General features: G+C 37.6%; 2 protein-coding genes across 8 annotated transcripts in view; both read right to left on the bottom strand.

The window, feature by feature from the left end:
• cib3 (calcium and integrin binding family member 3) overlaps positions 1–15,745 on the bottom strand; it is a 30,188-nt gene extending 14,443 nt beyond the window's left edge. For 6 of the 7 annotated variants that reach the window (XR_015479195.1, XR_015479197.1, XR_015479196.1 and 3 more), the window contains exons 1-3: positions 11,717–12,807; positions 5,059–5,093; positions 2,746–2,857 (exon numbers count right to left, since the gene is read on the bottom strand). Coding sequence is in view for 1 of the 7 variants with exons in the window: in XM_087241779.1 (XP_087097905.1) it covers positions 2,746–2,857; positions 5,059–5,093; positions 11,717–11,860 (291 nt within the window). In the remaining 6 variants the exon portion in view is untranslated. Of the gene's footprint in view, positions 1–2,745; positions 2,858–5,058; positions 5,094–11,716; positions 12,808–15,251 lie in introns of those variants that run through there. The other variant, XM_087241779.1, reaches the window with a different exon arrangement.
• Positions 15,746–41,330: 25,585 nt separating this feature from the next.
• Positions 41,331–68,213, bottom strand: zmp:0000000521. The gene is made up of 5 exons (XM_087241778.1): positions 68,107–68,213; positions 61,548–61,589; positions 60,364–60,611; positions 46,889–47,122; positions 41,331–42,672 (listed from the first exon to the last, which is right to left on the bottom strand). Exons 2-5 carry the CDS (start codon positions 61,565–61,567, stop codon positions 42,467–42,469), a joined length of 708 nt encoding a protein of 235 aa, XP_087097904.1. The 5' UTR covers positions 61,568–61,589; positions 68,107–68,213; the 3' UTR covers positions 41,331–42,466.
• Positions 68,214–72,089: the final 3,876 nt, after the last annotated feature.

Here is a 72,089-nt window from a genome sequence, read left to right as displayed (position 1 = left end):
GAAAGCAAGTTTCTGGAGGGCACATAGATCTGCAGAAGTGAGAGCAGATAAGAAGGAGCAAAGCCAGAAGTCGCTTTGTAGGCAAACATCAGAGCTTTGAATTTGATGCGAGCAGCAACTGGCAGCCAGTGCAAACGGAAGAGCAGCGGAGTGACATGTGCTCGTTTAGGTTCATTAAAGACCACTCGTGCTGCTGCGTTCTGAAGCAGCTGAAGAGGCTTGATAGAGTTAGCTGGGAGCCCGGCTAGTAGAGAGTTGCAGTAATCCAATAATAATACCTGAACACCAATAACAGCTTACCACAAGAGAGCAGCAAATCAGCATATCAAAAGAATTTCTGAATTAATATATATATATTTCGGTAACACTTTACAATAAGGTTCATTAGGTAATGCATTTACTAACATAAACTAATCATGAACAACACATGTACAGCATTTATTAATCATAATTGAACATATAGTAATGCATTATTAACACCCAAGTCCATGCTTGTTAACATTAGATAATGCACCTTGAGTTAACATGAACTCACAATGAACAACTGTATTTTCATGAACTAACGTTAACTAACATGAACAAATACTACTAAATGTAATGTTCATTGTTTGTTCATGTTAGTAACTGCATTAATTAACCTTAACTAATGAACCTTATTGTAAAGTGTGACCTATATATTTTTTATAATATTATACAGTTTAAATATTACAAAAAAAATCACCACTTTTCTGATAACTTTTACAAATTTTAGATCTGAATAAGTTGTTTTAATTTAACATGATAGCATATACACTGAATGGCGGTAAATTAATCCATATGTTTTGTTATTTCATTTTCTCAACAGTTCGTTGAAACATTAAGGTTGAGACTTTGGTTTCTACAGTATATGTTTTTTGATGCTTTTTTATTGTTTTAAAACATTAGGAAAACAAATGCGATACATATATACTGCATTAGTAACCAAACACCAACCAAAGAACACCCACCCTATCCCCGACAGAGCCATAAAAACAAATGCACAAATGCATTAATAATAATAAATTAAAATAAAATAAAAGAGGCCATTTTGTAAAATACAAGAAGACAATGACAGTTCAACACACATAAATAAGTATTGTATGAAGTATCAAGTGAGGAAAATAAGTAACACGTCACCATTTTTCTCAGAAAACACATTTCTAAAGGTGCCGTTGACTTGAAATTCTCCCCGGATGTTCGAAATCCACATATGCAAAGACAACAAATCTTATTATTTTACAAGTTAACTTATGCGTAATAAAATTCAAGAGTTCACACTTAGCTGATGATTTATAAAAGCTTGTTTGGCATGCTGTCTCGGGAGAGAGCCCCGAGCTCAAGGGATCCTCGAGCCCGGGGCTTCCTCCCGTTGGCAGAGCGAGAGGGGAGCCTGAGCTGGGAGGATCTCAGAACTCCCCGACTGCGGTAGCTAAGGGAACAAAAGGGGTTAGACAAAAGCTTGATTGTTATGCATGTTGAATGTCTTTGGATGGTGGGAGGAAATCTGAGAACCCGGGGAAAACCCACAGGGACACGGGGAGAACATACAAACTCCTCACAGAAACGCCCACCAGCTTGGTGGAACCAGGGCTGGCAGTGTTCTAGCTGTGGGGCTCACAGTGCTAACCACTGGGCCGCCGTGCCGCCCAATCAAAGATAAAGGAGGAGAATAGGGGAGGAAGGGGGGTTTCTTCCGAACAAAGATAACATGGACTGAAAACTGTGGTTATTTATAGTCGCTTAGGGCTCATGTGATTGGAAGATAGTGATTAGCAAATACGGGACCGGCCGTGATAAATCATAAGCACGTGATCCTCTCGAAAATAGTTTATGAATAAACTTCACTTAAATAACGCAGGGAAAAAGTATTGAACACATGAAGAAAGGGAGGTGTAGTTCGGCAGTGAAAGCCCAGACAGCAGCTAAATTTTTTAGTAGTTCTTCAGCAACCCTCTGCCCTTCTTCCGTGTAAATGAATATCAGCTGCTTTAGTTCAACCAGGGTGGACATTTCAGCAAGACAATGATCCAAAACACGGCCAAGGAAACTCTTAAATGCATTCAGAGAAAGAAAATCAAGCTGTAGAATGGCCCAGCCAATCACCTGATCTAAATCTAATAGAGAATACAAATCAAAGATCAGATTTGATAGACGAGACCCACAGAACATCAAGACACTCAGTTGAAGTCTGAGAAACTCACACCCTGAGCAATGCATGAGGCTTCATTCTCCATATGAGAGGCGTCTTTAAGCTGCAGCACCAAAGAAGCCTTTTATATACAGTATTCAATACGCTTCAGTAGTTTTTTATGTTTGTATTGTTTGGGTTTTCAACGAAATTCGCTTCAATTCCATGTCAACAGCTCCTTTAGAAATATCATTCCCAGAAAAAAGCATGAGGTGTTCAGTACTTATTTCCCCTGCTCTACATTCCAATGAAAGTGAAAAGTACAGTATGTGTTTGAACCACTTTTCTAAACCTGACCCTTATCCGTGTCTCAAATTCTTAAGGATTTCTTAACTAATTGGTCTACTTCTCAAACACTTGATTAAGCTGGGTTAAGCTTTTGGTTCTCTTGAGTTAAGGGGATCTGATAACATTTAACCTCACCAAGACTGCCATCAATTAGTAGGATGTTCATAATTAATGAGGAACACACACACACACACACAGAGAGAGAGAGAGAGAGAGAGAGAGAGAGAGAGGGAGAGAGAGATGCGCTGTACCTTCAGCTCCGGCATGCTGCCAATCAGCTCATACGGCAAACGCACGTCCGGCTCATTGGTGTAGTCCAGCGGCACCAGCTGAGGAGCCAAATCACGGTACCGATGAAACAGCCTGAGGAGGCACCATAACAAACGTACATTCACAACTAAAACATTAGCATTTATTTATGCGTCTGAATGACATTATGTGAGTATAATGTTGTATTTCAATGTTGAAAAGTTTGAAAAAGGAACTTTTATTGACGGTTTTAATATTTTGAAGTTATATATTGTCTGTGTTGACAAATAAAAGCCTGGTATTAAACAGCGATACTTTTCTGTTAGATTATGGACTTATTTCTCTGAATTATCAGAATTTATAATATAATATAACATAACATAACATAACATAACATAACATAACATAACATAACATAACATAACATAACATAACATAACATAACATAATATAATATAATATAAAGGCGAGGCAGTGGCTCAGTAGGTAGTGCTGTCGCCTCACAGCAAGAAGGTCGCTGGTTCGAACCTCGGCTAAGTTGGCATTTCTGTGTGGAGTTTCCTCCGGGTGCTCCGGTTTCCCCCACAGTCCAAAGACATGCGGTGCAGGTGAATTGGGTAGGCTAAATTGTCCGTAGTGTATGTGTGTGGATGTTTCCATGAGATGGGTTGCGGCTGGAAGGGCATCCGCTGCATAAAAACTTGGTGGATAAGTTGGCGGTTCATTCCGCTGTGGCGACCCCGGATTAATAAAGGGACTAAGCCGACAAGAAAATTAATGAATAATATAATAATATATAAATAAGAATATATCAGAATATATATAATAATATAATAATATATATCAGAATTAATAATCAGAATTATTAGCCACAGAGTTGAAACGAGAAGTTTAAATACATCGTATAAATAGGCACATAACCATTCAAAAAGTCAGATGTTAATGTGACTAAACTTTATCTCTTTTAGGTCAGTTAGGATGATCACATTTATTTCTGTTCTGGTTAATAGCAGAATAATGAAAGATATATTTTTTCAGAAATAGATATAACTTTTCTTGAAAGTCAATTTTACATACAATACTGAAAAAGCTCAGAAGATGGTGTAAAAGGGGGGCTAATAATTCTGACTTCCACTGTATATATACATTAATATAAAATAAAAAATCCATTCACAACACAATAAAATAAAATTTATTTTTGATATGATGCTTTTGGATTGCATTATGGGAGCTTGATCTTTCCTCCAACAACTTTTGATGATGAAAAGTTTGGAAATAGTGACTTTTATTGACAGCTTTAATTGTGATATATTGTGTTGTAAATTATCGTACAAAAACCTTTTAATAAACTATCAGTATACTCAAGGTGTGAATTACAGGGGGATTAGGGGGGGATTACACTTTTAATTTATGCTTGACCACCATGAAGGACGTCAAAACGAGATGTATGGTGGGGGTCTGCCCTTTAATACCGAGAAGTAGTGTTTTTTAAATAAAAAATGTTAACCATTCAAATAGTAGATGGGGCGGAGCGGTGTAGCAGTGGCGTTGTCACCTCACAGGAAGAAGGTTGCTGGTTTAAGCCTCAGCTGGGTTAGTTTGCATTACTGTGTGGAGTTTGCATGTTCTCCCCATGTTGCCGTGGGTTTCCTCCGGCTGCTCCGGTTTCCCCCACAGTCCATGCGGTATAGGTGAATTAAATAAACTAAATTGGCCATAGTGTATGAGTGAATGGGTGTTTCCCAGTACTGTGTTGCAGCTGGAAGGGCATCCGCTGTGTAAAACATATTTTGGAATAGTTGGCGGTTCATTCTGGTGTTGCAACCCCTTGATAAATAAGCAACTAAGCCGAAGGAAAATGAATGAACATGTCATGTACAGTGGAAAAGTTGATTTTTTTTAATTATGGAAATGTTCTTCACGCTGCCGAAAACTGATATGTTTTTATAACTTTTAACTTCATATTGTTTTTGATTAGAGGATGCATTTTACAAATAAAACAAGCATTTTAAGACTTAAAGAGTAATCTGGGGTCCCCACAGCGGAATGAACCGCCAACTTATCAAGCACATATTTTATGCAGCGGATGCCCTTTAGCTTACCCAACTCACCTGTACCGCATGTCTTTGGACTTGTGGGGGTAACCGGAGCACCCGGAGGAAACCCATGCGAACGCAGGGAGAACATGCAAACTCCACACAGAAAAACCAACTGACCCAGCTGAGGCTCGAACCAGCAACCTTCTTGCCGTGAGGCGACAGCGCTACCTACTGTGCCACCGCAGTAAGATGTATGAAAAGTAAAATATCTCTCACCTCAGTATTTCTTTCCTGGTGAAATATGTGCAATCCTACAAAATATGAAAAGCAAAAAAAATAAAAAACATGCGTTATTGAAAAGCAGAATTTCTACTTAACAATTACTTTAAAACAAAAAACATGCATGCTAATTTTCATTAATAGTGAGAGAAATTTGATAGTGAGTGTGCATAATTATTGATGATAACTATCAAATTCTCCACATCAATCCTCACAATTGTCTTCATAATTTTAAGCTCAAAAATCCTTTTAAAAGTGATTTTTTTTCACACTTAAAATGTCACATTCTGTTAAGTTTTTATACTGTAGTTTGTTATTCCACTAGTAAAATGTTCAAATAGAAAAATAAATGTAAAACTATTCAGCAGGACTTATTAATAGAACTTGACACTGAGAGGGTGCTCGCTGCAGAGCCATTTGAGGAGAGCTGAGCTCCAGCGAGGGGGAGCATGAGCTGTCGCTCCTCCTCCTGTAAGCTGTTTTAATGCGTACACCAACCCCACCCCTAACCCTACCCCCAGTGACATCACTCGTAGAAGAAGTGCAAAAAAGGTGGAGCTCAAGCTTAAGCTCCCCCTCGCTGGAGCTCAGCTCTCCTCAAATGGCTCTGCAGCGAGCACCACTTGAAATTTTGACGCTGGTAAAAGCAATTACATTGTCTAACCAATGGGTGGCGACAAACAACCATCAAAATTATATCACTGAATAGGTTTTCAGAAAGGACCCACCTATAACGAAACATGAAGTTTTGTGTGTGAATTCTTGAATAATTAAGTGAAAATAAATATGATCTGTTGTACAAGATGTTAGATTTCTATATTTAGCATTATCAGCAACATAATTACATAATTACGTAAAATTATTTTACATATTGAATATTTTCCTTTTTTTTTTTAACCTGGTTCTTTCTTGATTTTTATTTTTACAGGTTTTAAGTTCTGCTTGTTAAACCAATGGTTTTTGCAGTAATATTTTTGTATAAATTAAAAGCAAATGACAATTTTCTTCTCCTTTTTTTTGCTGATCCAAAAAATGGTTCGATCCGTGACTCAAAAGGTGCGATTAGGTGCGTTCGACATGAAGCTCAGCTGCAGCCGGTGATCTACGAGATTAGCCGAGCGCAGGCGGGGGCGGAGTTGAAAACGGAGCCGTCAAGATGGACAGCTGGACACTTCGGGACTCAAAGTTGCTGCAGTCATGATGACCAATCACATGGCGTCATCATATTTTTTGTTATTTTTACTTATAACAATAAAACATTTACAAATAAAACAGAATACAATCTCTACAAACTGTAGTTCCTTTTTAAACAATAAGAGAGAATTATGAATAAAATATATAACAAATGCATGAGAGAAATAAGAGGAAATGAGAGGTTAATATAAACATAAAAACGAACAGGTCTATTAAATACAAAGCAATAAGCATACATACTAGGAGTTAAACATCAACCTTTAGGCTAATACTTCTTGTTTGAATCTGCTAAAAAAGGGTTTACATATATGTACATTTATAGATATAAAAATGTCCAATGTAAAAAACAAAACATGGTGTTTTGATTAGGTCTTAATAAATGACATTATTTTTGGATAATGAATGAAGTTTCAAAAAAGTATTTTAATCCAAAAAGATTGTGTTGAAAAGAACAAAAGGTAAAATAAGTGAGCTATGTAGAAGTTTCCCAGAAAGAGCAGGTCGCCTTTAAACTGCTAGACAGAAAATAAAATATATATTTATATTATAATAATAAAACCATTTTATAATTATTTAATAAAATAGTTCTTTACTTTAATTTGTTAAGAGAGCTTTAGGGTGGCAGGATCAATGATGATTTTCTTATTTCAAGTCTGTAAGACATATTTAGGTTATTCACTAAAATATACACTAAAATATATCATTTAAATCGTTCATGGAGATGAATGCAGTAAATAGTCTGTATAAAAAAGTTAAAAATAAACCTGTGCAAACAAGCTAACCTTTATAACCAGATTATTTAACAAAAGATGATCACTGCAGTAAAATATTTGTAGTCTTTTAATAAGCAAGATGTGTACAGGATAGAGAGGGTGTGAAAAGTGAATTGTTTGTTTTGAAACTTTTGAATCGGAATTTGTCCAATTATAAACCCGAAATACACGTGTTTGTTGTCATGTGGTGAACTCGGCCAATCGTGTAATATCGGTGTCGTCATCAAAGCTCCTGCAGTCGCTCTTCAGAAGCTGCACGGTCTGAGTTTGCCGTCTGATCTCGGAGCGCTGTCGCGGTACTTTGATGCCACATGTGACAGTCACGTGGCGTCGGCGCAGCATCAATCCGGACAAGATTTCTAACCAGAATGCACCGCTTTAAGACAGATTTCGATCGATCTGCGCAGCGCCGCATGAAGTCGAACGCACCTTTTGACTTCATGCAGCGCTGCGCAGATCGATCAAATTCTGTCTTAAAGCGGTGCATGCTGGTTAGAAAGTTAGTCCGGATTGGTGCTGTGCGGACGCCACGTGACTGTCCAACACAATCTCAAGGCAATTCGTATCTTTTTCATTTAGTGGCTAATTCGTATGAATTGATACGATCTAATTCGTACAATTTAGTACGACTTGCTCATCCTCCAATGACGGTTGGGTTTAGGGGTGGGGTTAGGTGCCACGCCTCCTTTTTAAAATAGTACAACTGAACTCGTACGAGTTTGTACGAATTAGCCACTAAACTGGCAAAACGTAAAATACTTACGTTTTCTCATGAGATCAGGCTGGACTGTAACATGTGGCATCAAAGTACCGCGACAGTGCTGCAAGATCAGACGACTGAATCAGCCGATGCAGCATCTGAAGAGCGACTGCTGGAGCTCTGATGACGACACCGAAATTACATGATTGGCTGAGTTCACCGCATGACAACAACCACGTGTGATTCGGGTTTATTATTGGACAACTACCAATTCACAAATTTCAAAACAAACAATTCACTTTTCACACCCTCTCTATGTTTGATATATCATGCCTATTAAAAGACTACAAATATTATACTGCAGTATCATCTTTTGTTCAACCAATCTGGCTATAAAGGCTGGCTTGTTTGCACAGGTTTGTTTTCAACATTTTTTTATACAGACTATTTACTGCATTCAGCTCCATGAACGATTTAAATGATATATTTTAGATAATAACCTAAATATGAACTCAAATAAGTCTTACAGACTTCAAATAAAATAATTATCATCATTGATCCTGCCACCCTAAAGGTTTCTTAACAAATTAGGTTAAAGAAGTATTTTATCAAATAATTATAAAATGATTTGTATGATTATAAAATAAATAAATAAACCCATTTTTAGCATAATCAAACAAGAAGTATTAGCCTAGAGGGATGTTTAAACTCCTAGAATTTGTGCTTATTGCTTTGTATTTAATAGACCAGGGGCCTGTTTCAGAAAGGAGGTTAAGTGAAAACTCAGAGTATTTTAACCCTGAATTGAGAGAAACTCTGGGTTTTCCGTTTCAAAATGGCAGGTTTGTTAAACTCAAGAAATCAGGGTAAGTCAAGTCTGTTTCTGAAAGAGAGGTAACTCAGAGTCAGTTACTGTGGTAACTTACTCTGTGAACCTAACCTGGTCCGGAGCAGGTTTTATTCTCTAAACTCAGAGTTTCTGTCAGTTTCCTCCCCTTTTTTAAAGATGAAGCGGTATTTCTCGCCTTAGCCTTACATTTCCACACACCTATTTTAGAGTTCATTTTGGAGATGCCCATAAAAACGATTGATGGAAATGTCATGATTCACATATAACTTTTGAAAATACGCATAATAAAACATGTGCATAACTGAGGTTAAACTTTTATTTGATAAGATGCACATAAACTACGAAGTGCACTTAACAAATTACAGTATGAACATTAAAAAAAGGTTTGTTAAATGTGTGTGAATGGACAAACCAGCAGACTGAGCACACTGCAGAACATCTAAAATTTTGTTTTAGTCATTCTAAAATGCCTTAACTGTTTCAGTATCAGTGTATATTATTAATTACCGCCGAGCGTCTGGAGCGTGTCTCAGCGTCTCATGGCTTCAAACGCCCCCACGTGTTCATTGTTTGTCAATTGTCTTCTGAGGCGCAAGTACATTAATTAAATAAAAAATCATTGACGCAGCTTATTCTACCGCAGTAAATTCTGTTTTTACTGTTGATAGTTTGGCGCAAGTTAATCAAGAAGTGACGATTGTGTTCTCTTCGACGCTTTGGATAAAAACGCTGCTTTATTTTTATGCGTTATTTCAGTTTTGCACAAATTTATGTAACAGCCTATATTTTGATGGAAACACAGCTATTGCCTACATTTTTGTCACACACAAAACAAAGTCACGTACAAGGCTTGTCCTTTTTTCATAAATAATTAGTTTAACCTTCGACATGCACTGTTACTAGATTAATGGGATTATTATTCTGTCTAAAAATTATTTTATTACTGCTTACCTTCTTAATGTTATATAAACCTCTATCACTTGATCAATAAAAAGGCAGACACACAACAAGTGCACTGTTAAATCTATTAAAACCGATAAAAGTGTATAAAAGTTTAGAAAAAAAGTAGGCTATAAACGTCACACATTACATTACTTATTTTATTATACTTAAATGTTTAAATACTTAAAATGAAAAATTACACATTAACTTGAGCAGCTGTTTTCCCACGCTAACTGTCTCTGTTTCACTGATGGTTGCTTCTTTTTAAATATATACACTCATATTTGCTATAACTTTGCATGAGCAGATCAAGTTCAGCCGGAGAAAGAAATGCTGATCTCTTTTTTAAAGATGTTGCCGTAGTCACTCGTAATATCTGCGCTCTATTGATAATGCCTTTTTATAGTCACGGTGTGCACGCTTAACTCTGAGTTGGTCTACACAAAGTTGATTGACCCAGCTCATATCAGCTATTCTGAAACCGAAAACTCAGAGTTTTTAATCTCTCGGTAAATCAACTCAGAGTTCAAGTTTAAACTCAGAGTTGTTTGAACCTCCTTACTGAAACAGGCCCCAGTTCGTTTTAATGTTTATATTGCCCTCTTGCTTCCCTTTATCCCTTCCCTTTTCTCTCATGCGATTGTTATATATATAATTCATAATACCCATATTGTTTAAAAATGAACTATAGTTTGTAGAGACTGTTTTCTGTTTTATTTGTACTGTAAGTCTTTTGTTCTAAAAAAAAATGATGATGACGCCATGCGATCGTTCATCATGACTGCAGCAACTTTGAAGTGTCCGGCTGTCTGGCTTGACAGCTCCGTTTTCAACTCCGCCCCCGCTCGGCTAATCTCGCAGATCACTGGCTGCAGCCGTGCTTCATGTCGAACGCACCTATTAACTGTATTTGATCCGAACCGTGAGATTTGTAATTACAATTATATTACTATTTAAAAAACATTTCCATTTTTTTCCCACGGTATTTACATTTTTTTTTACAGTGCACTAATGGGGTATATGCCGAAGCATGCTAAGAGGACTTTTAATTTGCCAGTAACCTGGGTAAATCGCTTCCAGTCAACTCGACGCCAATGCAAAAATCTGCACATTTAAGGTCAGTTTTCTTAAAAAACCAACGATCTCCTCTGGCTGAGTGATATCTGATATAAAGTGGTTCTCAGATTGTACAAGAAGCACTGCATTAAATTACATTTCCCCTCGCCATGTCTTTATAATATGAGCATTTGTTTTACCCCAGTATATTCAATGGAGCTTCAGCGCTAGCCTGCTGATTCTGACTGGCGTGTGCGAGCAAACGGCTTTTTGTCTCGTTTTACGCTTGAGCAACTAAATAAATGTCAAAGTTTATTTAACTGAATGTATTTTAATGACATTACAACATCCATGCTGTAAAAGGAACCGTATAAAACGGAAAAACAAATTCACAATAACAGGTCACCGGAAGTTTATCAGTATGGGAAAAACACTAGCATTTCTTACAGTAGCCTATAATGCAGCATAAGAGACTGTTTTACACAATAAGAGCCTCTTTTACATAATACGAACCTCTTTTACATAAAAAAAAACTTAAAAACAATATCCAAATATAATAATAAATACAGTTAAAGTCAAATTTATTCACCCTTCTGTGAATTTTATTTTCATTTTTTAAATATTTCCCACGTTAAACAGAGCAAGAAAGTTTTCACAGTGTTTCCTACAATATTTTTTCTTCTAGAGAAAATCTTATTTGTTTTATTTTGGTTAGAATAAAAGCAGTTTTTAATTGTTTTAAACCCATATTAAGGTCAATATTATTAGCCCCCTTAAGCAATATTATACAATGTTAACCACTGTTATACAATGACTTGCCTAATTACCCTGATTAACCTAGTTAAGAGTTTAAATGTCACTTTAAGCTGAATACTAGCATCTTGAGAAATATCTAGTCAAACAATATGTGCAAAGATAAAAGAAATCAGTTATTAGAAAAGAGTTATTAAAGCTATTATGATTAGAAATGTGTTAAAATCTCTTCATTAAACTGAAATTGGGCGTAATAATTCTGACTTCAACTGTAAATATATATATATATATATATATATATATATATATATATATATATATATATATATATATATATATATATATATATATATATATATATATTTATAAAACCCTGACAAGACTGACCTGATATGCGTCCAGCTGCTGGGATGTGAAGATGGTCTGCTTGTTCCCCATTCTCGCAGTGCCATGGCAGACTGTGCACTGCAGCCGAATGCCTGCAGATATTTCAGATATGAAAAACTGGCACAAAAGGCTGCAGTGAGACATGGAGGATCAGGTGTCGGCCGCTGTGAGGCCTTTAGTTCTCCAATAATGGCAGCATTTCATCATTTAGCCGGCGTGAATGCGGCCCGTCGGTCAAGGGGAGTGCAAGTGGAGAGCAGGGGAGACGAGCGTCATGTTACACTGCAAATATACACTGTACAATAATATTCAGCGCTCATATACACAATGAGAGAATCAGACCAACAGAGCATCTGTGCTTGTTCATGACTGTAAGTGCTAACCATAATTGTTTGTAGATCGATCCTCGATATTATCTTGACCGTTAAACCTTGCTTGTAATATCTACACACACAAAAAATAAAAAATGTTCTGTTAAATTTAGTTTTTGTTTGTTTGTTTGCATTTTGCAGGATAAACTACCATTCAAATGTCTGGTTTTAGTACATTTTTTTAAATGTAAGAAATTAATACTTTTATTTAGCAAGCTTGCATTAAATTAATCAATAGTGAAAGTAAAAAAAAAGTTTGTTCTAAATATAAAATAAAGATTTAAAACATCGTCAATCAATAAAACATACAAATTATATATTTATATAGAACGCAGCAGCACGAGTGGTCTTCAATGAACCTAAACGAGCACATGTCACTCCGCTACTCATTCGTTTGCACAGGCTGCCAGTTGCTGATTGCATCAAATTCAAAGCTCTGATGTTTGCTTACAAAGCGATTTCTGGCTGCGCCCCTTCTTATCTGCTCTCACTTCTGCAGATCTATGTGCCCTCCAGAAACTTACGTTCTGTGAATGAACAGTATAAAGAGGGAACAAATCACTTTCCCGAGCGCTCGCGCTCAATCTGCCCAGTTGGTGGAATGAACTCCCTAACTGCATCAGAACGACAATTACTCCCTGTCTTCAAAAAGCGACTAAAAACTCAACTATTTAGTCTCCACTTTCCTTAGTAATATGCAACTACCTCTCTGACTCCTCCACTAACAAAAAAAAAAAAAAAAAATTACTAATGCTTTCCTTAGACTTTACAGACCTGAAACTTGCCTAGAGCACTTATTCATTGTTGCTCTTATAGTTGTGTAAATTGCTTTCTTGTCCTCATTTGTAAGTCGCTTTGGATAAAAGCATCGGCTAAATGACTAAATGTAAATGTAAATATATATATATATATATATATACACACACATACACACACACACACATTTATACAACAGTTCTGTCTGGTTCTTAAATCTTATTGGCTGATAGCCATGCCATGTTCTGCAATAACAGCATTTGTACAGCCTTCTCACGCTTCCGTATTACTCCCAGTGGCGTAGCGGACGGACCCGCAGGGCACGCACCACGGGGGGGCCCCGCGTGATTAGGGGGCCCCACGTCGTCGCGATTTTCAAAAATTTAAATTCCAGGAACCGCAATAATCAAACTCTTGGGACCAACTGTGGTCGGAACCAAAGTTCACAGGTCTGTGTTCTCTGAACACCTCTCAAGCGGTGGGCTACTTCATTCTGATTGCTTGCCGCCGAACTGCATCATAGCCAATGAAGACGGTTCTCATTAAAAAATGAATGACTTCTGGCTACTTTGACGCTCTCGCCGCTTTCGGTTTGTGATCGCTCCTCAGTTTTGTTGTCCCTCCACCCCGCTTCTCAATTTGTGACATAGATATATATACTAGATATCGCATAGGGACCCTGAGCATGCGTCAATAGCGCCGCCACATTGGTACAGTGCTCCCAGGACAAATGTCATTCAACCGCACTAGTCAAGACAGTGTTATTACGTGAAGATGCGGGACTTTAGCGCTGTCTATGGGTGTAGTAATGAGCAAACAAAGAAAACAAAGCACAAAGGTAGAACATTTCATAGGTAAGATTAAGTTTTTTTTTTACGTTTTTGCTAAACAGGTAGTGTTATTGATGATGATACAGTCACTTAGGGATGGCTGACGTGAAACTGATGTTTCGACACAGTGTCGAGATCCCGAAGCGCAAGTGTTTCGAATCACTGCACCGAAGCATGATCCGAAGCACCCAAGTCACGTGACTAAAGTGTTTCGAAACACCTAGTCACGTGACTAAAGCGATTCAAAGCATCGATCAGCTTAGAAACGTTTCGAGACCTGGCGAATCCTCATTTGACTGCCAAGGTCTCCAAATTATCTCTGTCTCATATGGCTTAGAGCACTGTGGGTTTGCTAATTGATTCTATGCTTAGCATGATGTTTTGGGTTCGAATCCCGACTTGTACAAATACTCTGAAATCATGGTTTTATGTATTTTAATCATGTTTCTGTTTTGTGTAGCCTAAATAGGATACAGCTACAGTTACGCCATCAATTTAGCATCATTTTTGTAAAACTGTAAAACAATAATAAATATTTTTACAGTATGGTTGGGTTTAGGGTTAGGGTAGACATTAATAAAATACAATAAATGGGAAATTTAATGAATAATATAAATAATTCTTGATAACTTCAGGCCACCGTTTTTGATCTAGCAACAACCCTGTTTTAAGACAAAAACAAGACATATTTATTCACAAATTGTTTATTCGGATATCAGACCAATGTTGAAACAAAAGATACAAGAGCAAAGCATTACCAACTGGTATTAAAGCATTTTAAAACAACTGCAACAGACTGGCTTAGAAACCTACTAACCCTGCATGGAAGTCTGACACCCTATCCACTGTACTATGTTACTTGAAGGATTCCACATTCACAAAGTGGGGTTTAATCCCTCAATTTGTTCAATTGTTCTTTGCTGAAGCTGTTTCAGTGCAATATAAAAAAAAAAATGACCACTAGATGTCACTGTAGAGTGAGTTTTCGAAACGTTTCGAAGCTTCGACACATTTGCTTCGACTGTTTCAGTGTTTCACGAAGCCTCGCTTTGCCCACCACTACAGTCACTTACTGCATTCACCATAAGGCAAAGCAGCTCCAACTCGCACTAAACACTCGGCTTATGCTAGTTTTGTTGAATAAAATCAGCAAACAATGCAAAAGAAATATGACAACAAGATGCTGCGCTGCCAGAAACTTGTAGTATTGTCGGCTAGTGAAAGAGTCGTTCATAACGGAGATTCATTGACAAACGAATCGCTCCCTCCGTCAGTATGAGAAGTGAAAGCAGGAGAGGAGCTGTGTTTCAGGACATGATTAGATCAAATTTAACAGGGAGGGTGAATAGTACATTTCTGTACACACAAACACAAGCTTTTTGTCAGGAATGCTTGTGCGATCACTAATCCATCAATGTAGAAAAGTGATGTCAAATTATGTTTCGTAATAATAAAAGAAATTGCATACTAACATCCCGGAAAACTCCCGATCATAGATATATGTGTATATCTCTGCCATTTATAGATTACAACTATGCAGTTTATTTATAAGGACAGGGCCTATTTTAATACAGTTACCTTCCTATCCCGGTTCTCAACAGTGCTATTCAGAGACCTCAACCCCGAACACCTTATCGTAAACACAACAGCAGTCTGGTAGTGATTGTGCTGCTTTTTTCGGGGTTAATTATTCAATTTAATTCAATTCAGCTTTATTTGTATAGCGCTTTTACAATGTAGATTGTGTCGAAGCAGCTTCACATAAATGGTCATAGTAACTGGATCAGGGTAGTTCAGTTTTTAGTGTTTAAGTTCAGTTCAGTTTAGCTCAGTTCAGTGTGGTTTGAAGTCATTACTGAGAGTCCAAACACTGAAGAGCAGGTTCATCGATGCGTAGCTTTTCAGATTATTGTGATATCCCGATTGCAGCAGAGAAACACTGTAGACTGTATCACTGTAAGAATATAGCTCTGTGGACGGAGTGCATTTCATGTCAAGTTCAGCCTTGCCTTATAATCTTAAAATGTGAGCAAAATTAGCTGTTTAGACATTACGTTCGAGAATCATTCTGTGTGTGTGTGCGTGTGTAGGTGTGTATATATACAGTACCTGACAAAAGTCTTGTTGTCGATCCTAGTTGAAAGAGCAACAAATAATAACTTGACTTCTAGTTAATCATTTGGAAAAGTGTCTGAAGGTGGATATTTCTGATGAATCATCTGTTGAACTGCATCCCAATCATCACAAATACTGCAGAAGACCTACTGGAACCTGCATGCGAGAGATCTGCAGAGTGGATGGCAACATTCACAATCCACGAAGCCGGCAGCTAGCTCTCTGCAACTCCCACATGCTCGCTCACTAAAGCTAAGCAGGGCTGCGCCTGGTCAGCACCTGGATGGGAGACCACATGGGAGACCTAGGTTACTGCCGGAACTGGTGTTAGTGAGGCCAGCAGGGGGCGCTCAACCTGTGGTCTGTGTGGGTCCTAATGCCCCAATATAACGAAGGACACTTTATACTGCTCAGTGAATGGTATATAGAAGATTCAGTCCTGCAATTCCTGTCCAATCAAATCACACATAGAAGGTAAATTGCATCATAATGAACTACCTCAAGACATGAGCACTTTACATTGCAGCAAACTGTATGGAAGCATTAAAAGTGTCCATGAAGACGTTCAAAATCTTTACACGCATTGACCCAGACACCGTTTAGATGCATGTCACTGATGAGAAGATGAATAATGTTTACTGTATGATGACCTAAATGGCCTTAAACACCCAGCAGGCACAAGACGTCAAAGTGACGTTGTACCCTAATGTCATGGAAACGTTGCATTTTGTTTGGAAATGAAAATGACGTTGACGTCAAACTCAAAGTCTGCCAACATCAATGTCAAACGTTCAACATAAAACCAAATATCAACATCTAATAATGTAACAGCTTGATGTTTTGTGGACGTTACCACTATGATGTCCATCAGACGTTTGATTTTGGTTGCCATACCTGATTAATAAATGTCAGTGTTGGACGTCAATAGGATGTTGGTTTAAGATGTTGGCTCGATGTTGGATTTTGGTCACTATCTAACAACCTAAAATCAACCAAATAACATCATTTGACGTCGTTATAGGACATCAAAATAACATTTGTCTTTAGACATAAAACTTTGGTCACCTGATATCACAACGTAAATCTAACCTTATATTAACGAGCTAAATGCACTACAGAATGTTACGTTTACACACATCCACCAACTACATGTAAATGTGTATTAGTGGCCAGCTAGTAAGTGCTGTGCAGGTAAACCTCACTCCTCTGACCTCTAAAAGGTGCTCTAGTGACAACCACTAGATGCCATGGCCTTTAGCCTCCTTGTTAGAGCAATTGACTTCCATCTGAAAGGTTATCGTTTCGATACCAGCTCTGAGCGGGTTGGGTGCTGATGACCGGTGGGGTTTCAAATGCATCAGCTTTTCATGTGTAATACTCACTACTCCTGAGTGCTTTTGAAAGCTCTACTTTTTACTTATACTCTGCTTAATATTTACAACAGATACTTTTACTCTGCCAGCACTAGGGCTGGGCGACTTTTCAGATTTTTTTCGATTAATTTGAATTTACGTTTTAGGAGGATTTAATTTTGAATCAAATCGAGAAATCACGATTTTTAAAAAATATATATATTTAATACATTATAATGGCACCAATGCACTTTGGTTCACTCTATGAAGCAGGAAGCACACCAGAAGCCCCTCTTGACGATGCGCCGCGCAGCACCACGGATTTTAGAATTCTAAACAGGTTTCTATACACACACCGGCGCCGCCCAGCCACGATTCAGGAGGCAGGCCATATTTCAGCTGCGCCACAGAGCGCCATCTGATTCGTTTCATGTTAAATATCATGCAAATGTGCGCGTTTGGTGTGTGATAGTTTAAACTGTCAGGTCCACGCCGTGTCCCGGCGCTTCTGGTGTGCGACCTGCTTGACTGCCTGTTAAAGCGTGAAGTCATGTAGGACTTTATTTGTTGCACGTCTGTGTGGATTGTCAAGACATTCCCTCATCAAGTCGATAAACTCGATCTCAACATGTATGAAGGATGTAAAAGCCTGCCATGTGAAAAACCGCGCCGATCTTTAGGTTTGAACACGAGCAGAGGTGAGGGCCTGTAGCAGTGAAAATGAAAGTACCCGCCCCCATGACGTCATTTAGCGGACCTAGTTGAAAACCAGACAGATCAGGCAGCATAATACAGAGAGTGGAGCAAAGAACATCAAATGATCGATATTTAAAAGTGGGAAAAAGAAAAATAGATTAAATATATTTATTTATATTAGACAGACATCTGGTGCTTGTACTTGCTCCTGCTATACGGCCATAACTTCACACATTGGGTTAAATTAGGCTTTACAGTTTCCATGTTGAGTTTTTTCTTCCACTGTATCTTTTTAAGAAAAAGGCAGCAGCATTACAACCTGTCATTCAATCAGAAGACAAAAACCGAGCTGACAGCCAATCTTTCCTAGGCTCAGCAAAACTTGCAAAAATACCCCTGTATTCCTGCAAGTGCAATATTTACACAAATATTTCTTATTCAAATCTTCAGCAACACTATTTAACTCGTGAATTTGTTTTACATTTATTTACACCTTGACCGATTTTTGTATGACATGGCCATTAAAAATACAATGTTCCTTAACCAGATGGATTTTCAAGTTACTTTTAAAGAGAATGTTACTTCAATCATGTTGTTGTAATGTTTTGAAAAGACTAGTGACACAATAATAAAAAAAAAATCGAAATCGTGAATCGGTCAAACTTCATAAAAAACCTAGATTTTATTTTTTTTTGCCAAATCGCCCAGCCCTTACCTGAACTACATCTTTAGGCAAGTAATGGTACTTTTACTTGAGTATGATTCTTCAGTACTCTTTCCACCACTGCGTATCAAACCCATTTTGTCTATGGAAAGTCCCCATAAATATAGTTGTACAAGTTTGTGTGTGTTTGTGATATAATATAGCACTTTATTGTCAGACGGGGTCAGAAATATATATACATACAAAAAATAACCACGACACATTTACAGTGTTTTTATTTTTTATTTAGCTCATTATTTAACTATTTTTATCTGATGACCCAAATGTGAGAATGTTATGTGTCCGGACTCTGATTTCAGACTGTTATGCCACAAGATCTCCTGAAAAGCAGCCTGGTGTATTGTGCTAATATGGGCATCTCAATTATGGCATTAAATATGCAAGCATTCATGCACTAGTTGACTATTGTGCCTTTAATTGTTTGGCACAGAAGCAGGAGCGGATCAGTTGATAGGGAAGCCCTGCAGCTGCTGGACTTTCTCTCCATCAGCTCTCATGCCTGACATCTGCTGCTTTAGTTGGCACTTTTACTGTATATGAGCCCATGGGAAGCAGATCACCTTATAAATATAACGACGTACATATCACTAGCTGCATGCGTACTACAGTGGATGCATCAGTTTGACTGTTTAAAAGTTTAAGTTTGTCTTTGTATTTCTCTGCCGCCATCATCTGGTGATGTTTGGATCTGCATCTGAATAATGGACTGGCTGATGAAGGGAGATATATCCAGCTGCAGGCCCGCAGCACACACGTTTTAGGCACACACAATCTAGGACACACGATTTAGGCAAACCATATATAGTCGCCACCTATTGAATTTCACAAGTATGGTTTCCCATTTCAGTCATTATTATTATTATTATTATTATTATATCGTTACGATGATTTTAACATCTCTGCAGTTTCTGAACTCAAATTATGTCAATAAAAATAATTGGTTAAAGACACTTATGACTTTATTCATGTGTCCACATACACAAAGAAATCATAGACCGTGTAATTGTTGGATTAAGTGTAATAAATTAATTCAAGATCTTAATATTATCATACTTGGTTAAAATCACTTTGTTGTAAAATATAAAAAGCAAACTATAATATGTCACTTTATATATATATATATATATATATATATATATATATATATATATATATATATATATATATATATACATACATATATATACATATATATTTACTTATTATTTTTTATTATTAATAGTTAATTTGTTCCTATTTTTTTTATTTGCTTTATTTGCTTACTATAAATTACTACAGTATTAAATGTGGGAAATCATTAATTAAAAGATTGTTAGAAAGTTAAGCAAATAAATAAACACTATTAAATCGCTTGAGTAAAATATTAATATAGTGTTATACATTTCTTACTTGTAAAAATATTTTTATTGCATATAATGTATTATTGCCTATATTAACTTGCTATTATTTCCTTCATCAAAAATTAATGCATTATGTAAACTAAACATGTCCAAATTAGATCGTTCAGCAAGGCCAGCAAACGAGTATGTGCTATATTATTGTCAGATAATGACTGATCAGCTATAATGACTGATTAAAAACTGTTCAGTCTATTATACTGAATGGCGATCGGAAACAATCCTCCCCATTCGGCCGTTTCGATTGAATATTTGTGAAATAAAGTAAACAGTGTTGTTTCTTGTGTACAATATTTATTAACCATATATATCAAAATATATAGATGACGATGTTCAAAAAGACGTTAATAACATTAACATCCGTCGTAACCATATATGGTTTGCCTAGATTGTGTGTGCCTAAAACGTGTGTGGTTCTGCAGGCCTGCAGCTGGATATTATTGTGGATGAAGGCGATGCAGGATTTAAAGGCACAGTATGTCATTTTCTACTGTAGATCAGTGGTCACCAAACTTGTTCCTGGAGGGCCGGTGTCCTGCAGATTTTTAGCTCCAACCCTAATCAAACACACCTGAACAAGTTAATCAAGGTCTTACTTTGTATACTTAAAGAGCCCATATTATGGGTTTTTGAAAATTCCCCTCCATGTAGTGTGTAACACAGCTCTAAGTGAAGTGAAGTATCCAGCTAAGGCTTAAATCTGTAAGAATACAGTGTTTAAAACTGTTGATTCATCTATAAAAGAGTCGACTCATAGTGCTTCAAACGAGTCGCCTTGATACCGATTCATTGGGTGTTTCGCCATGACGTACGAACGAAACCAAGTTATCCACGTGCACGCGCAAACCCGGGAGATTTCAAACCTGAGGCCCCGCCCTCTGACGCAGAAACCCAGACACACACACACACCCACAAACACACGCACACAAACATCGATTCTCTACCCAGAGATGAAACCTCAGCATTATAACCAAGCAGTTGGAAACTTCTGGAAACTACAGGCTACAAAGAATACTTCATCTGCGTTTGTTAAAGTAAGGATCAGTAAAGAGTAACTTACTGATGGACGTCAGGATGGATTTTTCTTCCTTCATTTCTCAAGTGTAAGTACGTGCGATTAAAGTTGCCTCGTTGACTCTAGCTTGCAAATGTATTTAGTAGTGATTTGTTACTTGTAACCGAGTGTACTGTATCAGGTTAACTGGCTATATTCTCTTATCGCGTGCAAAGTCATGTTAAAAACGCGACGTGTGCTGCTTTGTTTACGGAGCTCCGTGGTAGAGGTCTGCATTCCCGCGGCTGTCCCCGCGCCAGATTTCTGCGGCGCGGGAATACATTTCCGAATCAATCGCGGGAGCGGTCGGTAACAGGTTTCATTTGGGACGGGAGCGGGCTGTCTAGCAATATCGTGGATATTGCTATGCGAATGAGACAGAGCTTTGCCTGCCTGTGTGTCTGCTTGGTGCTTGTGTGTATGTGTTAGTGCGCGCGTATGAGAGAGAGAGAGAGAGAGAGAGAGAGAGCTCTGTCTGGCTGTCTCTGGACTGTTTTGCTGGGTGATTTTCGGTTATGTTCTCCCCCGCTCTTTAGCGGGATCGGGCGCGGCGGGCAGAAAACGGGGCGGTTCGGGCACCGGGACAAGAAATTCTAAATATAAGCGGGAGCGGTCGGGTTCAGGCTAAAACCTGGCGGGTGCGGGCGGAAGCGGGAGCGTTGTCGTCCAGAGGTGTGTGTGTGTGTTTGTGTGTGTGTGTGGCAGCTAAAATCCACGCCTACACTATGGAGCGCGTATGAACTGTGATTACTTTTATATTGCTGATTAGCTATTGGGCATTTCATTCTCTGACTGAAGGCAGTCGACCAATCGTGACAGACTGTCATCGGTCCAATCAGCGCAGATTAGCTTCGCGCTAAGGAGGGGTTTGGGAACAAATGAATCACTGGACGATTCATACAGGAGTCGCTGGGATAATTAGGTAAAAATAAATGCAGATTTTAAGACCATGAAAGTGTTTTTTGACTTTGCATGCATATTAGACTGTTGTTGGAGACCCTTACAACCAAGATATGACCCTATTTCATGTATAATATGGGCTCTTTAAAACACCCAGGCAGGTGTGTTGAGGCAAGTTGGAGCTAAAACCTGAAGGGACACCGGCCCTCCAGGACCGAGATTGGTGACCCCTGCTGTAGAGGATGCATTCACAACAAACAAAGGTGTATTTTAATGATGGCATGACTGATTGAGGAATCATGGGAGTTGTGGTCTTCATCATTCTTCTAGACTATGTTCGCAGCATTGAGTGTTATCTGTGAGCTGCAAGTGTTTTGTAACTAGTATATTTTACATATTACATTACATAAGTATTTTTACTAGTATATTTACCATCGTAATTTTTTTTATCAAGTTGCTAACATGTTTAGACGATGTTTAGACAATGTTATGTTTTAACAAATTTCTACCATGTTTATAGTATGTTTAATCATATTGCAATTTCAGCAAATGTAGCCTGACGGAAGGAACTTTAGAAATTAATAATAATCCCTATTATTAATGGTGCTTCTTAATATGGAAGGCCGTTGGGGCCAAAATGTAACGCGTTTACACGTTGCTTTGCATTACTACGTAAATTACGCGTTAACATGTTTTTTGGTGATTGGTCTTGGTGATTTCAGCTTCCACTTCAGAGAGTACAAAAAGTACATAGTGCAAAGTTCTGCAAACAATAAATAGATATTATGAACATAAATGTATAACACGTACAATTATAAAAACCTCTATATAACATATACAATGATAAAGAAGTCTTGCTATAAATGTGAGTTATAAAATATGTGAATCATTTGCAGACATAAACCTCAGTGAGATAATGCAGATTAGCCCAAGCAATTTATGTATTTAGTAATTGATGACGTGTTATATACAGTGTGAGAACGTAGAGTCTGCAGCCACTTCATTTCTCTACCTGGACACATTTTTTCACAGAAATCTCAGCAGCTGTATAACAAGCATTATAATATCCCAGGCCTTTAAACAAAGTATTAAATGATAATGGTTAAAGAAATAGTAAAAAAAAAAAGTGTTGACCAGCCTGATCTCACGAGGAAACATAACTATTCTATGTTTTGTCAGTTTAGTGGCTAAAGCCTGGTTTATACTTCTGCGTCAAGTGACCGGCGTAACCCACGGCGCATGCAACGCGCGTGGCTGTGCATTTATACTTCTGCGCGCTGTCTCTGTTGGTCTGCAATAACACTTCCAAAATGCTAGTTGGCAGTGAGGTGTAAATGTTCCTCTGTGTCGAGTTTCTTCGCTGGTGTTTTGTTTTTTCTGAACGCTTCCTGGATGTACAGGTGGCTCAAACTCGCTCATTTTGAGGCAGGAACCGGCGGACGTGCATCAGCTTTAACTATGAGGTAAACACAAAACAAAACTTTCCATCCGGAGATCCTTCACGGGACTCCACACTTGTAAACAATCACTCCATCGGGCTCGCACTGCTCGTGGTCTTGCCCAGACTCGCCAGAGCTTTCAAGCCGACCAATCACAGAGCTTGCATCACGCGTCGTTGCGACGTGTAGTTACATTTTTTGAAAGGTGCACGTCAGCGACGCCAATGGCATACGGCTATGCGTCAATGCGTAGGCTATCTGTAGCATACGCGTGCACTTGACGCAGAAGTATAAATCAGCCTTAATTCGTACAAATTCAGTCCTACAGAATGTATGATTTTTAAAAGGAGGCACAGCACCCCGCTCCTAAAACGAACTGTCATTGGGGGATGAGCAAATCATAGTAAATTGCATCAATGAGGTCGTACAATTTCATACAAATTAGCCACTAAATCAAAGAGTTACGAATGGCTGTGAGATTGTGTTGGATTTTTATTAGAACTTATAGCACCAAACATACCGCTAAACCCAACCGTCATTGGGGATGAGTAAATCAAAGTAAACTGTATGAATGAGATTGTACGAATTTATGCGAATTAGCAACTACATCAAAACGTTACGAATTGCCGTGAGATTGTATTGGATTTTTATAAGAAACCAAACCCACCCCTAAACCCAAATAACAGTCGAAAATAAGTAAATTGTACGAAATTGTATGAATGAGATTATACGAATTCATATGAATTAGCCACTTAATCAAAAAGTTACAAATTGCTGTGAGATTGTGTTGGATTTTTATAAGGCGTGGCACCAAACCCACCCCTAAACCCAACCGTCATTGGAAGACAAGTAAGTCAAACTAAATTATCTAAGTGGTCATATGAATTAGCCACTAAATCAAAAAGTTATGAATAGCCATAATATAGCTGTGTTAACATGTGATTTGCATGCTAAGATGTAAAATTATGTTAACATGTCCCAATCTGTTAGCATGTAATTTACATGTTAACGCATTAGATGCATACATTTTGACCCTAACGGCCTACCATATCTAAGGAATAATCACTTTAAAATGTTCGTAACTGCATGTACTTTAATTAGTTCAGTTGTAAATATTTTGTTCATATAAAATGTTAACTTGGTTAACTAGTATTTTGGGTTGCCTGACCTCTTTGTATTTTTTTTCCCAGGAAAAATATTATCTTGGTTCAAGACACATTTCTGTTCACTTTAATACTGATTTTTATGTCACTGTAAAGTAGGTTAGCAGTAGCATTACAATGTAAAGCATGCATAATTAAAATGCTAAATTAAATTACATACATAGGTATTATGCCATTCTATCAGCTGGAACCAGTCTGACCATTCTCATCTGATCTCTGGCATCAACAAGGCATTTGTGCCCAAAAAACTGCCTCTCACTGGATATTTTTAGACTATTCTCAGTAAACCCTAAAGATGGTTGTGCGTGAAAATCCCAGTAGATCAGCAGTTTCTGAAACACTCAGACCAACCCCTCTGGCACCAACAACCACAATTAAAGTACCTTAAATCACCTTTCCTCCCCATTCTGATGCTCGGTTTGAACTGCAGCAGATTGTCTTGACCATGTCTACATGCCTAAATGCTTGCAGAGTTGCTGCCATGCGGCTGGCTGATTAAAAATTTCATTAACAAGCAGTTGGACAGGTGTACCTAATAATGACGAGCGTATATTCTAATAAACTGAAAGGTGACCATTTACATTTTTGCAAAAAATAAATAAATAAAACCAAGGCAATTTACATGCACATATACTGGCCAATTATAGCTCAATAAAATACAAATCAAATAGCCTACACAACTTTACAGATATGATGTATTAACAAAATAATTAATTTAAACTTCCTGTTGTGTTCGGGTCAAATCTGACCAATTTACAACTTAAATCACTCATAAAAATTGTGTTTTATATCCGACTGCCTCATGATATCCTCCACACTCTGAACATATAAAAGTGATGATCACCCCTTTTTATTGAATTCAGAGTGCTTTAATCAGCTTTGTTATACCTGTGGTGTTCCCGGACAAAAGTGACCGCGTAGGAAATGAATGGGTAGTACTATATTCATCCATCAGACAGAAAACATCCCCACACACACCACATCAACTCACTTACTCACTCTGAACAATGTCTTTGCAGATACACATCTCTTGTACACATCGCTTATGTGCTGATCTCACAAGGAAACATAAATATTTTACGTTTTGTCAGTATAGTGGCTAATTCATTTGAGTTCAGTCGTACAGAATTGTGTGATTTTTAAAAAGAGGCATGACACCCAACCCCACCCCTAAACCCAATCGTCATTGGAGATAAGCAAATTGTACAAAACTGTATGAATGAGATTGTACAAACTCATATGGATTAGTTACAAAACCAATAAGTTATGAATTGCCATGAAAGTGTTGGACCCGCCAGCGTGAATCGACTTCCTGATAAAACAGTGCATCATATCTTTACACAGACTAGACAGGTGTCTGTTATGTGAATCTATGTTTGTGTGTCTGTCTTTTCTTATTTTATTATTTTTGTTTAATAATTTATTTATTTCTCTCTGGAAAGAAGCACAGAGAAGGAATCTTGTTCTTTCTTTCTTTCTTTCTTTCTGCCAATTTCGTTCAGCCAATCTCTAAGTTCCGTACCCTGGCGGCGAGCAGCGGTTGGAATGCCAAAGCCCAATGGGACCACTTTCTTCACGGCCTGGCAGAGTACATCAAGGACGAGATCTTCTCGCTCGAGCTGCCATCCACCCTCGACGGACTCGTCGATCTCGCCATCCGGGTCGACAACCGAATCACTCTCAGAGCGCGTCATCGCAGAGGCGGAGTCGAAGAGTTTTCTCCCAGGAACACCGGGGCGCTTGACGTGGTCATGCCACAGCAGTCGGGGTTCTCGGAGGAGGAGCCGATGCAGATCGGAAGAGCCCGCTTGTTGGCGACTTCCGCATTTCCAACCGTCTCTGCCTCTACTGCGGGGAGGCGGGGCATCAGGTGGCCTCTTGCCCTATCAGAGAGCGGCGTAAGCCAGCTAAGGGCAGTTTGACGGTGAGCGCCACGAATATACGTGCACTGTCTGGGGGCCGGGCGTCTCTCCAAGCCTGGATACATGTTAAGGGTTCCATTAAACAGGTGTCTGCTTTAATCGATTCTGGAGCTGAAGGGGACTTTATGGACTTAGACTTAGCCAAGCGGCTGGGTGTTTCTATGATCGTCCTGGATAACCCCATTTCAGCCAAAACACTTTGCGGCTCTCACCTGGCTGATATCACCCACTGCACCATTCCCCTCACTCTTACACTTTCAGGCAATCACGTGGAGCAGTTACAGTTTCTCCTTATTCACTCTCCCACTGCTCCCCTTGTTTTGGGTCACACCTGGCTAGTTAAGCACAATCCACATATTGATTGGACTCTTAGCTCCGTATCCTCTTGGAGTTCCTATTGTTTGTCTCACTGTCTTGGCTCTGCTTGTTCTCCCCTTTCTTCTTTTTCTATGTTGCAGGAGGAAGTGAACCTAACTGGCGTACCTGTCGTTTACCATGATCTGAGAGCTGTGTTCAGTAAGTCCCGGGCTTCATCTCTCCCTCCGCACCGCCCGTACGACTGTGCTATTGATCTGTTACCTGGCACTTCTCCACCTAGGGGGCGTTTATACTCTCTGTCTAAACCTGAGAGGGAGGCCATGGAGAAGTACATCCATGATTCTCTAGCAGCAGGTATTATACGTCCTTCTTCCTCTCCAGCTGGGGCGGGGTTTTTTTTTGTGGAGAAGAAGGATGGTTCCTTGCGTCCCTGCATAGATTATCGAGGGTTGAATGACATCACTGTAAAGAATCGTTATTCTTTGCCACTGATGTCATCGGCCTTCGAACTCCAGCAGGGAGCAACCATCTTCACAAAATTAGACCTCCGCAATGCCTACCACCTAGTTCGGATTAGGCAGGGGGACGAATGGAAGACCGCCTTTAACACCCCTACTGGTCATTTTGAATATCTCGTTATGCCCTTTGGGCTCTCCAATTCACCGGCGGTTTTCCAAGCACTCGTCAATGACGTGCTCAGGGACATGGTAAATCATTTTGTGTTCGTTTACCTTGATGATATTCTGATTTTTTCCCAGAATGAACGGGAACATGTCCAGCACGTCAGGCGGGTGCTTCAGCGGCTGCTGGAGAATCGACTCTTCGCCAGGGTGGAGAAGTGTGACTTCCATACACAGTCGGTTTCGTTCCTGGGGTTTGTTCTGTCGCCCGAGGGAGTGCGAATGGATCCTGCCAAAGTGAAAGCAGTTGCAGATTGGCCCACCCCAGACAGTCGCAAGGCGGTCCAGTGATTTCTGGGGTTTGCCAATTTTTACAGGCGGTTCATTCGCAATTTTAGCCAGGTTGCTCTGCCTCTGACTAATCTTACCTCCATCCACAAGCGATTTGAGTGGTCACCCCAGGCTCAGACAGCCTTTTCTGAATTAAAGAGACGTTTCATTTCTGCACCTATTTTAAGTAATCCAGACCCATCTCGTCAGTTTGTGGTGGAGGTGGATGCGTCAGAAGTAGGTGTGGGAGCTATTTTATCCCAACGGTCCTCGTCGGACGGCAGAATACACCCCTGCGCTTTCTTTTCCCATCGATTAACACATTCGGAACGAAATTACGACATCGGGAACAGGGAGTTACTGGCTGTCAGGTTGGCATTGGGTGAGTGGCGTCACTGGCTAGAAGGATCGGGGGTTCCTTTTGTGGTCTGGACCGACCATAAAAATCTAGAATACATTAGATCAGCCAAACGTCTCAATTCTCGTCAGGCTCGTTGGGCACTATTCTTTGGCCGGTTTGATTTTCATATTTCTTATCGCCCGGGGTCTAAGAATGGAAAAGCCGACGCCCTATCACGTCTAGGTGAGGGCGAGGCCAGACCCACCCTTCCAGTTGCTGTCCTGCCACCTGAACGTGTGGTTGCAGGTGTAACTTGGGGGGTAGAGTCTGTGGTCCGTAAGGCTCTTCGTACTATCGCCACGCCCACCAAATGTCCCAGTAACCTGCTATACGTGCCTGAGTCAGTCCGGACCAAGGTTTTACAGTGGGGTCACTCGTCGAAGCTAGCCTGCCACCCAGGAGCAGATCGCACCACGGGGTTAATTAAGCAACGGTTCTGGTGGCCATCGATGGTGCGGGACACTCGTCAGTTTGTATTGGCTTGTCCGGTCTGTGCAGTAGCTAAAGGCTCGAATCGACCCCCAGCAGGGCTTCTCCGGCCACTGCCCGTCCCTTTGCGACCCTGGTCACACATAGCGATGGACTTTGTCACTGGGTTACCCCCATCCAGTGGCAATTCTGTAGTCCTCACTGTGGTGGACAGATTCTCGAAGGCGGCACACTTTATACCCCTCCCCAAATTACCTTCAGCGAGGGAGACAGCAGCCATTATCTTGGACCACGTCTTCCGTATTCATGGCCTCCCGGTTGACGTGGTTTCAGACAGGGGTCCCCAATTTGTGTCAAAATTTTGGGCAGAATTCTGCCGACAGCTGGGGGCGACCGCTAGCCTTTCGTCAGGGTACCATCCACAGACTAACGGCCAGGCCGAGCGAGCTAATCAGGAACTGGAGAGGGTCCTGCGTTGTGTTGCGTCCGAGGAACCGTCGTCTTGGTCTTCCAGATTAACCATGGTCGAATATGCGCATAACTCCCTCCCGGTCTCGTCTACGGGTTTGTCTCCCTTCCAGTGCTGTTTAGGCTACCAACCCCCTCTATTCCCTTCTCAAGAACCAGATGCCATTGTTCCCTCTGCCCAGGCATTCATTCAAAGATGTCTGCAAACATGGAGGCTTGCCAGGAAAGCCCTTATCCGGAATGGTGACAGAAACAAGGCATCTGCGGATCGCCACCGTTCCGTACCCCCTCTTTACGTGTGTGGTCAGAAAGTCTGGTTGTCCTCTAAGGATATTCCTCTCAGACTTCCCTCACGTAAATTGGGACCTAAATTCATTGGACCTTTCACCATCGTCAAGGTCCTCAGTCCAGTGTCAGTTCGACTCAAATTAAGCCCTCAGTTTAAAAACATTCACCCGGTTTTCCATGTGTCTAAAATAAAGCCCGTTTTTCGCTCCCCCCTACAGCCTTTAACCTCTGCTCCTCCACCTCCCAGACTAGTTGAGGGTACACTTACTTACACAGTCCGCCGCCTGCTGGACGTGAGGAGGAGGGGCAGAGGGTATCAATATCTGGTAGACTGGAAGGGGTATGGCCCGGAGGAGAGGTGTTGGATCCCAGCTCGGGACATTCTGGACCGCTCTCTCATTGATCAGTTTCATCAGACCCATGGTGAGTCTTCAGGGAACGCCAGGAGACGTTCTTGAGGGAGAGGGTACTGTCACCGTACCTTGTGTTCTCACTCTCTCCAGTTCAATGTTACAGATTACCTTCAGTCACCTGCTTTTCTAGTATTCACAAGTCATCGGAGTAATTCGCTCCACCTGTTTCTCATCCCTTTGTTCCTATTTATAGCACGTCATTTCCCTTCATGTTTGTCAGTCTGTTGTCGTTGGTGTGTGTGTGTGTATAACGGTCTGTTTCTCACCCCATATTTGTGTCCAGGGCTGCCAGTGAACGAGTCTCCCGTTTGTTTCTGGACTGTTTTTCCACGGCACTTCCCCGGCACTCACCCGATTGGGTTTTTTGTTCCTTTGCAAAAACTTTCTCCTTAATAAACACTTTGTGTTCTGCACTTGAGTTCACTCCTTCTTCTACCCGTGACAGTTTCTATGTTCCTTCTTAATGCCAATCGTGTAAATAATTATTGATAAGATGCTTATGATAAGCCGTTGTTTGTTTACCTTCAAGCTTTGTGTGTGCCCGTGAAACAGCCTGTGAGCGCCAGCACACACACACACACATTTCATGTACATCTCGACATGCGAAAGTGTTACCCTATGTTTTCATTAGAGTTGTACTCAATACTGATCATCCACAGAGTTTGTGATGTAGTCAAATGTTTACAAACACAAGCACAGCCGTTTAGAGCTCATTTCTGGTTGATGTCAGAATTTACAGGCATTTTGCGATGGATGTGTTAATGCACTTTTCCGGAAAAATTCTGTAACGTCCTTGCCTGTGTGAACAGCGCTTTTTTTAATATATCGGTAAAGTAGTCCGGAAATTTTCCGGATATTTACCGGTATCACTGTGTGAAAGGGGCTATTGTAGTGGGTGTCTTCTGTAAACCATATTTCACACTTAGATACTGTTTGACAACTTGTTAGCAAGTTAGGCATGCTGTCCCGGGAGAGAACCCTGAGCTCGGAGATAGTTGCTCCCGCCAGGTCCATAAAGCATGTGAGGGGAGTACGAGGTCAGGTGTTCTCGAGAGCTCCCCTCGGCAAAAGAGGAAAGGAGGAGAAGGGGTGGATGGGGGGTTTCTTCGGAAAATGAAGATAGGGGTGTAGATCTTAGCTAGGTTATTTATAGTGAGTTATAGTGAGATCGATCCTATTGTCTACCTAATGAGTGTAGATGAGTGGCCAGCTGCAATCAATCATATCACGTGCTCCTCTCGAAATTAGTTTGTGAAACTTCATTAAAATGCATTACATACAAAATACATATAAAGAAATTTCACTGAGAAAATACAACAGCACAAATTACAATGTTGTTAGGAACCCCATTCTTATCAATGACCCAATGTATTAACATGACGGAAAAAAATCAGTGCAAAAAATATCTCTTTTATTATTTATGATAATAACATCATTACACAAACAGACAGGATGAAGAGTTTGACAATCCTCAATGTCACCGACTGAAACAGAACTTTGTTAAAAAGCAGCAAAAGGACTGATTGAGCAGAAGAACCAGCAGAAGCTCGCAGACCACACAATAAAGCACATTCACAAAGAAGCCAGATATAGAGAAAGAAAATTACTCGTTCACGGTCAGGAGAAAGAAAGAAAAAAATGTCTGTTGAGAATTGTGAAACCTTAAACATTTCAAACATCATGAAATCAGCAAACTTTCTGTCTACAAGGAGCTATAGTACAAGTGTTTTTAAAAAGCACAACAGAGAATATACAGAGAAACGTTCCACCTGATGTGATACCAAATGCACCTAAAACCATAAGAATCCATATCTACAGCATTTCATTGAACGATACTATCCCATCATAATCCCAAATGGCATTGTTTAAAGTATTCATGGCATCAGGGACAGGGACCATACACTGAAAAAAAATATTCAGAGATGATTCCTTGGATTTACTCAATTTGTTTACATTAAGTGGCAGTAAACAATTTATTTGTGTTGAATTTAAACAAACAAATTAAGTTGAACATTATTAAACTTAATTTGTTTGTTTAAATTCAACACAAATAAATTGTTCGCAACAGTTCTGCATGCAACACTTTTTTCAGTGTACATTAAATAAAAATGCTGGTTTTACTTAAAGAGTTTGTCTAATTTCTAGTCCAAATATCTAAAAATTCTTGAATCAAAAGGATTTTCTAGACAAGTAAAATATCCTGTTGTGTGTTCAGAAATAATGGGTCAAAATTAAGTGACGTTACAGAAGAAGTCTGGTAACATAAAATATCACAGTCTGCTACAAATCAGTGACTATAAATTATCTATAGTGATTTATGTGAAACTGCATTTTAAAATTAAATTAGGGGGTTGGAGAAACTAATAAATGATAGTAGTTAAAGAAATGAGACTAATTAAAATAAATATTTAGTAATTTAGTTGCAGACGTTTTGGCCCCGAAGGCCTTCCATATTTTCGTAATAATTACTCTATGTTCGCAATTATGTTTACTTTTATTAGTTTAGTTGTAAATATTTTGTCGAAATAAAATGTTAATTTGTATTATAAATAGAATTTGCACTAGAAATAAAAGGCAAACGCATATTCCGTTGCATTTTGTACAATGACAATAAAGATTCTGGTTAATAAATCTGGGGAGGTAGATGGCGACAACCATTTAAATGTGACACTTCATTAATCTTTAAATACGATTAATCTAATGAAACCTGAAGTCTTTATAAGAGAGTTATTGAATCGTTAACTGACATGTGAAAAATATTGCTTAAAGCAGGCATGTCCAGATCTAGTCCTTGAGGGCCGGTGTCCTGCAAAGTTTAGTTCCAAGCCCAATCAGACACACCTGGTCTAGCTAATCAAGCTCTTACTAGCCATTCTAGAAACATCCTTGCAGGTGTGTTGGAGCTAAAATCTGCAGGACGTCGGCCCTCCAGGACAGAGTTTGGACACCCCTGGCTTAAAGAAACAAGACTAATTAAAAAAATAATAATTTAGTAGTTTAGTTGCAGACATTTTAGCCCCAACGACCTTCCATATTTTAGTAATAATTACTTTGTTTGTAATTTTATCTACTTTAATTAGTTTAGATGTAAATATTTAGTCCGTTTAAGATGTTACCTTGTATTTTCTCCCCTATGTTGTGCAAGTATTTTGGGTCAGCCTGGCCTGCCTGACTTCTTTGTATTTTTTTCAAGACTCAATTCGTCACTCTGAAGTAGACTAGCAGCGGCATGATAATGTAAAACAAAGTGAGTTTGTGCTTAAAACAAGCCAAATAATCTAGTAAAATATATTATTTATGTACCCCAATGGAAGATAATTTAGCTTATTTTAAAGAAAAACACTTAATTTTGACTTTTTTTTCAGCTTAAGTTTTTACTTAGCTGGGTTCTGATGTACTTCCCCAATCTCACTAGCAGGGAATTATGCACAGTTATCTGCTTTTTAAGTAGTTGGAGCATTTTAATTATTTGCGGTCTCCTCCCTCGCCATAGTAAGCTACCATCATATAAGGCATGTCGTAAATGATGTCAGTACATAATAACTAGTTATGATTATTACTGAAACGATACTTAATTATTTGCGTCTGCATTGTGGTGTGTTGAACATTTTTTTTTTTTACATCCCTAAACGTTTTGGCCCCAATGGCCTTCCATATTTTCGTAATCATCACTTTGTTCATAATTTTGTTTAATTGATTCAGTTGTAAATATATTTTTCTGTATAAGATGTTAATTTGTATTTTCTTCAGTGTTGCGCAAGTCAGTATTTTGGGTCAGCCTGGCCTGCCTAACCTCTTTTTTAAATTAAAGACGTGTGTCTGTTCACTACTTACTTTTATGTCTCTGTAAAGTAGGCTAGCAGCAGCATGATAATGTAAAGCATATAACATAAATTAAAACTGAGGGAGTTTTTGCTTAAAGCAAGCTAAATAACAGAATATATCTTGTTTACTTACCCCAATGGAGGATAATTTAGCTTGTTTTAAAGAGAAACACTTAATTTTGACTTATTATTTGAAGCTTTTATTTTTTCCTAGCTGAGTTCTGATGTACTTCCCTGTCAGTGAAAGAGCGTCTAGCAAACTCACAAGCAGTGAATTGTGCACAGCTATCTGCTTTTTAAGTAGTTGGACTCCCTCTACTCCTTCGCCATAGTAAGCTACTGTCATATAATGCATATGTGATAAATGATGTCAGTACATAGTAATCGATTATGATTATTACTGAACTGATACCAAATTGTTTGCGTCTGCATTATCAGTGCATCGAAAAAACAATTAATTTTGACACCCCATAAATGTTTTGGCCCCGACGGCCTTCCATATTTTAATAAAATAGCTTTTTTTGTAATTATGTTTAACTTGATTAGTTTAGTTTCTCATGTTATTTTGTATTATCTCCCCTATGTTGTGCAAGTATTTTGGGTCAGCCTGGCCTGTCCAACTCCCTTTTTTTTTATTCAAGACACATTTCTGTTCACTACTTACTTTTAGGTTGTTGTGAAGTAAGCTAGCAGCAGCATGATAATGTAAAGCATGTAACGTAATGCAAAATTAAGTGAGTTTTTTCTTACAACAAGCTAAATAAAATAGCAAAATATCTTATTTACATACCCCAATGGCAGATAATTTAGCTTGCTTAAAAAAAAAGAACATAGTCCTTCGCCATAGTTAAGTTACCGCCATATAACACATATCTGATAAAGACGTTTTGGCCCCAATGACCTTCCATATTTTTGTAATAATCACTTTGTTCGTAATTTTTTACTTCAATTCAGTTGTAAATATTATTATAATTTAGCTTGTTTTAAAGATAAAACTTCAAAATTAAGTTTTTTTATATCTAAAAACACAACAGTATTATTTACTTTTCTACAAAATGCATCTTGATTCAAAAGCTTTGTTAGATATTTGAACTACAAAAAGACAAAAAAATAAAAAAATGTGTAATACACTGTAAAAATATCTGTAAATTAGATGGTTTTTCATATTTTGTGATCCATGTTTTTAATTTTCACGTGTATTTATGCTTTTGAATTGCATTATCAGAGCTTGATTTTTCTTTCAGCAACTTTTAACCTTAAAAAGTAGAAAAAAGTGACTTTTATTAACATTTTTAGTAGTTTAAAGTATAAAATGGTCTGAGTTGGTGTTGTATATTACGCTACAAACACCATGTAATAAACCACCCGTGCATTCTGTTATTTTACACACATATTTCTCCATTTATTATTTCTTATACATTATTTTATTATATTTTAACTACTAAAATGTCAATAAAAGTCACTTTGGTAAACTGTAGAGTTTAATTTTTAACATCAAAAGTCAGAAGTCAACATCCCAAAATGTAAATAAACACTTGTGAATCACAAAATACAGATTTTTTTAACAGTGTTATTCCAATTAATTAGTAATAAAAACAAAATAAAGCAAAGAAATAAGCTAAATGAGCTGTGTTTGGGATCTACAGTGTACAATTGATGAATCTGTCAAGAGCTATAATGCACTAAAGAAACTCAGAAAACCGAAGCATGCAGAAAAAGAAGTTCAGCAAACAGCCAATCAGAGAGCAGAGCCGAACACCTAACATTTGCATATGAAACCCTCAGTGGTTTGCATTACATTTACATAGCCAAATTCATTTACGTACAGGTGGCTTTTGAGTAGTGGTTCGATGGGTTGTGATCGAACTGAAAACAACAACAAACCTCTAATAGCCATGCATGTGTAGTTGTCAATTGTAAATATGTGGGGGATACAGTTAATACAAAATAATCTGTTTTAAACAAATCAACTTTGTAACTGTGTCTACATTTCAGACTGGGGGCTTTTAATCTTTGAATTTCCAGGAGCCTGAGAATAAAGTGCAAATGCTGCAAGCAAACACAATTAAAAAAGGGAATAATCAGGAGGATGAACAAGTGGCCAATTATTAAGCTTATGCATGTCATTTACAACAATGCAACAACGAAAATAAAACAAGGGCATAAAAAATGGTCACAAATACATTTTAAGTTGCCGTTTTATCACTTTAAAAAGGAGGTGTGATGATAAAGCTCATGCAGAGTCAATGCAAAGGGGGAAAAATACAATAAAGATCACTATTCATCACTGAAGACCTGCCGTCAATCCACAGTAAGGCTATTGAAGATGTTTGTACAGGTCTAGTGTACTTATCCAGCCCGCTGGATTCATGTTTAAGTCGATCTATTGAATTCAACTGCTTGTTGTTCAATTAAAACATATTGTGCATTGTTCGTCTACAATTAAAAGGAAACTTGTTTCATTAACTAAGTGTTTGACATTCAGTTTCACTCCTGTATTACGCTGTTTGGCATTTAGAAACAAGTGCAAGTCAACAAAACAAATGCGTGGAGAAGAGAACAGGACACACTGCAAGAACTGCTTTCTTTTGTCTTGTTTCCAGTACAAACTTTTAAATCAAAGAGCATTTTTTAGTCTTGTTTTCAGAAATAATATACCAAAACTAGACGCGTTTTTCTTTTAAAACAAGCTGAATAATCTGCCAATGGAGTAAGCTAAATAATAGTATCTTTCCTTTTGTCATAACATTATTTAGCTTACCCCATTGGCGAGTTATTTAGCTTGTTTTAAGGAAGAAATCACTTAATTTTGTTCTTTTTGAATCAAAATGTGTCTTGATTAAAGAATTGCAAGATATTCAGACTAGAAGATGATGAAAAATCAAAGTAAAAACTGCATCAAATGCTCAATGCCTCCACTCTCTAACTATACAAATCCTTCCACACTCACGCTAATAGTGCTTCTTAATAGTTCTTCAATGCTCCATCTGTTCAGAACAAGATGAAGCCCATTTACTGATTGACTTTTCACTTTTGAAGCCAAAATCCACCTTCTGAAGGCGGGAACATTTCTGATTGGATCTGATTTATAGGGGAACGAATATGCAACTTAAGAGCGTCGCAAAACATCATCTCTAAAGTTTCAACAGCACTTCTAGAAGAGCATTAAATCAATGAATAGGTCTGTTAGAGAGTCGTTTCAGTTGTCAACGTTGTTTTCGAAACCTCTTATGAGAGCGATTGTTCATATCTATAGGCAAATTGTGAAAATGCAACGAGATAGACTGTTTCTATTGTTTGTGGGCGAATCAATGTAATTCTATGGGATTATTAATATACCAAATGATGCGCATGTATATAATAACTGTATATACACATGTGCGTCATGTATAGACAGTCTCACCATTTCATTTGTCAACTTTTTTTTTTTCACTATTTACAATTCAAAACCTCTTGCAAGACCAAACATTCACACATCTGCTACTTAATACTCGAAAATGCAACGAGATTGACTGTTTTTGCGTTTTTTGTGTGCGAATCAGTGTTATTCTCGGAGGTTATAAACATAGCAAATGATGTGCATGTATAAATAAACTATATATACACACATGCACATCATGTATAAACACAGTATTCGCCATTTAATTTGTCATTACTTTCAAAACAATTCAAAACCTCATATAACTGAACGTTCATCTATAGGTAAATCGTGAAAATGCAGCGATTGACTGTTTCCGTTGTTTGTGGGCGAATCAGTGTTATTCTATAGGATTATAAACATAGCAAATGATGCACATGTAAAAATAAACTATATATATACACACATGCACATCACGTATAAACACAGTCTCACCACTTAATTTGTCAACGTTTAAAAACAATTCGAAACCTCCTAAATGACTGATTGTTCATCTATAGGTAAATCGTGAAAATGCAACGAGATTGACCGTTTCTGTTGTTAGTGGGCGAATCAATGGTATTCTATGAGATTATAAACATATCAAATGATTCACATGTATAAATAAACTATATATACACATGCACATCATGTATAAACACAGTCTCACCACTTAATTTGTCAACATTTCAAAACCTCTTATAAAACTGAACATTTATCTATAGGTAAATCGTGAAAATGCGACAGGATTGACTGTTTCTGTTGTTTGTGGGCGAATCAGTGTTATTCTATAGGATTATAACATAGCAAATGATGTGCATGTATATAATAACTATATATACACATGTGCATCATGTATAAACACAGTCTTCACCTTTTAATTTGTCAACATTTTCAAAACAATTCAAACCTCATATAAGACTGTTCGCTCATCTATAGGTAAATCGTGACAATGCAACAAGATTGACAGTTTCTGTTGTTTGTGGGCGAATCAATGTTATTCTATGGGATTATAAACATATCAAATGATTCACATGTATAAATAAACTATATATACACATGCACATCATGTATAAACACAGTCTCACCACTTAATTTGTCAACATTTTCAAAACAATTCAAACCTCATATAAGACTGTTCGTTCATCTATAGGTAAATCATGAAAATGCAACAAGATTGACCGTTTTAAATGGAATTATAAATAAAGCAAATGATGTGCATGTATAAAATAAACTACACACAGATGTGCATCTCCTATAAACACAGTTTGAGCGTTCATTCATTCATTCATTCATTTTCTTGTCGGCTTAGTCCCTTTATTAATCTGGTGTCGCCACAGCGGAATAAACCGCCAACTTATCCAGCACGTTTTTTTACGCAGTGGATGCCCTTCCAGCCGCAACCCATCTCTGGGAAACATCCACACATACACACACACATACACTTCGGACAATTTAGCCTACCCAATTAACCTGTACCGCATGTCTTTGGACTGTGGGGGACACCGTAGCACCCGGAGGATACCCACGCGAACACAGGGAGAACATGCAAACTACAAACAGAAATGCCAACTGAGCCGAGGTTCGAACCAGAGACCTTCTTGCTGTGAGGCGATAGCACTACCTACAGTACTGTGCCACTGCTTTGCCCCAGTTTGATCGTTCATCTATAGGTAAATGGTGTTCTATGGGATTCTATGGGATTATAAACATATCAAATGATGCACATGTATAAATAAACTGTATTTATACGTGATGTGCATGTGTATATATAGTCTCAAAACTTAATCTATAGGTAAATTGTGAAAAACAAGATTGACCGTTTCTGTTGTTTTTAGGCGAATCAAATGTTATTCTATGAAATAATAAACATACCAAATGATGCGCATATATTTATAATAACTTTATATACACATGTGCATCACGTACAAACAGTCTTACCACTTAATTTGTCAACAATTTAAAAACAATTCAAAACCTCTTAAGAGACTAAACATTCATACGTAATCTTTGGAAATGCAACAAGATTGACCGTTTCTATTGTTTGTGGGCGAATCTGTGTTTATCTATGGGATTATGAATATAGTAAATTACGCACATGTACATAATAACTATTAACACACATGTGCATTATGTATAAATACATTCTCTCACCATTTAATTTGTCAACTTTTTTAAAACAATTCAAAACCTTGTATAAGACTGTTCGTTCATCTATAGGTAATTAGTGGAAAGCAACAAGATTGACTGTTTCCGTTGTTCGTGAGCGAAACAATGTTATCCTACAGAATTATAAGGATAGCAAATAATGCGCATGTATATAAAAACTATATATACACACGTGTTATGTATAAATCGGTCTCACCACTTAATTTGTCAATGTTTTTTTTTCATGTCAACATTAAATTATTTACTACTCAAAACCTCTTGCAAGACGTGCTACTAAAATCTCAAAAATGTAACGAGATAGGACCTTTTTCGACGCTTTTTGGGTGAATCAATAGTATTGCTTTTTAAATATACCAAATGATGCGCATGCAATAAAAACCCATGCGCATCATGTATAAACACGGTCTCACCATTTCATTTATCAACATCTTCAAAACCTCTGAAAAGACTGAACGTTTATCTATATGTAAATTGCGAAAATGCGAAACGATTGACCGTTTCCGGTATTTGTGGGCCAATCAATGTTTATCCATGGGATTATAAACATACAAAACGATGCATGTGCATAAATAAATAATTTTGACATGTGTATCACATTTAAACAGTCTCATCATTTTATGTCAACACTGTTTTTGATCGGAACCATCTACAATTTAAAATAGCATAAGCTATTTATATCCTAAAAAACGATTAACCCTTTTCGCGGTTGTTTGTGGGTGAATCAATGTTCTTCTGTGGGATTATAAACATACCAAATTTTGCACATGTATATACTAAACTATATATACACACATGCATTATGTGTGTGTGTGTGTGTGTGTATATATATATATATATATATATATATATATATATATATATATATATATATATATATATATATATATATATATATATATATATATATATACAATGTCACCACTTTCAAAACATATATATTCAAAACCTCTTATGAGACCATGTTCATACGTAAATGTGGGAAATGTGACAATATTGACCATCTTTATTGTTTGTGGGTGAATCAATGTTATTCTATGGGATTACAGACATACAAAATGATCCACATGTATATAATAAACTATATATACACATGTGCATCATTTGTGTGTGTGTGTATATATATATATATATATATATATATATATATACATATATACACATATATATATATATATATATATATATATATATATATATATACATATATACACATATATATATATATATATATATATATACAATGTCACCATTTTCAAAATAATTTAAAACCTCTTATGAGACTGTATGCTCATATGTAAATTCCGGGAAATGCAACAAGATTGACCGTTTCTGATGGTTTGAACATCTGAAAAGACTGAACGTTCATCTAAATGTAAATTACGCAGAGCGATTGATCTATGATCTAGGTTATAAACATACAAAATGATGCATAAGTATAAATAAACAATTTTGACATATGCATTACATATAAACAGTCTCGCCGTTTAATTTGTCAACACTGTCTTTGATTGGAGCTACCTACAATTAAAAACATCTCGCAAGACCAAACATTGACACATAGGCTATTTATATCTCAAAACTGCGACAGGATTGACCCTTTCTGCTGTTTTTGGGGGCGAATCAATGTGATCATATGGGATTACAGACATACCAAATGATGCACATATATATATAATAAACTATATATACACAAGTGCATCATGTATATATACAATGTCACCATTTGTCACCATTTTCAAAGCCTCATTTGAGACTAAATGCTCATACATAAATTTGGATTGTTCTTTACGATTATAGACATACCAAATGATGCGCACATATATAATAAACTAATAAACTCATATGTAAATTTCGGAAATGCGACAAGATTGACTGTTTCTATTGTTTGTGGGCGAATCTGTGTTATTCTGTGGGATCAAAGACATACCAAATGATGTGCATGTATATAATAAACTATATATTTACATGTGCTTCATATATATACAATGTCACCATTTTCAAAACAATTCAAAACCTCTTATGTGAATGTATGCTCATATGTAAATTTCAGGAAATGCAATGAGATTGACCGTTTATGGTGGTTTGAACATCTGAAAAGACTGAACGTTCATCTATATGTAAATTACACAGAGCGATTGAACGTTTCCATTGTTTGTGGGCGAATCAGTGTTATTCTATGAGATTATAAACATAAAATGATGCATATGTATAAATAAACAATTTTGACATGTGCATCACATGCTGTTGAAACCGTCTCACCATTTTATTTGTCAAAACTATCTACAGTTTAAAACCTCTCGCAAGACCAAACGTTTACACATAGGCTATTTATACCTCAAAACTGCCGCAAGATTGACCCTTTCTGCTGTTTTTGGGGGCGAATCAATGTGATTATATGAGATTATAGACATACCAAATTATGTGCATGTATATAATAAACTATATATACACATGTGCATCATATACACACACACACACACACACATATATACATATATATGTATATATATATATATGTATATATATATATATATATATATATATATATATATATATATGTATGTATGTAAGTATGTATGTATGTATATATATATATACATACATACATATATATATATATATATATATATATATATATATATATATATATATATATATACATACATATATATATATATATATATATATATATATATATATATATATATATATATATATATATATATATAAACACACACACACATACATACATACATATACATATATATATATATAAACACACACACACATACATACATACATATACATATATATATATATATATATATATATATATATATACACACACACACACACACACACATGATGCACATGTGTATATATAGTTTATTATTTACATGTGCATCATTTGGTATGTCTGTAATCCCATAGAATAACATATATATATATATATATATATATATATATATATATATATATATATATATATATATATATATATATATATATATATAATGTCACCATTTTCAAAACAATTCAAAACCTTTTATAAAAATGTATATGTAAATCTCGTAAATGCAACGATATTGACTGTTTCTATTGTTTGTGGGCGAATCAATGTTACTCTATGGGATTATAGACATACCAAATGATGCACATGTATAAATACACAGTTTCAAAAATCCTAAGCTGTCGACAGTGATAGCAAGACAAAAAAAAAAAAAAAAGACAAACAAACCCTGCACACAAACGCTTCATCCAGTAGCTCCGCGACCAGTCCTTCATGGCAAACTGTACAATGAAACGCGATGATATTTAAGCTATGGAGAGGTGAAGCAGTGTGGGTTTGTCTTGGTTTGGTCTGGTTTTGGTCTTCTAGGTGGTTTTGACCAGGTCGTACACGTGGATGTGGAAATCGTCATCGTATTTGATGTAATAGACAGACGGTTTGGCAGGAACTTGATAGATGACAAGGCCTGTTCTCTTGACGCCTTTATCTGTCACATACTCCACCTGTTTACCCACAAGGCTTTCTGTTTCCTCGCCGGGCTTCCTGTCTGCGGGCAGCAGGTGTTTGTTTTCTGAGGAAAGAATGACATTGAACTTCGCTGTAAACTTGACTGTATGACTGAAAAGTTCTTGTTTCACTAATATAATGAATTAAATGTAATTTTAATACTATAATAAATTTCAAAGTAATCTCTTTACACTTTCTAGGCTGCATTTACTTGATTAGAAATGCAGTGGCACAAGTAATGTTAAGGAATATTACAATTAAACATAACTCTTCAGTTTTTAACTTACTCACCACCACTTTATTAGGTACACCTTACTAGTGGTGGGTTGGACCACCTTTTGCCTTCAGAACTGCCTTAATCCTTTGTGGCATAGATGATGGACAAATTGAATAGCATCACGCAGTTGCTGCAGATTTGTCGGATGCACATATATGATGCCAATCTCCCATTCCACCACATCCCATAGATGCTCTTTTGGATTGAGATCTGGTGACTGGGCAGGCCATTTAAGTACAGTGAACTCATTGTCATTTTCAAGAAACCATTCTGAGATGATTCACGCTTTATGGCAAGGCGCTTTATCCTGCAGGAAGTAGCCATCAGAAGACGGGTACACTGTGGTCATATGTGGACATGGTCAGCAACAATACTCTGGTAGGCTGTGGCGTTGACATGATGCTCAGTTGGTACTAATGGATCCAAAGTTTGCCAAGAAAATATCTCCCACACCATTACACCATCACCATCCTGAACCATTGATACAAGAAGGGATGGATCCATGCTTTCATGTTGTTAACGCCAAATTCTGACCCGACCAGCCGAATGTCGCAGCACACTTCCAATGTCCAGTTTTGGTGAGCCTGTGTGAATTGTAGCCCCAGGTTCCTGTTTTTAGCAGACAGGAGTGGCACCCGGTGTGGTCTTCTGCTGCTGTAGCCCATCCGCCTCAAAGTTGTACATGTTGTGTGTTCAGAGATGCTCGTCTCGGTTGTAATGAGTGGTTATCTGAGTTACTGTTGCCTTTCTATCACCTGGAACCAGTCTGGCCATTCCCCTCGGATATCTACAAGGCATTTGCGCACACAGAACTCCCAGTTACTGGATATTTTTCGGACCATTCTCTGTAAACCCTAGAGATGGTTGTGCCTGAAAATCCCAGTAGATCAGCAGTTTCTGAAATACTCAGACCAGCCCATCCGGCACCAACAATCATGCCAAGTTCGAAATCACCTTTCTTCCCCATTCTGATGCACGGTTTGAACTGCAGCAGATCGTCGTGACCATGTCTACATGCCTAAATGCATTGAGTTGCTGAAATTAGAAATTTTCGCAAGTAGTTGGACAGGTGTACCTAATAAAGTGGCAATGAGTGTGTATATATATAATGTAAAAGGAATGATGGAACTGATTGGTCACAGTTTTGATCTCAAAATTGCTTAAAAAACAAACAAACTTAATTAAATGAATTGCTTAAAAATAATAACAAAAAAGTAGATGAGAATTAGTATTGTCATGATACTGGAATTCGATACCAATCGATGCTGAAATTTTTCCTGCCAACATTTGAGCGCTGTTGAGTGCGGTCTTAAACAACGCTGATTTGTCGTTGTTTTCAGGTGCTCAACAGAAATGACTGGCCGTAAAGGTCATCGGTTTTCATCTGTATTCACGATTATTCAAAACGATTATCAGTTAAAGTCAAAATTATTCGCCCTCTTGTGAATTATTTTTTTTTTTATAAATATTTCCCAAATTATCAACAAGAATCAGTCCAAGGCACAAATAATATAAAAATAATATGTATCAAATAATATAAATAATTCTATGCCGAATTTATGATGATAGTAGACTTTTGCTTGTTAAATTATTTGAGTGCCATTTGAGATGTTTAAATGAGTCATGTGACCGTAGTACTCAAAAGAGACTCTAGACGCACCTGATCACTGTTACCCTGATGAAGGCAGACTCCTGCCGAAACGCGTAGGTTTTTAGAGATTTAGCCATGTCAAGAAAGGCTTTTTAAATTTTTCACTTTTTTCGAGTGCCTTGGACTGATTCTTGTTGCTGTTTTGATGAATCCCTAACCCAAAGAGCACTGACCATACATTTGAGCTTACCCCAGAGCGCTTTTTGTTTGTTTTTTTCTGGATTAATTTCCCAAATTATGTTTAAACAGATAATTGAATTAAAGGATTTTTTCACAGTATTTCCTATAATATTTTTTCTTCTGGAGAAAGGCCCATTTGTTTTATTTTGGCTAGAATAAAAGAAGTTTTAAATATTTTGAAACCTATTTTAAGGTCAATATTATAAGCCCCCTTAAGCAATATATTTATGTTTGATTGTCTGCAGAAGAAACTACTGTTACACAATGGCTTGCCTAATTATCCTAATTAAGCCTTTGAATCGCATTTTAATCTGAATGCTTGTATTTTGAAGATTATCTACTAAAATTCTATGTGGTTTCATCATGGCAAAGATAAAATAAATCAGTTATTAGAAATGAGGTATTAAATCTATTATGTTTAGACATGGTCTGAAAAAAAATCTCTCCATTAAACAGAAATTAGGGGGAAACGGTCGCTAATAATTCAGGAGGGCTAATAATTCTGACTTCAACTGTAGTTATTTTCCCCCCTGTAAAAATAAGGAAAGGGAAATAAATACAATAGAATAAAAATATGAAACAAACTGTGCATCTCCACTGTAAGAAAAACACTTTAGCTACAGCAGTCCTTGAGTCAAGAGCAGAGAGGGATTTTGTCCTTTTGTTGTTTAATTAATGATTAAAACAGTCGGCAGCAGGGATATTGCGCGCTGTCACTTTAAGAGCAGTCCCGTTCTGTTTATGTTTTCTCTTTCACGTGTCTTCTGATTCTCAAATTGTTTGTTTATTACATAAATGAGGGTTAATATGAATAAACCACTAAACACCGCATTTTGACACCTATTTGACAATTAAAGTGCTCATATTAAAGGTGCAGTAGATGATCTTCCACAATGCTAACAGCTTAGCATAAAACTCTGAATCACAGTTCTAGAGCCATGCCTCCTTAAACATGAGAACAGCAAAAGAAGAACCCTCTCTTATGTGTTAAAGTGACTAGTGCTTGTCTGGCAGCGAGAAAGCTAAACTGACATGCTATTTCAGAGCGAATATTTAGAGTTGCTGGTAAACAATATAGGGAGAGACTAGGCGGAATAGCGCTATTTGCTTGTGTTTTGTTGTTAAACTGATTAAAATCTACATTATCGATGCTGTAAAAGGACCTTATGAAACTGAAAATAGCCCTATCTTTCACCTGAAGATTTTAGTGGTTGAACAACACTTCTGTGAAGATATAACCCGTTTGTAACAACAACATCGAACGTTACATCAGCTTTGCGTGAAGCTAAAATAGTTTTAAAACAGAACATTCCCTGTCTAAGAGAAATCCTTCAGCCATTGTTTCATCCTTTCTCCAGTGTGCAAAAGTAACTCCAATATCGATTCAGGTTTTTAAAGTTTTGATTCAGCAGGTTTTTACCGATCTTGCGCGCGCCCTCTCTCATGAACGCGCAGCACCAACAGCGGTCGGCAGAGCTGCGTACAAACGGCTGCGCAGTTGTTCAAATCTGCATTTGCTGACAGACAGTTTGGCCTACTTATCGGAATTATTAGAGATGTCGGTCCGACTCTATTTAATTAGATGAATATTTTTTAGTTTTATGCCTTACCCAAAATACATATAAATACATTTAGATCATTTACTTTAATCATCACTATTAGACTGTGAAGAGACTTTCAACCAGCACAACAACAAATGCTTCTGAAGACAACCACCTACTGCACCTTTAAGAAGACGCAAGATGTGTGTGCTCTGCTCGTCTCTGAGGCTGAGCACGCGCACACACACAACAGCATGCGGTCTCATTCGAGCTTTTAAATACATGAATGATCGAATGAACATCGATGAACGATGCGCATCCCGTGCTGCAAACGTTACATTACAGTACATGCTTTTAGTGATGTGAAACTGAGCTTTGCAGAGCAACAAATGCGTACAACTAGAAAGGGGGCGGTATATGATGCAATAATCATTTTATCTTGATTACTGTTTTTTCATAATCGTTAGAAGCCGAAATCGAATTTTGGATTAATTGTAGAGCCCTAATAACAACGTGCATCAATGAAAATGGAGCACTATTGCAAAACAATCTTCAAAATTCAATGATCAGAACACTATCATTCTTCAAACTGAAAGAACTAAGGTTTAAGTAAGAGCATTAGATTACTCACCAGCTTCAGGTAAGATCCGCAGGTCTCCGTCTTTGTAGTCGTCCCAGAGCTGGTACATGTACAGGACGGGGTCTTTCTCGTACGTGATGTAGTACCAGTTGGTCATGATGGGCGCTCGGGACAGGACCATCCCTCGCCACTCGTTCTTCTCTCCGTCCTCCTTCTCAAACAGATGCTCCACCGCTTTGCCCACCAGCTCCTCTGCGTCATGAGGAACCTTGATCTTATTGTTTACTTGGAAGATAGTAAAAAGAAAGCAAGATTACTGAAAGCAGATTATTAAACGGATAAACACATCTCATTGGTTCGGATCACATTATCGCAACAAATTTGGGATTAATCTACAAGTATAAAAATCTTTTTGTAATTTAAGTTAACAGTAGGGTTGGGTACAGAAACGCGACGCCATTATAGCACCGGTACCTTTGTAACCGGTATGTACTAAGGGTGTCACGATCCTCCAAATCTTCGATTCGATTTTCGATTCTAAAGTCACTGCTCGATTCGATTTTCGATTTAAAAAATAAAAATGAAACAAAATCATAAACAAATCATACAGTAAATGAATAAAGATAAGTTACACACATAATTGCCACGTGTCAATCACTTTTTCCGCGGGACTCGTGAATAGGCAGCGATCTGTGTCCTTATAATAGTGTCGGTAAAAAAGGTGCACAATCAACAGGAACCAGCCAACAGTATCTGAGATGTTCGCTAAAATTACCAAGTACAAGCGTGAAAGTGAAAGACTGAAGCAGTCTACTGAACCGCCGACTGCCTGGACTCCCTGTCTCGAGCGCAGGACAATGTGTGTGCATCTGTGCGTGTGTGTGTGGTCACGTGATGTGCGTTTTCAGCAGTAGTGAGTAGGGAGGGCTGCTCAGAAATGCAAAACGCCACTGTGGATGTGGATCGTTATAAAATGCCGTTTAAAAACTAAGACCTATTAGTGTAAACAGGGCCTGAGTGTGTATTTTTCGAGAGCGGATCTGCAATGGGGGCGGGGCGGAAGATTGCGATGCCAGTGTTGTCTATTGGCCTAACACTAATACTTACACAGCAGAGCTTGCAAAGTTTTTTTTTTTTCAACAACACGAAAGTTGTCAACATAACTCACTGGAAATCTAAAATACTTCCACACCGGCGACTTCATTGAAAGAGGAGAGGGTTTAAGTTCTGTCGACGAGTCTCCTGCGTCTGCGTGTTTTTTTTCGCTTGGCAAGCGTGACATAGGGGCGTGGCAGCATCTACGATTCCATATTTTGATTCGATAATTGAAATTGAGCATGAATTTCGATCGATTTCGATTTAAAATCATGACTCTTAGTATGTACCGGATCAAATCAGCATATGAATTTCGGTGCCTTATTTTGGTGCCACTGGTGCTGTGACAAAGGACGTAAGGAGCATCAAAGGGGTGCATCAAAGGCACAAATAGGTACTCGTTGTCACACCAGATGTAAACATTTAATTTTAAACAACGCATTTGGTGAGCGTGGGCGACACTCTTCAGATCAACACGCATGATCGCATTCATCAAGCTTGCTTAAACTAAGATTTTAAAGCGGATTTTACAAGCAAGAATTGCAACACAGCAACGTGCGCACTTGCTCTCTCTGTCAGTGAGGGTGCCGCACATTAGTTCCCTGCATTTGCCAGAGGCTGATCCCCAATTTGACACAGGTAATAGCGATTTTAACACTTTTAATATAGGAAGTCCTCGGCTAGGCAGAGACTATTATTAATCAGAAATCAAGTGTACACAGTTTTATGTTAGGAAATGAATTTACAAACAGTCGACAAGTAGCAAGGAACAGATGTAACACAGTGATCAAATGTAGTTTTCAGTCACGCTCATGTAAGTCATATTCAACTTGTTTAGTTTTGCCTTCATTCATTTTTGATTTCCGTCTTCAACAGGTGATTTATTTACAACACATTTTTAAACATAATAGTTTAACTAACTCATTTCTAATATCTACTGTTTTATCTTCCGCATGCTGACAGTCAGTGCAGAACATTTTACTAGTTATTTTGCAAGACAGTTGTATTCAGACAAAGTCCCTTTAAGTATTTTATAGTCTTTTATTCAGATTAAGGTGTAATTTAAAGACTTAATCAGTTAACTACGAAAGTTGAAATTATTAGTCAAATTATTTTTGAAACTGATTTGTTGTGTATATCAAAAAACATACAGTAAATATTTCTTGAGGAGGCTAATAATACCAACCTTAATTTTTTTATATTAAAAACTGCTTTTATTCAAGAAATAAACAATAAGAAATATGACTTATTATGACGCCAGAATAATATTTTTTTTTTTAGGAAACACTGTGAAAATTTTCAAAATCATTATTTTAAATAAATGGGAGGGCAAAATAAATTGACGTCAACTGTAGGCCTATCTGTTAAAGTTCACAGGTGCAACAACGTACCTTGATGTACTTGAATGTTAGAAATGTGATCTCCTACACCAGTACAAAGTTACTTGTCAAATAAATAAACAAGGAAGATTATTTTGAGTTTAAGGTATTTAACTATCTTGTTTTTGAAGACTGCAGAGGGATGCATGAAAAAAATGACTTTGAATAATTCGAATAAGTATTTTGTGATATATGTTACAATGTGCCCCCAAAAGTACAAGTGGCCCCTGCCCGCAAATGATCAAAGGAAATGTATTAATGTAATTCAAATATATAAAATATGAATGGATGTTTACTATAAACTCAAATTATTGTTCTATTAAAATTATTTGTCATCCACCATAATATTGTGGCTTAAAAGTATCGATTCAGGCACCGTTTTGGCACGGTACCATTTTAAAAGTATCGATTTAGCACCATTATCGAAATAAACCCAAACGATACCCAACCCTAGTTAACAGTGATCCACACAGAATATGGATCGACTAAAATCTCTTTTGCCCCTTCATACACCCCCACACTCTCCTCATAACTTACACTCCCCATAAACACTGTAACTGCATTATTTATTCATTAATATCTGCACAATTAAAATTGCACATACTCATCTTGAATTGTACATACACACTGTACATATACATTTGTAATTATGTTCATAACTATCAGCATACCCTGATTGTTAATAGCAACCTGTACATACATTCAGCTATTGTAAATCTCTGTTCATAGCTAATACAACCTGCATATAATGCTCATGATACATCCATCTGTAAATATGACCATCGTTTTTTTTTATAAATGCACTTTTTAATTTATACCTGAATCCTGCACTTGCTGCTATTGGACTCCTGCTTAGACCTAAACTGCATTTCGTTGCCTTGTAGTTGTACATGTGTAATCAATGACAATACAGTTGAATCTAACCTAATATATTCTAATCTAATCTAAAAATGTTATGAATGTACCATATTTTTTTTTATTTTGAAAACTCTCTTGTTTTTTGAAGAGAGAAAAAAACTTTAAAAAATTCAAATTATCTGTACAAATATTGCGATATTTTCATTTTACATCAGTATTATTTACAATTTCCTGGTTAAAGAAAAAAAAAAACAATCAAGCAGAACAATTCCACTCCCACTATTGCATATGCATCTTTTTCTAGATGCAACCCACATTTGCTTTCCATGCTGTGCAATAGGGCTGCACGAAATTGGAAAAATCTGACATTGCGATATTTTTTTCTGCGGTATACATTGCGATTTATAAATATAATTTCACCAGATAACTTGAAGAGAAAGAATTCATCAATTTAGATTGATTGAGATGTTTAATGATTATGCATTTCATTCATTCATTTTCTTTTCGGCTTAGTCCCTTTGTTAATCAGGGGTCGTCACAGTGAGATGAACCGCCAACTTATCCAGCATATGTTTTATGCAGCAGATGCCCTTCCAGCCTCAACCCATCACTGGGAAACACCCAAACACTTCCGATTGTGCATTTCATTTGCATACAATATAATAAATAATAAGCATATATAAATTAAACAGAGCAAAGATAAAAGTAAAAAAAAACAGTGCTTCATGGTTTTAAGGGGAGTCTAAGGGTGCTTTCACACCTAGACTTTTGTTTTTGAACCGGTCTCGTTTGCCCAGTTAGCGCAGTTCGTTTGGCATATGTGAATTCAGCAATCGGCTCGAACCCGTATCATAACAACAATCGCTCTGAGATTGCCTGAATGAGGTGGTCTCGGCTCAATTGAAACAAACTCTGGAGTGGATCGATTGTAGTGAGAAAGCGATACGATCCGAGCCCGGCTATATCACAGTGTATCATGGATATGTCATAGGCATATACTGTATACGGCTATATGAAAAGAAAATAAGTAGGGCTGGTCATTTTACCAGTAAATGTGCGTTTTATTTCAAAGACGAAAGTGAAAGCATGCTGAACTATTAACAAGAGCTGTTTATCCGTTAGGAAATCTGACCGACCTGCAGTTTATCTGTTATTTCTCTCTATAATGTGTTTCCTTTAAAGGGTCACAAACACAAAAACACATTTTTTGAGCTGTTGACAGTCGTATATGTGTCCCACACTGCTAAAAACACTATTAGGACACCTATATTTCACTAAAAAGTGTAAATTGGTTGTTTTTGCGTTATTTCAAGCAAATTCGTACTTCCGGTTTGAAACAAATTTTTGAAGCTGCGTCACGGTCAAGACATAATAGCGTGTATTCCAGCGTGCAGACTGGACGTCTGTGCCAGAGTGAGTCTTATTACGTCTTACAGTGTGATACATTAATGCATGAGTAAGGCTTGGTTCAAACCAATCAGCGCGCTCTATTGTGCAACTTCATTAATATTCATTACTGTCACAGTGTTTAGACGGCAGAGACGGCACGTTGTGTTGGCAAAACAAGCGTGAAGTGTTGCTTTTATAGTTTGCTGCAGTTAAGTTTCGTTTTCATTTTCTCTCTGTGAGAGCTCAGCTGGAGTCACGTGTGGATTAACAGTGTACGCGACGCTCGACAACAATAACTTACGTGTCTAAGGAGGATTTTTTGTTTACCTGAGAGCTGTTCTCATCTACAAACGCTGAGATCCGGATTCGCTTGTCTTCTCTTAATAAAGATGCGGCTCTAGTTGCTGGTGATTGTCCTGTCTCTACAGATTTGGTAAGTGAGCGACCAGTGCTCTTTGTTTATTCAGTTTGTTCGTATCGAACAAACTATTACACAGAGTGTTAGCACCACAACCAAACTTTAACCTCGTGTAGGGTTTTCACTGCATTTTGTGACCGGAATAACACGCGTGGCTTTCTGACACTACCTGCCGTGTGCATCTAAGTTTCCGGGAAATGCGGAGGGTTTTTTTCTCTCATTCGCCGTGCGGTATCAAACATTGCATAAAATACACACTTAGAGCAGATCCTCGAATCAAATATCTTGTTTGTCGCGAGGGGCATGAATGAATTCCCTGAATGAAAGAGCCAAACTGCAGTTAAAGTCCACCATTTAATAATTTGGCAAATAATTCGACTACAGATGTCCATGTCAACAGCCACACACCATGCCTCTTTTCTTCCTCCAACAAAGCTGGACATGCCCACTTTTCTGACTTTTTCCAAAGCAGAGGTGTAAAAAGCACCCTGCTGAAACGAGGGGGTTTCATGGCCCTTTAATGCATAATTCTAGCCAACGGCTATGAATGATAAAGTCTTACCTCAGCTCTATATTTGATGACGTCTGTGGGTGTCACCATTCAAAATTAAAGCGCAGCTTTTCGCTTTTGATGTCTTATTGCTCATAGTCATAAATTAAAATAAGGACACATGACAGCTAAGCGGGACTCTGCAAATAAACCCTGAAACTCTGACCAATGTGAGGAGAGTTTACTCTCACGTGACTTGTTTTAGCGTTTTTGGTTCGTTTAGAAACTTTGCCGTGTGAAAGCAAACCGCACCAAGAACAAAGAGCAACAATGTAACAATTAATCCCTGTTTCGGAACAAATGAATCGATTCACAGGTGTGAAAGCACCTGAACAGTGTTCAGGTAGAAACAAAAAACAAAAACAAATGTAAAATGACATGATCTTCATTGCATAAATCCTTAAAAAAATATAAATTTTTATTAAAACTTATAAACAGTACTGTATTTTTGTGTCTAAATGCATTAAACTTGTAAAACTCTCACAATCAAAAGGTTTAAACTCTGCAAAATCCACAAACCTCATGTGTTCTCAATTGTGTGACTGATCTATAATCCCAAATCAACATTGCACATCCTGAGATGTGACTATTGTGAATGTGCACATTGCAATATATCGACACTGAAACAATATATTTTGCAGCCCTACTGTGCAACATTGTCATTACTTCTCAATTGTGACAGAGCAAATCTATGCATGTGATATTCAGCCTTCGGCATTTCAACAGCAAACATCATCATAGCAAGATATTTCCCAATTCACTGTCTTTTAGTTTGTGCTTTGCTAGTCAGTTCATTTCCCCTTCCGTCCGCTTTAATGTCATTATGATTACTGGGGAACAGATGTGCACATTATTGAAAAAAAAGAAAAAAAAGAAAAAAAAAAGCAGCAGCACCGCAGTATGAGGAAAAACTCGTATACTCGACAAGCCGCCATCTGTGGAGAAAAATCATCCCCTTTAAGGCAGTGAAGAGAGATGATGCACAAAGAGAGAGATGAAATGTGGAAAAATATCTGCAACACTTAAATGTAGGGCTGCACAATATATGAAGAGCTCAGATGCAAAACCCTCTGAATCCATCAGTCCTCTTTTCTTGTAAATGAGCATTTTCTATCAGACTCCTATAATTAGGTTAAGCAGTTTCATTTTCTAGGTATTAAAAAGGTTATTAGCTGGTAAATAAAATAACTTTTTTTTTATTTTTATAAATGTCACTTCAGACAATTCTTTGGTTTTTAACAAGGTTGATTTTCTTTTGCGTCAAAACCAGCTAAATCCACTAGTGCCTTTTTTTGCAAAAACCTCTAAATCCACCTATCAGGACAAAACAGTGTTATTAGTTGAAAAATCACTAAATATTAGGGATGTAACGGTATCAGAATTTCACGGTACGGTAATACCTCGGTATGAATGTCACGGTACGGTATTTATTGAATCATTTACAGGAAAAACAAAACTTATAAAAATACTCCAAAAAAGTGCCAAAAGTGTCAATGACATACAAATTAGCCATCTATCTGTAAGCTTTGAAACAGGAACTTCAATTTTAATAACAAAAAAATATTAAACCATGTAAAAAAATAAAGTTTCAATTTAGTAGTGTTGAAAACTCGTCACATTCAACATTTAATCACTCACTCACTTAGATAGAGATGGGTTTAAAGGAAAATTATCATATAACTATAATCTGGTAAAAGCTGGTATCTCTGGGTATTTACAATGTCCCCTGCAACAGAAAAAAAACCCTCTCATTTGGGACTGAGGTTTCTGGGACAAGAGAGATATGATTTAGCCCAGGTTGACAGCAGTGGGTAACGTTGTGCATTGTCTTTCCCCCACTTGAGAGGACAAACCATGAGTAAGATAGAGGTCTCATGTCTGCATTAATCTGAACAGTGTGCTGTTCAGATTGCTATTCAGTACGCATGCGACAACACAGCTGATAAGAACTCGCGCGACAACACAGCTGATAAGAACTCGCGCGACAACACAGCTGATAAGAACTCGCGCGACAACACAGCTGATAAGAACTTGGCGACAACACAGCTGATAAGAACTTGGCGACAACACAGCTGATAAGAACTCGCGCGACAACACAGCTGATAAGAACTCGCGCAACAACACAGCTGATAAGAACTCGCGCGACAACACAGCTGATAAGAACTTGGCGACAACACAGCTGATAAGAACTCGCGCGACAACACAGCTGATAAGAACTCGCGCGACAACACAGCTGATAAGAACTCGCGCGACAACACAGCTGATAAGAACTCGCGCAACAACACAGCTGATAAGAACTCGCGCAACAACACAGCTGATAAGAACTCGTGCGGCGACAACACAGCTGATAAGAACTCGCGCGACAACACAGCTGATAAGAACTCGTGCGGCGACAACACAGCTGATAAGAACTCGCGCGACAACACAGCTGATAAGAACTCGTGCGGCGACAACACAGCTGATAAGAACTCGCGCAACAACACAGCTGATAAGAACTCGTGCGGCGACAACACAGCTGATAAGAACTCGCGCGACAACACAGCTGATAAGAACTCGCGCGACAACACAGCTGATAAGAACTCGCGCGACAACACAGCTGATAAGAACTCGCGCAACAACACAGCTGATAAGAACTCGTGCGGCGACAACACAGCTGATAAGAACTCGCGCGACAACACAGCTGATAAGAACTCGTGCGGCGACAACACAGCTGATAAGAACTCGCGCAACAACACAGCTGATAAGAACTCGTGCGGCGACAACACAGCTGATAAGAACTCGCGCGACAACACAGCTGATAAGAACTCGCGCGACAACACAGCTGATAAGAACTCGCGCAACAACACAGCTGATAAGAACTCGCGCAACAACACAGCTGATAAGAACTCGTGCGGCGACAACACCCGCTTTAGAGTTTTTCAGCTCTTTTTCACCCCCGCTTCTAGCAGCACACTCCATTTCCGCATTACTGGATCTGTAGCGACAACAGAGCGCAAGGGATGATGGTCAAGCATGGGCTGATGGGAATTGTAGTTTTCGCTACCTCCCGTTCGCTTCATTCGCCTGAGCAAATTTTCTCAGAAGACCTATAGTTTTACCAAGTCATGCGACTTCGGTAATATCGAAAAAAATTAATATTGCGGTATGACGGTATTTACAATACCGTTACATCCCTACTAAATATGTATCTAGAAATTATTTTATCAAACATAAAACACATTACACAAACAACCTGAAGTTAAAAATGCATCTGTTAAGTAAGTGGCGGTTCATTCCACTGTGATTAACCAGGGAAAAAGCAGAAGGAAAATGAATTAATGAAATATGTCAAGTGTGTTAATCAATAACATTAAAACTAACATTAATCTTACCTATCTGTTTTCATTTCTGATATTTGGGATTTAGATTTAATGCAAGTAGAGCAACGTAAACATTGTAAACTTAGCTTGGTAGATTCAAATAATGCAGTTTAAAACATTGTGAAACATTAATATCTGTGCGTTGTCCATTAATATAAAACGCTTATCAGGCGTATAGGTATTATGACATTATGACGTGATATATATATATATATATATATATATATATATATATATATATATATATATATATATATATATATATATATATATATCTGTAGATATTAGTATTAGTAAAAATTCTTTTTTCTCAAACATATGGTAATAAACAATAATATTATGTGTCAGTCTACTGGCTTCTATAAATAATTCTATTCTACCTAAAATAATTCTGATGTTAAATTATTATGTTTGAGATATGTGCTTGCAATCTGTCGTTGACAACATTATAAGACCATTTAATTCACTGGCAAAATAATTTGTCATTATCAGGTTATATTCAACAATAAATAGGCTAGAGTAGTTATACTGACACTGTAAACATTTATTTTCATGCACAACTCTGTTCGCTATGAAAAAAAAAACTTATCAAATGCTTGTCGTAATCTTAACTCTAAAATGTGATATGATCATTTAAATGAAGTGCACACTTTCGGTTTCATTTTGACTGCTAAAGGGCTGTTCATACTTCACGTGCGGCTCCCATAAGATCACTCTGTGCCACAAACTGAATATTATTTACAACTGTATTACCTGTTACTCACAGACTGTGCATGTTCTGTTCACTAAAGGAGACGCGCGCGCGTCTATCATTAAGTAGAGCGCACCTGCCCTACAGCTCACGGTCAGCAGCTCACGTCACGTGTGATTTTCTGGCCGCGTACACAGCATTATATGAAGACAGGAATTACATTTTGAGGGTGAATTATACCTTATAAATACAGTATGTGACTCTTTCAACATCATTTGGAGGTGTCAATGTCACTGAGCAACGTATGTGAAGCAATGAAAAGACTCGTGCGGCCGCCTTTTCTTCTCTCCTGAACTTGAAAATATGATTGACAGAATAGTAGAAATACTGGATTAAGATCGTCTAGGGGGTCGAATCGGGATCGCAAACTTTTTACGATTAATTAATAATATATATATATATATATATATATATATATATATATATTGACTATTGACAATATATACAGTGGTTCTGTTACTGAGTTTAATCCTTTCTGTGCATGACTGTGGTGTAGATAATGCCACATGCACTGTGATGTGTTTTATAAAGGTAGTTCATTTTGAAATTAAAATAGTAAAATGTTAAGAGTTACACTTTTCACTGGAGGAAACAGCTGTGAGTAAAGCCTCCTTTCCACTGCACACAACAAACGACAAACGACAAGCGACAGACCGGAAGTCATTCATTTCCAATGGAGAGCAGTCCGGGAGCTGCGCTGAGTTCCGATCATCTCCGTATGCGGAAAATTCGGATCCGAATTGAGCTGCGGATCCGTTAAAATATTTGAACTCCTGCGACTTGACCGTATGCTACCTGCCGACCAGATATGATGTATTCCATTGTTGTCCAAGCAGATCCGTGTGCGCGAGATGAGAAATAGAGGAGTTTATTTGGTTATTTTTTAAATTAAAAAAGTCTATATTTAAAAAAAAAAAACTCTTCTGTTCATAAATGTACATAAAAAAGTAATAAAAATATATATTTTTAATGTTTTCTCCACATTCCCTTCAATATTTTAGCGGTCTTTGAGTTTCTAGTACTCATTCATCCATTAAATCATGTAAACGCACGAGTATAAAGGCTCTTGCATTTGCCCTCCTTTATTTCGGACACCGTGAGAATCAGCTTCTCCCCCGTAGTGCACGACAACACTGAAAATACTGTGCGGCTGCCACAAGGGGGCGTATTCCGACAGTCGTGTCCAAATGTCATGTGCAGTGGAAAGGCGGCTTATGAGGTGAGCACTGAGGAAAAGGGAGATTGGTAATCCGATAGCTCCTATATGACATTGGGGTACAAGGTATACAAGTGTATTCATAGCATAACTCCAAATAAGCATATTTTATAACAATTTATAGATAAACACACACCTCGTTCTCTCGCTCTGCGCAGCTGTGATTTGCTGATTAAATGAAAAACAAAAGTCGGGGAGGATCCGGATTCTGCCGCCGTCTTCATATCAAATATAAAGGGGGCAGAGACAAAATTTGGTCTACAGTTTATGAGCTAATAGAAGAAGTTTTAGGGGGGCCGAATAAAAATATAGAGGGGCTACAGCCATAATTTTCCATGAAGATATTTTGTAAGTTTCCTACTGTATGTTGGACTGAAGCAGTTGATATTCATTTACACTGAGGAAGAGCAGAGGGTTGCTGAAGAACTGCTGAGTGATTATAGCTGCTGTCTGGGCTTTCACTGCACCTTCCTTTCTTCATGTGTTCAATATTTTTTCCCAGCATCAGTTTATTGACTTCATTGTATTATTTATTGACATATAACTTCATTTGTAAACTACTTCAACTTGCTTTCATTGCATATATGGATTTCTTTGGTTGCTACCAACATCTGGCGAAAATCTCAGGTCAACAACACCTTTAGAAATAAGGGTGACGTGTTCAATACTTATTTCCCCCACTGTATTTTGTGCAAAAATTCATGCACGACTTCTGATCAGTTGAAAGCATTCTCACTAGCGCTGTCAAAATTAACGCGTTAACGCATGCGATTGATTTGAAAAAATTAACGCGTTAAAAAAAATTAACGCATTTTTTATTTTATTTTTTCCTGTTGTGGCCTGGGGCAGACCCGGCATTCCCGCTGTTTCGACGTACTTTTTGGGCCGGGCTGATCATCTGCTTATGATCTGATCGGCCCATAAAACACTTAGCAGACTGTCATGTTTTTCTGCCTGAGTGATTGACGGTGCTGCGAGCTGTCACGCTCTGAAAGTGAGATGTTTCTTTTCCGGACAGAGCCGCCGTGTGACATAATCTTCAGCCCATTGGTTATTTTCTTTATTGACATTGGGCTGACCCAATCACAAACTTCCATGTTGGGCTCTGTGTAACGTTGGTGTGTATTCGTCAAAATAGCACAGAGTCCCGCCTGTTTCTTACGCGCTGGTTCGCGCCGCGGGAGAGCAGGCGCACTCTGCAGCAGGGCACAGATCAATATACTCCTGTCTATTCTATCTAGTTACCTATCTGTCCATATACATATACTTTTTTAAACTTAATCTGCACCACGGCCGTGGCAAATTCCTATGCTGTTTCCTTAACCTGCAAGTCTTTATTTTACAAATGATAAAGAATGTCCGCTTCTCACGCTCTATGAGGGGTCATTCATGTATTTTAAGATGCACTCGTTCAGAAGACAAGCGCATGAGATATCATGACATTGTGTTTTTGATCGATGATGTAGGCTTATAGTGACAATAATATTTATACAATATGGATATTATAATGATATTTATACATGACCAAACTGGTGTGCAACTTAAGCAACGTTTTTTTTACATTTAGTTTTGTAGTTCTGCCCAAACAAATATTTGTTGCATTTTTTTAATTGTTTAGGTTCATTTGATTGACAATGTAAAAGCTGTTAGCTACGTTTGATGTTTCACTGTTGAGTTAAACATTTTTTTAGGGTCTCTGACACATTGCTTTTATTATTTATCTTTATTTTATTAATCAACATTAACTGTGTGCGTTAGTAGGCGGTTTTTGTCATGTTCATTGTTTATTAGGCCCCCTCAAAACACACAGGCACCCACATTTCCAGTGTGGGTTATAATTTTATTTTAATAATAAATAAATAAAAAAAGTAGTTTTTTTAATTTGTCAACTCTCGTTATTTCCTATAAATGGATTTTGTGCTTTTAAAGATTGGGAGTTGGTAAACCTATTCAAGAGCATGCACAGATTTTCAATACTTTATTATTATTATTATAATTTTCCATATCTGCAATTCCTGTATTTTGGCAATTTTAATGGAAATCAATGTTTTCTTTATTGGTATTGATTGTTTTGAAATTCAAATGGCTTTAATATGTCTGTCAGGGCAGGATCTTGATGGTTTATTGTGGGTATGAAGATTACATGAAGAAATCTGTTACAAGTTAAACAAAAATTCTAATAATGCATTATATTTTGAATTTAAACAGTATTTGTCTTGCGTTTACATTAATTTTACACTTGAATAGCCAAAATTACAAGTTTCAGTCTTTTAAATGCGATTAATCGCGATTAATTTTTTTTAAAAAGTGCGATTAATTAGTTAATTTTTTTTAATCGATTGACAGCACTAATTCTCACTGAACAAAAACAGTAAATTCTCACTCCAAACACTTCAGTACATGATGTTCATACTCTATAAATACAGCAAATAGCTGCTCATCCTTTCACACATGCTATTTCCTGTCACCGGCCGGCTTCCTGTTTGCAGAAAAACAGATCCACCTACTCACCCACTTTCTCATTGAGAACCTGCAGGTTTGAGACCCTCTCGTCCTTAAAGAGCTCGATGCCGTAAACGCAGTCGAATCCGTCATATTTGACCATGAAGAGCGAAGAGTTGACGCTGAGCCGGTCCAGAACGGTGCCCTTCCACTTGGTCAGCGCCCCCTTCTCCCTCCAGCTGTGTTGGATGCGGCGGCCCAGCAGGTTGTTAGGATCTGGAGTGAGACTGTCGCTTAGTTCGCCGCTGCTGCGCTTCCTGCAGAGAACAGATAAAGATAAAACATCAGATCCATTGAGGAGGACTGCTTTACTCCTCTAATGTGGATGATTATTATTGGATGGATTCTAAATGGCACTGCATTGTCCACTTAGATGATATCAAATGCATATGGATAATGCAACAGATACTGTGCTCTAAAGTGGTGGTAAAATTAGTAACTAAAAAATAGATTTGATTTGTTAAATGTATGGATTCTTTCTGGTAAACACTAAATGTGCTCTTTGGCACTCGACGAAGGTGGTCGCATATTCTCCTTCTCCCTCCCCTATCTTTCCAGGCGTGCTCCTCCTGTCTCGTCGTATTTTTTATTCCTGAGGCTGTCCTTGCTCTGCTCTCCAAACAATAAGGAATTGTGGATATGATTAACTGGTCTCTGAATGCAGTTGACACCATCTTCACAATGAAGTTGAGAATTGTCATGCAAAAACATTTGTAGCTGGATACACCATGGATGGGTGTGAGACGTGGCGTGTTGTGTGCCTGGCTGCTCTGTCCCTGAAGGACAGGGCTCGAAATTAACTTTCTGACTTGGTAGCACCGGTGCTCCCAATCGGAAATATTCAGGAGCACCAGAAAAAATTTAGGAGCACCCACCAAAAATATAGCAGGGCATTAAATTACTGTTTATTTCTTTGTATTTTAACTTTGTAAACTATAAACTCATGGGTCTCTTCACAGTTTGTCTCATTTTGTGAGCCGACTGACAACAGTTGTTCGCTCCCCTCCTTCTCCTCTGCTGTTCCCACTCCTGCCCTTAGCTCGTGGAGCCATTAGGATGCATCTTTTGAAAAAAATCTAAGGTAAACCTGAACCGAAAGTGGGGAGTGTCATGACCCTTTAATGGTTTTGCACCATGAGCTTTAGACTTTGCGCCAAGATCGTTAAAAAAAAGTGTCCATTGTCTTTGCTCACCTGGCCCTTTTCTTGGACATGTTTCCAAAGCCTCAAACACACCTGGAAGAGAAACAAATGAAAAAATCACTTGTAAATTTTACGATTTTTGTCTATTTTGTTTTTGTAATGTCTTCTTTCAAACTGTTAAAAAAAGAACCTAAAATAATAAACATATAAGTGTTAACTGTATAATTTTAATTATATAAACATCCTGAAATACTCTCACAAAATGAGCCATTTCACTAACTTCACAAGCTTATCCAAATTACACTTAAATTATATATATATATATATATATATATATATATAGTAGGGATGTAACGGTATCAGAATTTCACGGTACGGTAATACCTCGGTATGAATGTCACGGTACGGTATTTATTGAATCATTTACAGGAAAAACAAAACTTATGAAAATACTCCAAAAAGTGCCAAAAGTGTCAATGACATACAATTTAGCCATCTATCTGTAAGCTTTGAAACAGGAACTTCAATTTTAATATCAAAAAAATATTAAACCATGTAAAAAAAATTAAGTTTCAATTTAGTATTGTTGAAAACTCATCACATTCAACATTTAATCACTCACTCACTTAGATAGAGATGGGTTTAAAGGAAAATTATCATATAAATATAATCTGGTAAAAGCTGGTATCTCTGGGCATTTACAATGTCCCCTGCAACAGAAAAAAACCCTCTCATTTGGGACTGAGGTTTCTGGGACAAGAGAGATATGATTTAGCCCAGGTTGACAGCAGTGGGTAACGTTGTGCATTGTCTTTCCCCCACTTGAGAGGACAAACCATGAGTAAGATAGAGGTCTCATGTCTGCATCAATCTGAACAGTGTGCTGTTCAGATTGCTATTCAGTACGCGCGCGACAACACAGCTGATAAGAACTCGCGCGACAACACAGCTGACAAGAACTCGCGCGACAACACAGCTGACAAGAACTCGCGCGACAACACAGCTGACAAGAACTCGCGCGACAACACAGCTGATAAGAACTCGTGCGACAACACCGCTATTCAGTACGCGCGCGGCGACAACACCCGCTTTAGAGTTTTTCAGCTCTTTTTCATCCCCACTTCTAGCAGCACACTCCATTTCCGCATTACTGGATCTGTAGCGACAACAGACCGCAAGGGATGATGGTCAAGCATGGGCCCCGTTCGCTTTATTCGCCTGAGCAAATTTTCTCAGAAGACCTATAGTTTTACCGAGTCATGCGACTTCGGTAATATCGAAAAAAATTTATATTGCGGTATGACGGTATTTACAATACCGTTACATCCCTAATATATATATATATATATATATATATATATATATATATATATATATATATACATATATATATATATATATATATATATATATATATATATATATATATATATATATATATACATATATATATATATTTATATATATATATATATATATATTAGGGGTGTAACGATACACTCAGCTCACGATACAATGTGTATCACGATATAATGTTCACGATTCGATATGTATCACGATATTTGGAATAAAAATTGAAAATTTAACTGAAATGCAAATTTTACCAAGTAAACTATTTTTTATGTATTTCTTTTGTTTCAACTTGTTAAACTGAACCTTCTTTAAGAAAATAAATTAAACAGGCCTGTCTCTAGAAAATAAAACAATTTAAAAACTTCTTTAAAAATATTATTGAAATGACAGAGATAAAATTAAGGAACAATTTAAGTAAAGGTGCAAAGAATAAGCTTTCTATTCAATTGAATTTAACAGTAAGAGCTTAAGGCTTTGCTTGGTCACTTGCGTTTTTTGTGTGTGCAAAAAAAAATCCACATTTCCAGGTAATCAGCAGTTCTTTAAGATAATCCTGAACTTATGTGTATCTGTCTGAGAGGTTTTTATGGATGGCTGTGTTCATGTTGGGCATGATGAGTGACAGGGAGGCCGTCTTTTCATTACACAGGACAGTCGTGGCTCTTTTCAGCAGTTCAGGCAGGTTTACTATTTCTTCGGCGTCGCTAATGTCGGCGCTATCAAGTGTATCATGTTGACGTGCATTTTTGTGTACCTCTGTACTCAAAAGGGTTAATGCTCGTCGTAATCATAACTCTAAAATGCGATATGATTGTTTAAATAATGTGTACGTTTTCGGTTTCATTTCCACTGCTAAGTGCTGTTCATACTTCCCACGCGGCTCCTGAACGATCACTCTGTTCCACAAACTGAATGTTGTTTACTACTTTATTAGTCACAACCTGCAGGTTCTGTTCACTGAAGCAGACGCGCGCGTAAGGCAAGCCGTTTTAGCATTTAAACCTTTGTTCTGAGTCTGACTATCCATAAATATATTTAATTCATATTTAATTAAATTCATTTAGAGACATCTCTAATTACAATTGTGACTAGTCAAAACTCATTTAGAGATATCTGCAAATATTTTTCAATGGAAGTCAATGGAGGAATATGACTAGTCATAATATATTTGCAGATATCTCCAATCTGATTTCGTACTAGTACAATTGTAATTGCAGATATCTCTAAATGTCATTCTGACTAGACGAATTATAAGTATGACTAGTCAAAATATAATTAGAGATATCTCTAAATATATTTATGGATAGTCAGAACAGGTTTAAATGCTAAAACGGCTTGCCATACGCGCGCGTCTAGCATAGTCCGCTGTCTGTAGTAACAGCTCACGGTCAGCTCACGTCATGTGTGATTTTGCGGCCGCCAATACATCATTATATGAAGACAGAATGATATTTTAGGGTGAATTGTACCTTATAAATACAGTATGTGACTCTTTCAACACCATTAGGAGGTATTCATGTCGCTGTGCAAAGTATGTAAATCACTGTGAAGACTAAAACTTCGGCTATGTTTGTCTCAGTATGCGTGTCAAAAAGCGGACGAGTCTAAAGCAATGACTGTACAACCGAAATGTTGCCAGACGTCTTATTTTGAGAGGATGGGCCATTCTCTATTTCAGCTCCACTCATCTTGGTCTGCTAACATTACTGCTGCTGCAATCTGAACTCACGTGCGACAGCAGGTGGAACGTAGCTCACGTGCAAACAGCTCAACTAATAAGAGAAAACGGACGTCATATCGTAATATATATCGAAATTAACTTTTTTACTTGGTAGCACCGGTGCTCCCAACGTCAAATATTTAGGAGCACCAGAAAAAAATTAGGAGCACCCACCAAAAATGAATGAGCACAGCTGCAAATTGTTTTTTAAGGGATTTATTGTATTTTAAAACAACATTAATAGGACTGACAAAAACCAGAAACAACTATCTAACTAATGCTGCGAGGACATTGATATTTGTGTGCAATAATTCCAAAATAAATAATTAGGAATTATTGCTATGGAATAATAATAATTAGGCTAATAATTTGGCTATGGAATATTAATGATGATGAAAATGACAATAATAGTAACAATGAATTCCATTTCTCATTATGATGCTGCCTTGAATGTGCATGAATGTAGGTTATCTGCTATAAAAAAAAGTCTGTTACTTTATAAAAAATAATTGTATAGTTTGCATGAAACAAAAATGAAGCATTGCAGTAAGAAATATTTATTTTGTACTGCTGTTTTTATATGCATGTCAATTTAATAAATAATATTTCTGCTACAAAACAAACAAAAGATTATAATAAATCATTAAATTCAATAATGAAAGCTGCAAAGCAGTCATCAGTAAATAAATATAAAAATAAAATACACCTCAAAAAAGAATAGACAAGAGAAAGTAAGTAAAGTCTCACTTCTATCACTCTTTAAAAGTTTTGGTTTCAGTTTGTGTTAATTTAAAGGTTCAGTCTGAGCTGATCTTCATTTTTCTGTGTTAGTGGAAAAGCTGGCAAGTCAGCCGACCCAATTTATGAGCAGGCAGAGCAGGATTCTTGCGCTAACCATCGGCACAATACCGGTCTTTGTTATGAGCCGCAGTTTCAGTGTAAACTTAGTAAAGGCGAGCTTCTTTGGCGATGATATGTACAGTATTAGATTTGACTTTTAGCGGACATTTGCGCTGAACACGCAGTGAATGCAACGCATGGAGATTCGGGCACCTTCTCCAAGAAGCGCGTACTCGATTGATCACAGCTGGCGGATCATTATTCACCACGTGACGTGTCATGATCGCTCTCATCTGCGCCTCAACTTTAGGTGGGGTTTGCAAACCTGTGTGCTTTAAGTTTTTACTCTTCAGCCGTTTGCATTTCCCGTGGTCATAAAAGCTCCTTCCCTGTCACCTGACAGCGGAAAGTCTTGAGTGATTGACAGCTAATATGAACCAATATAGCGGCAGGGAAGAGCGATTCAGCACGTTTTTACAAAAAATCAAAACAGGTCGCACTACAACCATTATCTGCAGTCGCACGAATGCTCCCAGATATATTATGAGGTCGCATAGATTAATTTTCGGGCGCATATGCGACCATAATGGTCGCAATTTTGAGCCCTGATATATATATATATATTTAACTTAAAGTACACGTGAAATCAAAACTAACCATATTGACTTTGTTAGCTCACATTGCTAGTTTTTGAACTCTTCTGTGCATGTCATTAAGAGAAAAAAAATTGTTTGCTCTTGTGATCTTTAATTGAAATCTGAAAAATGCACTTCCTGTTTGTTTTCGGTTAAATTGTCAGATTAGGAATTCGGCGTGGCTAACATACTTAACCACATCCCTATATCTGTCAGTTTTGACAACAAACAGAAATAGTGAGGGGGAGGAGGAGTCTGATAGGTTGTAATAACTCTCCCAAAACCCTTTTCCAGATCTTTCTGAATAGAATGCCTACTTTACGACATCCAATCAGCTCGCAGTTGAAAAAACAAGCCACGCCCACTGTTTTCTCATTTAATATTCCGTTTCCCTAAGGCCGTACTCACACTAGGTACAGTTGCCTCGAACCGGGCCAAAGCACGCTTGTCCCCCCTCCCGTCTCCCCGACGGCTCTCACACTACAATCAGGCCTGGGCACGCTTACGTCATCGATGCTGCGCTGTTCAGTGAGAAGTGCAGTGGAGATTTCTCTAGTTATATCGTTTCAGTCGTTTGATATAAAGTGATATGCAGTCAAATATTTTGCCAAAAAGTCCTTAGGGATGCGGTGACACGCAGTCAGATATTTCGCCGAACAGATCCGCCACTTTTGCCGGTCATAAACAATCATAAAGCCCTCGTGCTGCAGGAATGAGGAGGTTTGCTAAAGGCGCGCAGCTGTCGTGCAGTGAGGGGTTTGCGTCTTTAATAAACTATGGCAGTTTGCGTTCACTGAACAGTAAGAATTATTAATAAATCCATATGAAACAGTGCCTAAAAAGTCACGTCTCGCTTTCAGCCCAAGTGAACCGAGCTCAGGCACATCCTCTTCCAACCGGGCCAGGGCCGGCCAAGTGAACCGTGCTTGAGCCCGATTAAGCGCACTCACACTTCTCAAACCATCCGGGAAACGGGCCTGGGCACGGTACGGATGGCATAGTGTGAGTAGGCCCTTAGTCACTGGCATTATCTTCAGCAGGTGAAAGCTCTAAAGGCAGACGGCTGCTTCTCACTCAGGGCTGTCTATGCTAATGAGTGAGAGGTGGTCACTAATTGGCAGGGCTTTCCCAGTACAATGACACATACAAAAGGAAAATGTAAATCAAAAATGATTCCGCAGACGGTTTAATTAAGTGTGATATAAAAAAATGTAATTGATTGAGTGTTATAATTAGAGAATGCCTATATTCGCACATTACAAGCAGACAACTGTTTTTAAACCCTTTATAAAATGATTTTTAGCATAATAGTTACCCTTTAAAATTAAATAAGTTTAATTAGCATGTCATAACTAGCATAAGGGATGTTTGAGGGTTACGAGAAACAACACAAACACACACATAATTGCTGTCATACTTTCATTTCAGCGTAAAGAAACTAATGGGAGTGTTATCATATGGTAGACCACATGATTTTGGCAACTAAATTCAGTCCTATGGCTAATTCTGCGACATTTGTTCACATGGTACAACACTGTAAACAAACGTATGTTGCATATGTGACGCCACGTTGCCCTTTTGTTATTTCGTAGCCACATTAATCTGGCCTCTGATTGGACAGTGACCCAACAGAGCCAGTGTTGCATAATTACTTGGACCCTGCAGCATGTTTTCATGTGTTTGTCGTTTAAAATCGTCTTAAAGTTGATGTCAAATCACCGCAGAACATGAGACGTCCGTAATATTGCGGCATGATAGAGGCCGGCTTATTTTCAGAGTAATAATATGCGTAAAATGTGTTGTAGCTACACATATCTGCGATTACACACCCTTCACGTCATATCTGCCATGTCAGACATTAATAATGCAAGTAAATGAGTGTCTAGAATCTATAAAAAGACACAAAAGCGGGTCGTCACATGAAAACCACCAACGCAGCTATAAAACGCTGGCATTTCTGTCCTTTGCGCAACCGCTTCACCTTCGCGGTTTATTCTCCTTCATACTCATATTCCCACGTGCACGTGTGTCTTAGCATAAACTGTAAGAAATGCGAGATTACCTGGCTTCTATTTTCATGTCTATAATGGACTTCCCTCTGCAGATATCCTCATGTATAATGCTCGTTCAGACGTCAGGCAACAACCTGGTACGGTTGCGTTAGACTACAACTCCCAGAAAGCATTTTCGCAGAAAGAAGGGTGAGTAGAGGGTGAGGAATTCTGGGAGATGTAGTTGAAGGGCTGTGAACTCAGAAAGGGGCGGACTAGCGTTCTTCCTGTGTTAAATAAAAGCCAGACACACATGAAATATTTACCAAACGCCTACGTAAAACTCAGCAGAGAACATGTAGAATTTATAGGTTAATATAGATGTTTAAAATGTAGTTTATATTGAATCTCTTGGGCGGGAAAATCTTACTACTTTCATAAGCAACGATGGAACTACATTTCCCAAGATGCATCAGTACTATTCTTTGTCATACCTTTGGAGGCCTGTGCAAAATACGTGTTGAAATCGGTTGAAAATACACTTTAGGATGGCAAAATAATTATTTTAGTGAAAAATAGAATACAATATTAATCTTTTACTAAAGTTATTCGATTAATCACAAAGATTATATGAATTGCTGACGCAATACTGTATTTAGGGTGCTAACGGGATCTTTAACGATGCAAAAACTCTAGTAAGTAAAATAATTGAGTTTGTTTTGACTATTTTTTTAATTTAAAGTTTTTTTTTCAGTAGCATTAGTATAATTCTACTTACCGAGCAAAAATAAATTTTACATATTTTAATTTGCGTACACAAAACTGGCAGTTATTATTATTATTATTATTATTATTATTAAATTGTCCGTAGTGTATGTGTGTGATCGAGGGTGTATGGATGTTTCCCAGTGATGCGTTGCAGCTGGAAGGGCACCCGCTGCGTAAAACATATGCTGGATAAGTTGGCGGTTCATTCCACTGTGGCGACCCCAGAATAATAAAGGGACTAAGCCGAAAAGAAAATGAACGAATGAGTTATGTAGTAACACAAATGTTCACTGTACTAAAATGCTTTATATCCATACACTGTAATATTGAATCTTTTCACAAGAGGGCAATGCTGCTCTATTTTCAGATCAATAGGCCACAGCACACATCACATAAACTTTTCAAAAACTATTGTAAAATCTCAATTATTATTTACACATTTTTCTATTTAAACGACTGGCCTAATTAACTGGAAAAAATGTCAATATTTTCATTTAAAATATTAAAATCATTTGTCTTTTTTTATGCAGGATTTTACATGCAACAAACTGCTAAAGTAGTTCCACAATACATTTCCATATCAGTACACCAAGTTATTATTTTTTAAAATCGTTACTGCACTGTAAAATCCAAAAGTCAAATTTATCAAATAAAACTTTTGAACTAAAATGGTTTGCAGCAATCGGTTTCCTTAAACGGTTTGAGTTGCCTTAAGTTATTGGGTTTTACAGAACTCAGTTAGTTGGAGTTCTCTTCATTTATTGGGTTTTACTGAACTCAAATTGCTTCGTTTTCTTAAATGGATTAAGTTCACAGCACTAATTAGGATTAGTTTTGAACTTAGATTTTTTTATAGCAATCGGTTTCCTCAAATGTTTTGAGTTGCCTTAAGTTACAGTACTCAGTTAGTTTGAGTTCTCCTTATTTATTACGTTTTACAGTGAGCCAACAACCGTGTTTTAAAGATAAATCCTAACAAATGTCATAATTTTATATTCTGAATGTATGGGAACTGTATATGAGTTAATGACGTGACACTCATTTTTTTTGTCTCCATGTTGTTTAAATCAATTCAAGAAGGCTACATATTCAAAATAAATAAGCAAATTACTTGCATGCATTCTCTATTTTGAGGACCAACTCTATTATTTTTTTTTTTTTGTTTTAATCCATTTTAAGATAATTTTTAGGGGATTATTGCAAGAATGTCAATGTGGTGTAACCAAAACAAATGGTTCCAAATAGTTTATCATGTTTAAAAAATGTGAAAGCCTCAATGAAACATCGTATCAGCTAGTTTGGCATAATTTTACATTGGACATATTTATTAGTAAATAAAGGTAAATGTAGCACATTCATAGGCTTAGTCCCTTTATTAATCCGGGGTCGCCACAGCGGGATGAACCGTCAACTTATTCAGCAAGTTTTTACGCAGCGGATGCCCTTCCAGCCGCAACCCATCTCTGGGAAACATCCACACACACATTCATAAACTACAGACAATGTAGCCTAACCAATTCACCAGTACCACGTCTTTGGACTGTGGGGGAAACCGGAGCACCCGGAGGAAACCCACGCGAAGGCGAGGAGAACATGCAAACTACACACAGAAACACCGAGCCGAGGTTCGAACCAGCTACCCAGCGACCTTCTTGCTGTGAGGCGACAGCACTACCTACTGCGCCATTGCCTCGCCCTAAATGTAGCACAGTTGTTCTAAATATTATAATTAATTTGGGGAATTATGTCTGTCACCTCAAATTTCTGAAATGTCAAGAGGGTGTAACCACCATTTTTTGGAGCCATTTGTTAATATTGTGCACAAGATAGTTAGACAGGAAATTGGATCACAGAGAAGAACTCTTGATAAGACTAGTTGCTGCATGCAAAGGTTAGCAACTCTTTTTAAAATGTGAGATACTTTGACCTTTTTAAGGTATGGCCAGCTATTCTTAGTTATGCATGTCAAATGGTAAGACCCCGGAAATGCACTGATAATTGATCATTATTATAAAAATAAGTATTATAATTAAATGTTACATTTGAAATATTTCCACCAAGCCTACGTGCTTGCATAGATGTTGATGATAATGCCTGTCAAATTTGATTTTCAGTTGAAATGTCAAGCGGTGTAACTGGTTACATCATTTGACTCCTATTGCAGGAGTCTGTCTGTTGAGAGGGCCAATTTAGTCAAATTTCATTAGTTCATGATATATATATATATATATATATATATATATATATATATATATATATATATATATATATATATATATATATATATATATAAGAGGGATAAGTCACACTGTAGAACCCAACAGTCAACTTTATCAAATGAAATGAGTGTAGTTCACTCAGAATTTACTGAAAGTTGATTCTCATTTGAAAAGAGGTTTGAACTCAGTATTGAATGTAATGAGTTAATTAACCAGTTAAACTTCGCGCACCATGACGTCATCGACTTTCGCTTTAAGATTTAAAGGGCCAGCATTGCACCAGACCCCCTTCAGTGGTTTCGTTTGAAAGTGTAGAATCTATATTTTATGCACATATGCATCACTTTGGTTTTTATTCTACTACAAAAAAGTTATTTACACTTAAAAAAATACACAGTATTTTGGATACCCGAGCTGGGTATTTTCCATTGGTTCATTTTCATATTTTTCATATGACACATGTACAAGTTATAGCTCAAATGAAAGCGCTTGCCGGTGCTCATACAGTTCTAGCATTCTTTTTACTGAATTATATTCATATTTTTAACAGTTGTCGAATGAATCGCGGTGTTTCCATGGCGCAGAAATGAAAACAATACATTTATGATCAATAAGCAGCCCCAGATAGCTCAGACAGCTGTCATCTCTTACCTTATGCTGTGCGCTTCAGGGCCATTTCTCCTCTGTTCTTGAGGTGATGTGCATAAGTAATCCTTTTATATGTCTGACGTGGTCCAAACACAGTGAATTATGTTCGATCAAACAAAAGAATAGTGAAATATGAAAACAATGATCGCTCCCTGTGGTTTGTACAGCACCTCTCATCAGTTGGAATACAATAATTTTTGCATAGATTATGGTGGAGACATTTTTCTCTTTTCCTATGATTACAGACATGTGCAGGAATCACCAAAATTAATTACAGCACGCTAGACCACACAGAACCTAAAAGCTACACTTTCAAATTTGAGTTTCTAAAAAAAAAATAATACAAAAAGCGCCTCTTTTTTTTAGGTGTTTGTTATAACACAGACAACCTATACAGTTATTTTAAACACTTTCAATAA

This window comes from Danio rerio, chromosome 2 (genome assembly GCF_052040795.2).
Source record: "Danio rerio strain M-AB ecotype USA chromosome 2, GRCz13ab, whole genome shotgun sequence".
Classification (NCBI taxonomy): domain Eukaryota; kingdom Metazoa; phylum Chordata; class Actinopteri; order Cypriniformes; family Danionidae; genus Danio; species Danio rerio.
Note: the sequence above shows the minus strand (reverse complement) of the source record. Positions and strands in the feature narration are given on the sequence as shown.

Bases quoted from the DNA above. Each gene is read 5' to 3' on its own strand.
- zmp:0000000521 (XM_087241778.1), bottom strand. From the start codon at position 61,567: ATGTCCAAGAAAAGGGCCAG. The intron at 60,612-61,547 runs GTGAGCAAAGAC...TGTTCTCTGCAG, and splicing joins ATGTCCAAGAAAAGGGCCAG to GAAGCGCAGCAGCGGCGAAC. The intron at 47,123-60,363 runs GTGAGTAGGTGG...CTATCTTCCAAG, and splicing joins GGTTCTCAATGAGAAAGTGG to TAAACAATAAGATCAAGGTT.